This window comes from Gossypium hirsutum, chromosome A08 (genome assembly GCF_007990345.1).
Source record: "Gossypium hirsutum isolate 1008001.06 chromosome A08, Gossypium_hirsutum_v2.1, whole genome shotgun sequence".
NCBI classification, from domain to species: Eukaryota; Viridiplantae; Streptophyta; class Magnoliopsida; order Malvales; family Malvaceae; genus Gossypium; species Gossypium hirsutum.
The window spans coordinates 123,777,381-123,849,469 of record NC_053431.1 but is presented as its reverse complement, the minus strand read 5'-3'; the positions used below and the strand labels follow the sequence as shown (position 1 = coordinate 123,849,469).

Here is a 72,089-nt window from a genome sequence, read left to right as displayed (position 1 = left end):
ATTTAAAATTATTATAACTAATATGATTATAGTTTATGAATTTGTATAATTTAAAATAATAATTATTACATATAATTTAATAATAATATATAATTTCATAAAATTCTTGATAATAGCAATTTTCTTATATGAATTTATACAATTTAAAATAATTAATATTAAATATAATTATATAGTGATATATAATTTCATAAAATTCTTAATAATAAAATGTTCTTATATGAATTTACTAAAATCAATATATAACTTGAGAATTATATTATGCATAAACATAATTAACTTATATTAAGAAAATCTTAGATGAAAATGAAATTGTACATTAAAATCCATATGTTATATAGTTTTACAACATCAAAAAGTTTGAACATTGATATTTAATGGTAAGAAAGAAATCTCCTAACCTATTCCAATCGGGCAACTGAAGGTAAACTAAAGAAAACGACCATTTGAGTTGGATGGTCGGGAATTTTACTCAATGCATCATACCGCTGATCGTCGGTTAAACCTTCAATTGACCATAAGGCTGAATATAAATTTGAAGCTCTCTCTTCCATATGTTGTTCTGACTTCTGCTGAACTACCACCTCGGAGGCAAAACTCCTACTGATTTGATCGCCAACGGCCTGAATTTTCTCCCCGAACAAAGTGGCAGCCTCATTAAATGAAGAAAACACATTATCACGAGCATCAGATTTCTTCTTTCTCTTGTTTGAAGATGAGGAACCCCCTTGGTCTCGATCTCCTCGCGGATCCGTACCAGAAACATCCATGTCATCTAAAGAGACGTCAGCTTCGCAGTCATAGAATGTGTTTCTCTCTTCATTCATATCTGTAGTACGTTCATCATCAGCATGTATTTCTTCAAGAACATCAGCAGCTGTTTGAGCATCTCTCCCAGTTGCTCGATCTCTTGCGTATATGGTAGTAAGCTGGTCATAGTAAGGGAAAGTACGAAATCTGAATTGGACGGCTTCTTTGTGACTCTAAAAAAATGAGGAAATCATATTAGTCGTAAGTTTGGTAAAAATAATATAATAAAGACTTGAAATAATCTTACCTTTAAATAGGACTCCCAAACCGCATCTTCAGCAACAACGAGCTGCCTATGCTCGTCCCAACCAAAACCGCTATTGTTTTGGCCATTAAGCATGTCGTAGACGATTGACCACTCCCTTTTAAGTAACCTAATCCTTGATTCAATATTAGGTTTCGCCTTCAACATTGCATTTGGTAAAACCGTTTGTAGCATTCTTTCCAACTCGTTCAAATAACCGGCTTTGAACCCGGTATCAGCATTAAATGTTCCAACATTGTGCAGGTCTACCATGCTGGAAACTAATGCTGCATCTTCCTCGGGAACCCATTTTCTTTTGCTTCCTCGAGAAGCTTGAGCATTTGATTCTGGAACACCTGACATAATGATCTTAAGAACAAAAAAAAAAAACAAATTATATTAATTACTATTTTAATATCATGATTCAAAAGGTCAACACTTTATAAAATCTAAGTAATTAAGTTGAATATCATGAATCAAAAGTTCCATAGCACAAAAAATTTAAAATTATAACACATGCTGAATTAGAAGAAATTATATTATAATTTCTGTAGTTTAGTACAATACAAAAATCAATACAAAAGTTTCACAAACTAATTTCTAGATGCTTGCCATTCATCGAACATTTGGTTGGCTAGTTCCATCCTCCAAGTAGCCCAAGCATCCGATGGATGAATATTTGTGATATTCGGTTCATCGTCATCCACCACATTAATTGTAGGTAATCCTTCTCCCACCTCCGCTTCAATGGGATCACTACTCATATGGGTTCGAATAAAATTATGGAGCAAAGAACATGCAATAATAATTCTATTGTGCACCCTTACAGGATAGAACGATGGACTCCTAAGTATTCCCCATCTAAGTTTTAATAAGCCAAAGCATCTTTCAATGACATTACGTGCTGAGGCATGTTTCATATTAAAAAACTCTTGCGGAGAACTTGGCTGATAACCCTGACGCCACTCGTTCAAATGATATCGTTGTCCTCTAAATGGTGCAAGAAATCCCTCACAATTTGTGGATCCAGCATCAACTAGATAATAACAACCTATAAAATAAGTCTCATATTAAAAAATGATTAATTCAGCACACAAAGTGTGATCTTAATGAATAAATCAAAGTCCTCTATCGTTGCAACTTTAATTTCATTTCTTTATCAATCACCCAAATAATAATGAAAGAGTATATTTAATTACTGATGATTAGTTTAATTAAGGTTTTCTTATTTCAAAATAAGTAAAATGAAGAATGAGGATTTGGTTTAATAATGAAATTGAAGTTTTATAACTTTTATAACATTTTAAATGGTAATTTCATTTTGTAAAAATATATATAACTTTGAAGAGGACTTATTTTTTACAAGAATTGTTACTTATCTTTCTAGTATCAAGTTTAAAATACATGTTTAGCATTTTTTCATCAAAAAATTATTATTATTAAAATTTCAGAATTCTATAGAATTTATTAATTTAACAGCCAAATTTGACTTTTTAAGTAAAATTTGTATAATTTTATTTATCATATTATATATACATTAATTTTAAAAACTTCCTTACACTTTCACAATACTAATTTATGTATTATAGGGAAATCATATTATGAATGAGGAATATTTTATGTATAATGTAATTGACTTAAAATCTAAGATAGAATTAGACAATAATAAATTTCAGTCCATTTATCCATTTTTATAATTAAGATAACATTATTTCCATTATAGGGGAAAAATAATGTTTGAACCAATTAACATTTGTTTTAAATAACATGTATTGCGTGCATAAAAGGTTAATTATAATCCATGAGCATTTTAAATGGTAATATAATTTCATAAAAAATATATAACTTTTATCTCATTTACATGTACAAATTTATTATTAACAGTATTGTATTTACATGTACAAATAATTGTGATTTGAAGCCCATTATTTGTAGGCATAATGCTCTTTAAAAAAAATGTTACCTAATAGTAAAAACATATAACTTGGCTGATAAATTCAAAAAGAACAATGGTCATGCAACAATAACCATAACCATACAAACAAAAGCTTTAATGAGCATTACAAACATACAAACAAAACCATATTCATTTGGGAAACAACAGAACCTGCTACATCAATACTAACCTGTAATGCTCAAATCTGGGACGACTGCGATGTGGAAGTGTTGGAAAAATGTTACCTGTAATGAGAAAAGTGCTCGGATCAACCTTTTTTTTTTGGGGAAAATATTTATGCTATAGCTAAATATAGTATATCAAAGCACAGAACAACCTCCTCATTTCCCTCATTATTTGTAATTAGTTCTCACCTCATTATTTGAGATCACTAATGCATGAAGTCAAGCTATTTAGTATAGTAAGCCTACTTGATCTAGCTTGTAAATGAGCAAAATACAAGTATATGAAAGAGCTCAGCTTGACTTATCACAATTAAAACCCATCATTCCCCTTTCCCTACATTCCTCAAAAGGAAATAGAATGAGGATAGATGTTTGCTCATTAAACAAGTCAAGTAATGGAGGCTCTTGCCATTCATCTTTAGTCAAGTAAATCCCATTAAACAAGTGCTATTCATATCAGGCCTAGTAAAGTGTCCTATGAGTGGGATAAGGGGAAAAATAACAGTTAATCCATGGCTGGCTCAAGCACAAGAACCAACGTCCCCGAATGACATAAAACAAACATCATCTAACAGAAGAATATGAATTTAGGTACGAAAATAGTCTAGACTGACCATAGTCCAAACCTACGATATAAATAGTTTCATCACAGAACATGTGCAGATTTGGGTGAATTTGTAGCAAATAATATGAAATAACTAGATTATAAATTATCCATGCTCAATGATTACATAACAGGACTGAGTCCTAAACCTAAGAATATAAAATGTGCAACTTCAGCACTCTCTGGTCAAATACACACCCAAAAGTCAGGGATAGAGACTTAATTGTGTGACCAAACTAGCAGCAACAGAACTTATGACTATTCTTTATACAATCTTCAGCGCAGTGAAAAATGTGAGCTACACAAATGAAGACCAAAGTCGAGCAATGAGGCACTCACACCTCTAAATCTTATAGGATTATTCTTATACAACATTCACAGCAGTGAAGAACACAAATTAATGAAACGAAGATCAGAGCAGAGCAATAAGGCACTCACGATTCTAAATGTTCGAAATGCAGAGACCAAGTATGTTAAACTCAAGAATCACCCTTGATTTCATCCGAATCTGAATCACTCGCATTATAACCTGATAAAAGACCCACCACAGCAAACAGCAAATTTCAAACAATTAGGAAATTATCACTTACAAGGTGATGAAGATACTAACATTTACAGAGGTGAACCTGGATGCTTATGGCTGACTTTCCAAACTGAAGACCGCAGCCTCGACGCCCTTGTCATCCAAATTCTTCCCTATAATACCAATACACCGAAGCTAAACTTAGAAACAAAGACAAGCTTAGTTGGAAGAAACAAAATGAGAAATAAGATAAACTAATCCAAAAACCCTGTTGCTGCTTCTAGTTAATCTTGGAACCTAAGAATATAGAACAAAAGCTCCAAACTTTTCTTCATCTTGTAATGAATTTTATACAGCAAAATGTAAAATTTGTCATACGAAAATGGAAATATGATTTACTGAAAGAAGTATATGCTTTAAACTTTTTGATGTTGCTCTTTCAAAAATCAGGATTTATAAATTACACCGCACATAATTTATATGAAATCACCATCAGAAAGCAAGGGATATTAAACCCAGAAAAACTTTCGTTAACTAAAACTACAGAAGAGTAAAAGATTCATAACCATGAAATCAGCATTAAACTACTGAAGAATAAAAAGCCACAAGTGCAATTATACAATAATTCCAATGAAATCAGCAACAATTTTATAAAATAAAATAGCAATTTCAACAGAAACTACTGAAGACTAAAGATTCATAACCATGCAAAAATATTTGATAAAAGATTGTCGAACAAAAGAATTGGCAGATTAATTTCGGTCCGAAATAAAACTCACCCGATATTGGATTAAAGATGATGACCCGAAAAACGCTTCACTCTTTTTTCAATGGATTCAGCTATCAGGTATTTCCAATTTTGTGAAAATATTGAAGAGCAGTAGAGAGTTGCAGATAGGGTTGGGAGGAAATGGGAGGGGACAGAGACTGAAGAAACGATGAGGACAGAATAATAAACAAAAACGGTGGGAGATGGAAGGAGAAATTTTGAGGACAGAATAGGAGAGGGTCGGGTAGGGAGGGAGGGTAAAACAGAGAGCAGGGGACGGAAGGCGGACGTAATAGGTATTACAGGGATTTGGGAAGGGATTACAAAAGCAGCGAAAAAGGGGATTAGGTCGGGATTGGTTTACGCCCGTAATGCCTATTACAGCGAACCAAACGCCGGATTAGAGGCGTCATGTAATACGCGCGTATTCGGCCTGTATTGTATTAGGTAATACACTGAACCAAACATGTTGTTAGTGTTTTCAGGATTTGACCAAACCGATTGGTTGGGTTTGACGTATTGGTTAAGAGACATTGAATTAATTGATTTATGAATATAATTTTTTTTCGCTCAATGGATATTTATCTGGAAAAGGATAAGATCTCTAAATTTCGGTCGGCTGATGGTCGAGAAACAAAAAAAAATTCGATTTAAAGAGGGTGATGGTGACGATCATGATGATATGGTCGCGGATTTGGATCCGCAGCTAAAAGTTTCTTGGAAACAAATGCTGTTGGGGAAAGGGGTTTCAGTTCAAGAGGAATGATTCCGATATACTGAAGTTGATATTGTAGACGATTTGGAATTTTTGGAAGGTGACATTAAGAAATCCATGGTTAATGCAATTCCAGCTATTGAGTTTTCGGATCGTATCTAATAGATCCTTTTCAAGGATATGAAAACAATGGTAGTGTTGAAGTTGTTGGGTCGAAATATTAGATACGTCACTTGTTTAATCGGATCAGTAGTTTACGGCAACCTTCAAAATCGTTTCATCTAATGGATATTGAGAATGACTATTTCCTGGCTAAACTTCAGTGTATTGAGGATTATAATTAAGTTCTTACGCAAGGACTATAGATCATATATGGTGAATATCTCTATGTTTAGTCATGGACAAAAATTTTCAATCCCATAAACCTTACCCGAGTGTGCTATTGGCATGGATCAAAATATCGGGTTTTCCAGGTTTTGGAGTTTTGGAAATAGTAAGAGGGCTGGTGGACAAGTGGCCAAGCTCGATTTCAACACTGATAAAAAAACCAGGGGGTTGTTTTGCTAAAATGGCAGTTTTTGTAGATCTTGATAGACCTTTGTGTCCCAAGTTTTGGTAAATGGGGAACTCATTCAGGTGGAATATAAAGCCTTGCCAACCACATGTTTTTCGTGTGGAAAATATGGTTACTTGAAAGAGATGTGCACTTCGCCAGCGACAGAGACAAGCTTTGAGACCGGAAAAAATAGTGATAATTCGGAGTAATCAAATTCAATGATCAATGGTGAAAGTTCGACGTTTGGACCATGGATGGTGGTGGAGCGAAGAGCACAACAGGGACAGAAGGATCAGTGAAATCAGAGGGAGGGGGCTTTAGAAAAGGCGAGTTTGGGATCAAGATTCTCGACCTTAAATGGATTGGATAATACGAAAATAAGTATAGGTGATCGGAATGGGATGATTTCTGATAATTCTTTTTGTAAAATTAAAAGGAAAGGAAAAATTTAATGCATGTATTATGGGGAAAGGAAATGCATATTTAAAAATAGGTGATGCTGGAATGTCGGTGGATGTAATTGAGGGCGTGGGTAGTGGGTCACTAGAAAATGGATTAAGGCTTGTTTAGTTGGGTGAAAAAATAAATGGGGGACTGAGTCAGAACTTAAATGAAGGAGGCCCTAGCGGATCAAAAAACAATGCAGGCTGTGCAACCAAACTGGACCGGGGAATTCAGGTACGGGGGCTTAAGGAAGCTGGGCAACATAAAAAGGGTGACTTGGATCTCCACTTGCAGTCTGTTGGACAAGTGGCTAAGGACTTGGGCAATCTACAATTTAAAGTAGGAGGTCCAAGAGGTAATAGGTTTGAGCTCAACACTAATAGGTTTAGCATGCTGGGTAATATTATTGGGGAAAATGTTGGGCCATGCATGTAACAGCCCGATTTATGGCCTAGTCGGAACAGTGGTCTCGGGACCACAAATCTGAAGTTAGAAAAAATTATTTTATTATTTTTATGAGGTTATAGTATGATTTTATTAGTGCATGAAAAATTTGGTGAGCTAATTTTAATATTTTCTAGCCCAATTTCGAAAAAAGACTAAATCGCATAAAAGGCAAAAGTAGCATTTTAGTACCCAAATAAGTTAAATAGATAAAGAACTTAAATTGAGGGCTTTTAAAGGGCAATTACACCCTTTTTATTAGTGTTGGTCGGCCATGTGATGGGTTTTAAGCAAATAGTCAAAGTATTAGGTGGACGATGTCATGATTTGGTGATGAAATAATACCTAAAAGCCTAGCTATCATTTCTTTCTTCTCCATCTCTCTTCTCCATCGAAAATATCATCAAAAATGGAGTTTTGAAGGCTGAAAATTTTCAGCAACTAAAAGCCCTCACAAGTAAGTGATTCACACACCCTTTGTTGATGGTTTTTGCATTTTTGAGACCCTTAAAGCATGAGTTTTCAAATGAGGGTGATATCTTGCAAAATGGTCAAGAGTTTAGAGTGTTGCCATGAAAGGATTTGTGATGTTTATTGAGTTTTTATGGAGGAATATGAGTCCTAGTTGTGTTATAAACAACTTTTGAAAAAGGTGTTAGCATGAAAACACCTAAAGAGGTTATTTTGCATAAGTCGTAAAATAGTTAATAAGTATGTGAAATAGTGATTATTTGAAGTTGCTATAATAGCAAAAATAGTTCGGTTAGGCCTAAGATACAACGAAATTCGATGAAATTTGATTTTCGGGTATAGGGGTAAAATGGTCATTTTGCTAAAGTCTAGGGGCAAAATGGTCATTTTACCAAAGATGTAAATTTATGATTGCTTAATCCTAATTAGTGACTAAATGAGTGCATATTGTCATTATATATCAAGAATTACCAAATCCGAACCTAGATTGGGGGAAGGCCAAGCAAACCGACTAAATTGAATAGCCAAGTACTTCTTGTAAACCGAGGTAAGTTGTATGTAAATGATGCAACTATACTGTTAATACTTGTATTCATATCTCTATTGAATTGATATTGTATGAGTTTTCAAGTTACAAATTGAGAATGTCTATAATATTTGAGATAATAGAAATATCCCGTTGAAACATTAGGATACGAACCGGATATTCGTGCCAAGGCATTGGGTGATTTGTGCGCCAGTGTAAGACATGTCTGGGACATGCTTCGGCCACATTATGAGAGCCAGCGTAAGACCATGTTTGGGACGTGGCATCGACATCCAGACGAGGGTTAGTGTAAGACGTGTCTGGGACATGCATCAATCATACTATGATAGCCAGTGTAAGACCATGTCTGGGACATGGTATCGACACAGAGATGAGTGCCAATGTAAGACATGTCTGGGACATGCATCGGTCTTGACAGAGATAGCCAGTGTAAGACGTGTCTGGGACACGCATCGACTAAGAGTTGTGCTAGTGTAAGATATGTCTGGGACATGCATCAGCACGTGTATATGAGAGCCAGTGTAAGACCATGTCTGGGACATAGCATCAACACTATATCCCATGTTGAAGGTTCATAAAATATCCAGTAGTATTCCAAACATTTCAATGATGAGAGTTATAGATCAATTTTGATAAAGAAAGAATAATCATGTTGTGAGTGGTACAGGTACCTATATGGTAAGCATGAGTAACGAGCTTAATTTAGAGAATATTACTCGAGTAGATGATAATGAGTAAGTTAGATTATGTTCACCTTTGAGCTATAAGTATGATGACTAATGGTGAGATTGTTGTTGTATATTTATTTATATGCAACTTACTAAGCTTTATGCTTACCCTCTTTCCTTTCCCTCTTCTTTCAGTGTTATCAAGCTAACTTAAAGATCCCTTAAAGTCAGAGATATCGATCACACTATTGGCCTTAATACCCGGTATAGTTGGATTTATATTTTTGATGTTGGCATGTATAGGGCTAGACTAGGATGTTGTATTAAGAGAATGATTCATGTATTTTAGTTTAAGTCAAAGGCCCTTCATTTTGTAATCAAGCCTAGAATAATGGCTATTTTTCATTTTGATGAATGCATATAATGTTCTTTCTATGAATGAATTAGTGCCCTTTCTGATGGGATTTTTATATATTGAGATGATCTTGTGTAGGTTGTGTAAAATGGGTGACAAAAGGGCTTGGGAAATAGCCTAGATTGTCCACACGGGTAAGACACACAGGCGTGTGTCTAGGCCGTGTGTGACACACGGTTCACACCCATGGGCGTGTGTTATGGCCGTGCGTCCCCTGCACTTAAAATTTTAAAGTCATTTTAGCACACAGGTAGGCCACATGGGCGTGTGCCCAGGCCGTGTAATAAGGTCAGTATGATACTTGTAGCACACGGACATGAGACATGGCCGTGTGTATCGGCTGTGTGACGGACACGGTTATAGGGCACGAGTGTGTTCGTAGGCCGTGTGGTTTTGCAGAATGCTTATGATTTCAGACATGGGTTAGGGACACGGGCGTGTCCCTGGCACACGGTCGTGTGTTCTATACCCATACGGGGGTGTGGAGTCTTGATGCACAAAATTTTTTTAAGTTTTTGTGAGGTCTCGGTTGGGTTGCAAACAACCCTGGATTTATGATTGGGTCTCGTAAGCCCATATATAATATAGTTGCTTGTGAAAAGAGAAGTTTTTAAATTGTTTGAAATTTCACGGCCCAGATTTATACAGTTGGTTGAGTTTAAGTCAGGCAGTACCACAAACCCTATCCTAGCGTCAGATACGGGTGAGGGGTGTTACAATGCATGAAAGGTAATGTACCAAAATTGATAGTGGCTGAATCGAATGTCAACAAGAAATTAGAGAATTTATTTAAAGACCCCCCACAATCTTGTAATGTATCAAATGGCCCCTTTGTGACTACTACACATTGCAATCCAACTTTTGAAAATATCAAAAAAAATGATGATGGCCCTAGATGGAAATGTACTTGACCTAGGAAAGCACTTGATGATAGTTTTCAAGGAAAATTATAATCCCAATAAAGAACAAACATTGGGGGGATAATAGGGATAACTTTAAATTAGTTGGCATTGCCCGTGTTCCTTTGTTTGAGTCCATGAATTCTTTGGTTGAGTTAATTAATGGTCAACTTGTCACGGGGAAAAGTTAAGAAACAGAGACTTCAGAAGGTTTGCAAGAACTAGAGTCGGGGGGATCTAAGTAGTAAGATTGGTTATTCTCTTATTTTAATTTCTTTCTATGAATTTAACAGTTTTCTCTTAGAATTGTCAGGGATGTGCAAGTTCGAACGTGAATATAACAAAGAGCATAAACCCAATATAGCATAATAAGAGTAAGTGGTTTCAAAGTAAATTATTTTATAGCTAGTTTGGGTTTTCAATTTTCTCACAAGGTCGAGGCTATCTGGCTTTTAGGAGGCACTTGGGTGGGCTGAAAGAACCCGATTTCTGTTAAGATCCTTCACAGTAATCTTCAATTCATTTACATTTGAATTCTTAGGACTTGTTCTGTATTGCCTGTTTATATTGTGTTTGTATATGGAAGCCAAGATAGGCAGAAGAGGAAAATGATTTGGGAAAGTCTCACATCTTCTATTCTAATAGAAAATATCCCCTGGATGGCAATTGGTGATCTTAATGCTCTACTTTCTTCTAATGATAAGAAAAGAGGACGTAGAATTGGGAATGGTTGTCCTCTTTTTAATGATTTTCTTGAGAAGTCTAATTTGTAGGACTTAGGTTTCAGGTGTTCTTCTTTCACTTGGCATCGAGGTGAGCTTTATGAATGACTTGATAGGGAAATTGGTAACGATGCTTGGATGAGGCCTTTTCTATATTGCTCAGTCACTTACCTCTTTAGGGTCAAGTTAGATCATAGACCTCTACTTTTATCCCTCGAATTGGAGGTTAAGTTGTCTAAAGGTTTTCCTTTTAGATTTCTAATTGGCTGAATTGAATACCCGGGCTTTATGAAAGACTTGATAGGGCAATTGGTAACGATGCTTGGATAAGGCCTTTTCCGTATTGCTCAGTCACTTACCTCTTGAGGGTCAAGTTAGATCATAGACTTCTACTTTTATTCCTCAAATCGGAGGTTAAGTTGTCTAAAGGTTGTTCTTTCAGATTCCTTACTGGATGGATTGAACACCCCAAATTCTCAGGTTTTGTCAAGGAGAAAAAGTGTTTAAAAGGTAATACGGTTGAATCTCTAAACTTTTTTACAAATAACATTAAAAATTGGAACCATTCTATGTATGACCTTATTAGGATTCGCAAAAGGAAGTTGATGCAGAGATTGTATAATGTTTAAAAAGATTTAGAAAGAGTTGATTCTGTGCATTTAAGTATTTTGGAAGCCCAGATACGAGAGGAATTGGAATGTGTTCTCTACCATGAAGAACTGTTATGGAAGTAGAAAGCTAGGTGTCATTGGCTACATTTTGGGGATTGAAATACTAAATTTTTCCACCCTCGTATGATTCATAGAAGGAATCACAACAAAATTACAATTTTGAAGAATGAAGAGGGTAATTGGATTTTCAAATATGAGTCTCTCCAAACTGAAGTAGTTAACTTTTTCCAGAAATTGTATGGTGAGCCTCCGGAATGTTTAACAGCCTTACCTGCTAGCTCGTTTCCTAAAATTAATCTTAATTAAGGTACTTTTGAGAAAAACAATTTCAAATGAAGAAATAAATACAGCCTTATTTGACATGGCTCATTTGAAAGCACCTAGCAGTAATGATTATCATGCACTCTTTTTTCAAAGCCAATGGAAGTTGATTAGTGGGGCTATCTCCGAGTGGGTTAGGAAAATTTGTAATGGTCAAGCTATTAACAGGGAGTTTAATAACACTTTGCTCGTACTTATCCCTAAGGTTCATAATCTTGAGAGCTTTACACAATTTCGCCCTACAAACTTGTGTTCAATTCTATACAAATTGGTCATAAATATTATTGCAAATAGGTTTAAGGTAGTTATTCCAAGAACCATTAGATCAAAATAAGTTGGTTTTATTGCTGGAAGGAACATCACAGATAATATCATAGTGGCCGAAAAAGTTATCCATTCAATGCGAAGCAAACACAAAAAATAGATGACCATTAAGATTGATTTGGAAAAAGCCTATGACCAAATGAGTTGGGAATTCATAGATGCCTCTCTCCAAGCGACAAATATTTCAGACTTCCTTAGAAATGTCATTATGTTAGCCACCACCAATTCTACTATGCAAATCTTGTGGAATGGGATGCCTACTCGGAAATTCAGTCCAATTAGGGGCATCAGACAGGGGTGTCTTCTGTCCCCTTACCTATTTGTTCTTTGCATAGAATGGTTGGGTAATTCTAGTTTTTGGTCTCCCATTTGTTTATCTAGGTGAAGACCGATGCTTTCTCTCTTGTTTTTTGCCAATGATCTTGTTATCTTTGGGAAACCTAACGTGAGTCAAGCTTAGATTAGTTAAAGATTTATTGGATAATTTTTGTGGTTGTTCTAGGCATTGAAACAATACTTATAAGATGAACATTTTCTTCTCCAAATGAGTGAATGAAGACTTGGCAGGGCAACTTTGAGCTTTGCTTGGTTTTCGGAAGGTCCACAATTTAGGTTCTTACTTGGGAGTCCCTCTTTTTCACGAAAGGGTAACTATAACTCCTTGAAGTTTGTGGTGAAAAAAGTTAAATTGAGGCTTCAAAGATGGGATGCAAGACAATTATCTCTAGCCGGTAAAGTTATTTTAGAGCTCAATCGGTTCTTCTTACAATCCCTAGCTACTTCATGTAGCCTTTGAGGATTCCACAAGGAATATATGACAAAATTGAAGTATTGCTAGGCAGTTTATATGAGGTTCGACTGAATGTAGTAAAAGAATGGCCCTTGTTAGTTAGAATTCAGTATACCAGCCAAAGGGTTGTGGAAAGCTTGGGATTCATCAGTGAAAGATAAAAAAACCTCTTTCTTATTGAAGCTGGGGTTTAACATTCTAACAAATTTGAAGGCTCTGTGGGTTTGGGTTTTGCGTTCGAAGTATGGGATAAAGTATGAACTACCTTTCAGTATCTCGCGTAGTAATAATTTTTTCCTCTAGAGAGCTTTACTTAAGGTATTGTCATTGCTTAGAGAAAATATATTCTGGACAGCTGGGGATGGCAACACCATTAGATGTTGGTGGGAGAGATGGATTCCAAATATTGGCCCTTTGATCAATATAATTCCAGCTAATGCCAACATTGCTACGAACTGTTGCCTTAAGGAGATGGTTACAGAGGAAGGATTGTGGAATCTAGAACTTTTTCAGGTTTGGCTATTAGAAGGCTAATTGGAAAAATTATCGGTTTTCCATCTCTGCATTCTTGAAAACTGCTTTGGAAGGTGGAGGCTCCTTAAAGGGTTTGGGTTTTCCTCCGGTTAGCTCTCAAACAACAGTTGCTTACTCAAGCGTAGCGACTAAGGCGTAGAGTTAGCAATGATGCAATATGTTTAATTTGTGGTCATGAAATGGAGGATGTACTCCATGCTATAAGAGATTGTGAGGCAACGAAAGAGGTATGACTCTGGATCATTCCATATCAAAATTTAACCTTTTTCTTTGCAAGAAATTTGCAGGAATGGCTTGAGTGTAATTTGAAAAATCGACACAATCTTTTTAAGGAATATAGATTGGTTGTACTTCTTTAGCTTAGTTGCTTGACGAATTTAGAAAAACAAGAATATTTGTACTTTTCAAGGAGTGTTGAAGAGATTGTCAAAGGTGTGTATAATTGGGCTACACATTACATCTCTACTCGCAAAGGAGGAAGTTCTGTAAGGCACATTTTGAGGGAGGAGACGATGAAAATAGAAAGGTGGATTCAACTAAGTTCTGATGGAACGGTTCAAATTAACACAGATTGTGTTGCTGCAGCAGGAGTTTTGAAAGATAAAAATGGGGAATGGATCCTTGGGTTTTAATCGCAGATTAGGGAAATGCTCTGTTTTCGAAGTTGCACTGTAGAGTATTCTTGATGATGTGACATTGGTACAATAAAGACAACACGATAGAGTTTTGGTGCAGACAGACAACTTGAAAGTTATTGGGGGTGATTAAGGAGGCCTTATCGAAAGGATCATATTCAGCAATAATCAGACGTATTATACAACTCTAACAAAATGAGGAGAACTGATCAATTGAATATGTTCCTAGAGAAGAAAACATGGAAGTCGATCATATTACCAAGCTAGCTTTGATAGGGAGGAGGGCCTACAATTATATGTAACATCTCATTTTGCTTTTTTTTTAGTATTTTGTGTAGTTTCTTCTTCTATTCACCAAAAAAAAAATTGATTCATTAAGTGTTATGTTGAATCGAGAAAAAATATAATTTAAATTGAGGGATGAACTGTTTTATATATTTTTAATTTTTAATGAATTTTTTAATAATTTATTTTTATCAAACTAATCAGCTAAAAAATTGGTAAATTAACCAATTCGATTACCAATTTAATTTTGAAAACCTTAATCATTACATTGAACCTTAATTAAATTTAAATCCAATCAAATCTTTAAATTGAGTTAATTTATTCTTTCATAAAATCTAATTTCGAACTTTATTTAAAAATATCAAACTCTTTATCATCCAATTCAATAATTAATAATAAATTTATTGTATTAGAAAAAGTATGGGAATATTGGTGCACCTACCTCTTATGCTTCGTACTTGGGATTCTTTTGATAGATGTGGGGTACCATTATCTATAATTTAAAATATATTTTATATAACTATGAAAATAAAATTAAAATGGATATTGTTAGTTAGTATTTTAAATTTCTTTTATAAATTTTCATTTGTAAAATAAAAGGATTTTCTTTATTTAGATGAATTAATGGATTTATCTCTAGAAAAGATTTATATAATTTGATGTTTGATTGTTTTTTTTATAATAATAATAATAATAATAATAACAATAATAACCGATTGAATTTATATAGTCTTTCTGAAAAATAAAATAAAATTCAAGAACAGATTAAAAATCCGAGGAGAAATTTAGGTGATATATATGCTAAAAAAGTTAAAATAAAAATAGAATAATGGTTTGAAGAGAAAAAGAAAATCATATAAAACTTGCATGTGAAACATACATGATATGGATTCGGTAGTCCCATATTATTTCTTAATTGGGTACCTTAAAATGCACGTTGAAGGTGAGACAAGTTCAACATAATGCAATTACAAAATTAAGAAATCACTTGATTTTTTCAAAAATTAAATGATTTATTTATTTATTACTTCATAAATTAAGTTTTATCAAATAATAATATTTTGTTTTTTTTTGTCATTATTTATTTATTTTAGATTAAGTCCCAATCATGATTATTTTTTATAATGAGTCACATGAATGTTAAATCAACTCACGAATAAATAAACTAATTCCTTTAAATAAATAAAAAAATATTTTGCAAGTAAGTCAAGTCTAATTTTAATACTTAAAAATCTTTCAAGTTGATCTTGTTATTTGAATCAACATGAGGACTTAAAACTTTAAATACAATTTAATATAATTAGGTAATTTAAAAATAGAATAAAAGTAGGCAAAATTAATTCTAACAAATTGTTTAAACAGTTTTTTTTATTAAAATCAAATCATTATTCACAAATCATAAAAAAAGAAATAACTTAACAAAATAATTAATATATCAAATAATAATAATTCAAACAGGTCAAGTTTTATATAAGACCCATATTTTCCACTTAAAAAATAGGAAGAAAAAAACCCAATGAAAAATATACACATACAATATTACTATAAATCCATGAAAAATATAATAAACACACACATTTTTCTTTTTTTCTCTTACCCTTCCCTTGTATTTTTTGCTTACCCATCTCTATAAGGCAAAGAAAATTAAAAGATAACAGTAGACACAAGTAAACTACGTAAGTAAGCACATGTATAGTAATAGTACCTCTTTTTCCAGTACTATTATTTTTATCAACCTCACCCTTATACTTTATGTTTTATCAGTTTCATTCTACAATACCACATGTCAAGAAAAAGTTAAAATTATATATTTAAACTTTTTAGATGAAATCTTATGACTTAGAAAATTATAAAATAAATTAAAAATTCATAATTTGATTTTTGAAAATTATAAAAAATTAAATTAAAATGGTTCCATCTAAATTTTAGAATATTTTAATTTAGACTTATACGAAAAATAGGTATCTAAACTATGTAACTTTTTTAATTTAGGTACCTAAAGTTTTATTCCTTTGCCACTTAAGTATTAACCGTGTCATAATTTGATTGATTCAAAGATTTTCTTAATCGAAGTTCATTAAAATTAAAATTAAAAAAACTAAACCCTAACTTCAATCTCAAGAGAAGTTCATTTTGCAAGAGTAAAAAGCTCAAGTACACAAAAATGCTTAAATGGTAAGACGAGACCACAGTCTGGTGAAAGTTTCGTCATTCTTCTCTTATGTATAGAACAGAAATAAACAGCATGATTGGATGTTTCAAATAATGTATAACATGGAAACAATAAGTTTGTTTTTGTTACCTTAGCTCCTATCAGTTCCATTTTTGCCAGGATCCGAGTTCACAACCGGAAGATTTTTACGATACTGTTGGGATGTCAACCTCCTCTCCAGTGGTGTTTTCCGTTTACTCACGACAAACCTATTCACCCCTTTCCTCATCGGCATTATCGATGGGAAATCTTCATCGGGGATCTGGCTGAGCTCTGAAATGTCCTTTATCTGAGCAACACGGCGAAACCACCTCTCTGCTTTGGCCTCCTCCGACATGTCCAATGGATCTGGTTCTTTCACTACTGAACCTTCCAAACTCTTTCCACTCCAAGTACTCCTAACATTCTGATACTCAGATTGTTGAGATGGACTTCCCGTCAAATCCGTCACCTGTTTCCTGCTGTCATTATTACTCGTTTGGGAATTGATAGAATTCGGGTTAAAATATCCACTAGTCTGTGCCGGATAAGCTGCATCTCTCCTTGTCTCACTTGAGTTCTCTCCAGAAGGTTTAGGGCTCCAGTTTTGCACCGGCTGTGTATCTGCAACAGACACCTCGGATAACTTCTCTGAAGGCTTCTTTAGTGTTGCAGAGGTTGGAGTTTCACGAGCTGCTTTTGCACTAGAATCTGGAGCAGCACTAGAATCTGTTCCATTACCTTGCTGTTTATCCTTTTTAGCAAAGTAATCAGGCGGGAACGGGACAAAAGGGACATAATTTGTATTGCCTGCTTGCTCCGTTGCTGCCCGCCTCTTGTAAGTTGGAGAAGTCAAAGAACGGTCTTTCTTTCTGCTGACTACAAATTTATTCTCTCCTTTGCGCATAGGCATGATTTCAGGAAAATCCTCATCGGGAATTGCATTGGCAAGATCTGTAACATTATGGAGCTCTGCAACTTTCTTAAACCATCTCTCAGATTTTTCAGCTTGTTCTACCTCTTTATCAATGCTTTCTTTCTCATTCATTAATGTCTCAGAATGTTGCCGACTTTGTAGAGATTTTTGCAACTCCTCACTCCCAGAAACATCATCCATTTGTCCAACTGCATTTGACACAACAGAGTCATGGTCATTTGACATAACGTTCGGATTCTTCTCCTGTATTTCTGAATTTTCAGGTTTCTTCGCAAACATGTCTGCAGGTAATGGCACAAATGGAACATAATTGGACTTAGTTCCCCTAGGATGACCATTCTCCGCTCTGCTATTGACGCTACCATCGTTAGATTCGGAAGAGGTAGATGAACGACCAAGAACCTCATCTAAACTCCGGCTAACTTTTGTGTCCAGGGTCTTATTGACTTCCCCAGTCTGGAAATCGTCACGTTCAGGAATGCCATCATTATCCATGTTTCTACGGTACTGAGCATTGGCCAACCTCCTCTCCAGAGGTGATTTCCTTGTACTCACAACAAATCTATTCACGCCTCTCCTCAAAGGCATGATTTCAGGAAAATCTTCATCTGCTATGGCACTGCTCACATCAGCAGTACTGTCAAGCTGAGAAACCTTACTAAACCATCGTTGTGCCTTCTCTTCATTGGCAGCTAACCGCCTATCGAGATCAGCCTTATTTGAAGAAGTCCCAGTATTGTATGCTAAACCTGGCCTTGAGTAGGTATTACCAAGTGAGATATGTCCAGGTCGCTTGCAATCACACCTCAAGCATACCGTATTCCTTCCATAATTAAAGAAATCACATCTGTAAAAAAAAGTAAATAAATTAAAATCACATTTCTTATCCCCAAAAGAGGAGTTAAAAAAAAAAAAACCAATGCTCACTGGGGACATTCCCACTCTCCACCAGTCAATTGCCTCTTGGGCCGTGCTTCCTCACACTCAAGGCATTTCGCATTTCTTGCAAAGTTCATAAAATTACACCTGCACAACGAATAAAACGTTATGCTGCCATAAATCTTTAGTACATACGTAGGTATCATGGAGAACACACAATTAGTCATCCAGACATTTTCAAGACATCAATCATAAGTACTACAAATTAACCTTACACTTCCAAATTTGTATCCAAATGGTGCTTTAACAAATCAATTTCCATTCAAGATAAGGTCTATATTAGGTGCAAATCAGAGCATACAGAAATTTTCATGGATAGTTTACAAGCTTCTTTCATACTTAAACAGATTTCTACATAGGCCACCTTATTCAAGCATACCACCAAAGCCTATGACAAGCTGAACTTAGCAAAGAAGGGACATAACACTACACTATCTATGAAGATGATAGAAAAACAATCTACCTTGGGCAAATCCAATCGCCTCTTTTCATTTCAATGTTCGGCCCAAAAGACCTTGACATTTGCCCATTTCTCTCTGGGAGTTGAGTTTGCTCATGTTCAAAATAGTTTGAAACTTGGGAGCTGTCACTCAGTTTTGCCAACTCACCCAGCAAATGCCGGACTGATGATTCAACAAGCTCCGAGTTGTAAAGACTGCTTCTCTCTGAGGAAATGGTAACATTGCTTGCATAACTCAATAAAAAACTCATTAAATCAACCATGTTCGCTTTATCAACATCCGCAACCTAAAAACTGAAAAACATTTAGAAACATAGCACATACTAGCTTTAAAGCTCTTATTTCAACAGCATTAAAAATGGTAAAAAAAGGGCCTTATTTTTACTTAAGAACGTGCATACCCACACAAGATTCATACAGAAAAAGATTTCTTGGAGGTCCTTCGGTGCAAGAATCGACCTTTAGGAACTACTTCATACACAAATTAGAATAAACAATTAATGGACCTAAACCCTTCATTTTTAGCATAGAATTAACAATGAGTATAACATATACAATCATTGACAGTTTAACCTTAGAACATATAAAACAGCAATGACATACATACATAAATAAATACCATTAAACAAAATCCCCAATACGTACATTGCTTTCACTGCTATTTAGAAACAAAATCAACCTCCGTGCAGACTCCTCACCATCCTTGAACAAAAAAGGCTTCCCATTTTGCACCACCGCCTCTATCTCCTTCCTCGAGAGCAATCTGGCCATAGAACCCAATGCAAAAAGGGAAATTTTAACTTAAAAAACAAAGAAAACCAACAAAGATTTAAGCAAAAAAATTATTTTTAACTTCTATTTTTGGCTACCTTAGAAGATCAGTTTTATCACGCGCGAAAGCCAAGCAGGCATTGAGCACAACTAGAAACTCATCAGAGAACAGGGAAGCATCCACCGCAAGCTCACTGGAAGTATGGGGGGCATCGAAGTAGCCAGCGGCTGAGATGTTGTTAACGAGAGCGGAGAATTCGGGCCATGGATGATTGGGTGGGGCCAATACGGAGGAATTAGCGAAATTTGAGGAGGCGGGTTGGGTGTGGAAATTGCGCGGGGAAGGTCTGGGAATAAAAAGGGACGAATGTTTTTTGGTTTTAGTAGTGGGTAGCGAAGGGCGAGGTGGCGGGAAGTGGTGTTGGCGTAGGAAGGATAGCTGGATGCGGTGGCGGGTGAGGCGGAGAAGGGAGGAAGTGGTATGACGGTGATGTAGAAGGAGAGGGGAAGAAGGGGAAAGGATCGTTAGGAATCTACTACTGCTACCCATTCGTTTTTATCAAACACCAGTTTGCATTAGGGAGATAGAACGAAGTGATAGCAGCTGCGGACGTGGTGGCAGTGAGCCGAAAACGGCGGCAGTAGCTCGTCGGGCTATAAACCCTAGAAGCCTATTATACGGGTTTTGGTGGTGGAAGAGGGAGAGAGTATTATCTTCTAGAATCTGCGCTTCTGCCTTCCGGCTATGAACAAGTACAACAAAGGTTTTTTTTTCCCTTTTTTTTTCTTTTTTTTTCTTTTTTGTGGCCGAAGAGATCTCTGAAAATATGAAGAAAAAAAAAAGTAAATTACCCAAATTACTATTTTATTTTTGCAAGTATGAAAAATTAGAAAATATCACTCAATTATTTAATTTTATTCTTTTGTCATCCAATTATCTTAAATTTTGGATATTTTCAATTTTACTTTAGCTAATTTTGAACTAAAAAGGATAAAATTAAACAGTTGATAATTATTTTGTTACTTTTCATAATTATATGATAAAAATATTAATAATTAAATGATTATTTTAAATTTTTTTTATAATTGAATGACAAAAGAAAAACTAAATAACTTATATTGTAGTTTGCCCAAAATATAATACGTTCTAAATAAGTTTAAATATGTCAAAGTCACAAATTTAATCCTATATTTTAATTTTGATATATTAAATTCTTATATTCTTTTAATTTCAAATGTAAATCTAAATTGTATATATTTCTAATCCCAAACATAAATCTAAATAAGTGGAGATTATCCTTGGAAAAATACAAAAAAAAATTCAATTATCAAATTATTTTCTTGTAAATCTTAGGATTTTGAATCTATTTTATGTATTTTCCAAAGAGTAGGGAGTAAATTAATAAAAATTATAAATATTAACGGTTAAAAAATTATTTTATCTTTTTATAATTGTCACATCGACAATTCTAATAGCAAAACTAGATGGAGGGATTAAGATTTTTAAATAAAAAAAGTACTGTAAATATGGTAGTCGGCACTGTACCAATACCAGTTGGTACGTACCGTTTCGGTTAAAATTTCAACGGGTTTCAGCTGGTTTCAGGCAATACCAACTTATATTGGTAAGTATAAAATTTTGATATTTTAAATTAATTTTTAAAATTTTTATATTAACCATTTTAATTTTTCTATAATCATATTTAATATCAAAAGTTGTTGAATTAAATTATTCAACCTAATTAATAATCTTAAAACTTATAAATTTATATCTATATGTATATAATTAAGATATATTTGCATGTATATAATATATAATTTAGTAAGAAACTATAATTATATATGAAAAATATTATAATGTATTATAATTTATCAAAAAAAACTAAAAATGAAACTATATATATGTGAAAAATATTTAAAAACATGAATAAAGTTGAAATAATGCACTGAAATATGTCGGTACTAAGACAAAAAATGAAACACCCATTAATATAGTACTAAATATCTTGATTGCAAATCTAAAAATTAAAATATAGAAACTAAATTTAAACCCATCACGAGTAAACAACTCAAATGGGCTGCTATGTTCATCATAGATTCATTCAATTTGTGCTTGGACAGAAATCGGTTGGGCTTAGTTTTAGTCGCTTTTTTGTTGAAGATTATTTTTAATACGGTGTATTTAGATTTTTTTTATTTCATATTATAATATTATTATAATTTTAATTTTTTTGTGACTATTATTTTTATATTAACCACATACGTATCACTCATTCAAAGGATCACATCGTGAGCAAAGCGGGTGTCGAGTAAAGGCAGCCGCTGTTGACGCCGACACCACCAAACACAATCTGGTGTCCTAAACCAACGCAGGACAAAAAATAAGATTAACTCACCCGCCACCCAAACTCAACTTGCATGCTAAACCCAATAACTTTATGTTTATTTCATAAATAATATGCCTGGAATCTTATGATAGATATACCATTTTTCTTCCTTTAAATAATATAACGTGCTTCATTGAGGAATTTAATCAAAATTCTGACAACTCAAAAATTTTAACTCCTTCATTTAGTTCAAGATGAGTACATATTTCGATTTATTTGAAGGTGAAACTCATTTAGAGTTAATAACTCTACAATTTTTCCTAATTTCTCCAGCATTTCCAACAAGAACTTGAATATTCCCCATCTTCACCATTGCTTGAGCAAACCTTGTTCTAAACAAATTCGCATTTGAAGCAAATCTCGATACGATTCCACTCGATAATCTATCATCAGCCAACTCTTGATCTATCTTCATCACCCCTTTCTTCGCCCGAATCTGCCTATAAAACTCATTATCAAAACTAAAAGACGTGCCCTGGTCCAGAAACGCCTTAGGGTTCGATCCATTACCACAAATCCCTTTCAGCGTAGTTACCAAACCCGCATCCATACTTGGGTCGGGTTTCCCTGTCCCTTGGAAATTAGTAAGCCGACCCGAGAAAAAAAAGCAATGTGCCACACCAACTGTATGGCCACCTAAAAGTGTAACCATATCGTCCATTGTCAGGCCTTTATCCTTAAAAGATTGGAAAGCTTGTGAAACCGATAACGACGGTCCCGGTAAGTTAACTTCGTTCATATTAGAGACCCGACCATCTCGTCTTCCCGTCGGAACGTCGTAAGAAGGTCCACCGGCAAGAACAACGGAGTCTCGGGTGGCTAGGGTTATGATGTCAGCACATGAAACTTTTGATGGGCAAACCTTTTCTAAGGCTTTCTTTGCTTCATCGATGAGCTCGTATCCGCGTACTGTCAAGTTGGGACCAGATTCTTTCTCTGATCGGCTTTGATTAGTCGAATCTATCAGAATCGATGCATCACATCCCTACATAAAAGTAAACTCCCATTAGCAGACAATATCAGGTGACTATATGAACCAACAAGTAGATTTAAAACAGCACTTACTCTAACGAAACAATCATGAAAATGCATGCGAAGCAAGGCGGCAGTGATGGATTTATCAGTGTTGAAACGTTTTTGAACAGCGGCTTTAACAATGGATTCAGCTCGAGGACAACTTGTCTTGTAAAACCCTACTTTTAGTTGTGCTAAAGCTAAAGGAAGAAGAATCGTGAAATAAAGCACAAATATAATCTTCATTCTCATCATCTCTTCTCTTTTTTTCTCGAGAAATCACTATATGCTTGTGAGTATCAATGTGTGCTTGTGAGCTATATATATACACACATGTGTATATATAATATAATAACATAATTGCCTAATTGGGTTGTGGTTGGCCATGTTGAAACGTGCAAAAGGTCAAAGTTTTTCCAATATAGAACACGGTTTCTGAACGAATCACGGGCAACTATGTGATTCCTTTTTTCTTTTTTGTTTACAATTATCATAAACATAAACTAGGTACGAAAATGGGGGTAGTAAGAGTTCAATTACGTGTACTTTTTTGTTTTCTATTTAATTTATTTTCTGGTTTATCTTGTAAATCGTGTTTATTATATTTTCTGAAGTGAATACAAATATTGTATGATTATATATATATATATATATATAAAACAAATTACAACAGTATAGAGATATACTAAAAAAAGAGACTGTGTTCTCGATCTACATAATTACTGTGATCAAGTAATGACCTCGATATAAAGGTTTTAATACGGTATCTTGTTTTTTTTTTGCTTAATCTTATATTTATATTTGATAAAAATTATATATTTTGGTACTTAAAAGTAATGCCATTAATGTTTGAATATTTAATTCGAGTCTTATAGTTAATTTGATGAAAGTTAACTGTTAATGTTATTAAGTTTAATTTTTTTTCATGATTTTTAGAATAATAAATCTATTGTTCATTGTGAATTTGTTTAATTTTATGTTTAATTTGTCAAATACATTCCGATGGATGTTTTTCATCAAATCAACTCTAAAACTTGAGTTGAAATTAAAACAGTAGCACTATTAAAAGTGTCAAAATATATAATTTTTGTCAAATATAAATATTATACTGTACAAAGAAAAACATACATTTAACCTTTATAAAACATAAAGTAAATAAAATAAATGATATTTTATGTATTTTTTATACAAGAGGGTTCAGCACACTCAAATACTAATGCCTTCCAAATAATTAGGCATTGTATGGAAGATTTTATTTTCATATTGATCTCTTATTAGTCAGGTTTTCTGGTTATAAATTTTATGAATTCATGGAAGTTAGGGCAGAAATATTAATATAAAAATGACAATTTGCAGACAAAAATACTATACAAATTGTCTCTTTCTTTGGAGTAATATAAAAAATTAAGTAAGAAATTAAAAAGAAAAAAGAAAAAGAAGCTGGAACTCACTTTCATTCACATTTTGTTTGCAAAATCAAAATTATTCTGACCTTTCCTTGTAATCAAAGGAAGGCTATTGGACTCACGGGATGGTGGAGAGAAATCCATGTGCCAATGATTCCAAACCCTAATTTATTATTAATTATTATTTTATTCATATTAACAGCTTGTGTCTTCAAAAGTATTTTATTTAAATATTCCTTTATCCATAACTCAAAATAAAAATAAAAATGTTAATTTATAATTTTATACCCCACCGCTTTTTCAGACACGTGCATGTACGGATGGAGTTTTTAAATGGCATAATTGCAAAACTCACCTTCAAGTCTTAGGGGTATTGCACTTCAACTTTTGACGGTTCTTCTAATTTTTTAATCTCACTTAAAAATTTTCAAATAAAACCAAATTTGACGAAAATTGTTAGTCCATTAATGGTCAACCATTTTGTTCAATGTGGCATGCATGACATATCAGTTGCTGACATGACATGTGTTATTAATTTGTAATGTTAGTAATCCCACATTGCTAACAAATATTAAGTATAAAGAATTTAAATATACAATTCTTTATATGGATGGCTAATCATTAAATAAGTGAATTTATTTATTGCGCTTTATGTGAATATTTTAAAGCTAAAAAAATAGGCAATTGGGCTTTAATTTGAGGGTGCAAATAATTTATATATATAATTATTATTATTTATTTGCATCCGAACAATTATTATTTTTATAAATTTGTAGCACAAGTTATGTACTAAGTGTTTATAACTTTTTTTTTATAATTTTCTTTCTTGTACTACTATTTCTAACAGCATGACACGTCACTAATGACATGTCATTTTGTGGATTAAAACTATAAAAAAAATAGAAAATTTTCATGTTGTGTAAGTGTAGTGTACTTGATTGAGGTCAAATCGGCCAATTTATATTGGATCGAGATTGTATGAGGTCAAATTCGGAGTTAAGATACAAATCCTAGCTCAAATTGTCAAAATAGAGTATTATGTCCCGAGACAATGAAGTCGTGTCTTGAGAAAGTGATGCCTCCCCTATTTCAAATCTTTTGCTTTGAAGTTTGTTGTCTCGAAAAAATGGGGTTCATGGCTTAGCAGAGGTATGGCTTGGGCTAGACATATTTCAGCCTGCTTCTCTGCTTGTCTCCACCGCCCATTCTTGTCGTTTGGAGCGGAGTATCAAATGGGAAGCACCGGATGTTGGTGGATAAAGCTGAATACTGATGGGGTGGTGGCAGTGCCGAGTGGGGCTAGTTCGCCAAGGGGAGTATTCTTAGACCATAATGGGCTGTAGTGTCGTGGTTTTTTGCAGGCACTTGGGGAAGATGGATTTTCTTCAAGAAGAAATATGGGCTCCTTTTACCATTCAAAAAATTTATTTATTTATTTATAATTTTTCAATAATTATATAAAAAAACCACTTCTAAAACTATCATAACCCCATCAACTTTATTAAAAAATATATTTTTAATATTTAGTAAAAAATATTTTGATATCATAACCCCTTCAACTTTCTTCTTTTACAAAGGGGTCAATTTTGTTTAAAAATCAAGTTTGGGACAAATATCAACTATAATTTTTTTTCTAATTTAAAATACAAATTCTGTTCAGACCATAGATTTCTTGTTTCTAAAGTTTGAATATCATGTTTAAACATTCTCTTAAACTGTTTGTTGGATATCATGTTTTTGTCACGTTTGAATATATCTTTGGAATAAATCAAGATCAATTTAAGTGTAGGTATTTTTTACTATGTAATTAATATTTGGCTATGTTTAAATGTTCTGAGCAACAAATGAAAGGGTAATTTCATTAATTTCATGCTACACTATGGAATGGTATTCTTATCTTTTCGGTTAACTTGAAGAAAAAGGAGGAGAGTTTTATGATTGAATATATTTATCTTTATCATTTTACTTAGAGATAAAGTTGAATATTTTACTTAGATACGAAGGTTTTTATAAAATAATTATTGGAAATAATTAAAGAGATATTTTCAACTTTTACATGAGAGTTTAAAGTCTACTAAATCATCGTTAAAGAGACTCTTGTATTAGCTCATAAATAGGTAGCTGATACTTCCTCATTAGCCGTTTAGGGTGTATTTACACATTTCTTATTTAGGGATTTTTATGGAGAGATATTGTAGGAATTGAAAGGTATTTGGAGAGAGTAGTTTGTAACAATTTGAGTTCGACTTTTGGGCTGCAATTGTCTATTGAGAGAGGACAGATTGAGCTTTAGTCAATAATTGTATCGAATGAATTGTTGAATAAAGACATTCTCTAAGTGAAGCTCTGTAAATAAAGGATTGTGGAATCCAAATTGTGTTAATAAATACCGTGTGTTAATTCTCTTTTCACTTATCTCTTCGACTCATTTTTTAGATTTGTGTTTATTTTTCTGCTTGCTTTGCTTCTTGCATTGATGTGCTTTGTTTTGTCCATACCTTTATTTACACATCTATCTAGATATCGAATTGAGCAGAGAGCAGACTAAGATTCTAACAAATTCTAAACAAAATTCTTGCTCTTCTCTCACTGTAATTTTTGTGATATGAAAATAATGAATTTAAACTTTTTAGTTATAAATTAAACGAAATATTTATATTCTTTAAACTTTTGAAAAAATTAATAATTTAATTTAAAGCTTTTTTTTAATATAAAAATTTTAAATTTTAACTCATAAAATTTATAATTTGATTTCGATATCCAAAAATAGAATTTCTAAATTCACCCAAATATTGAATACTTTCTAGTGGAAGAATTTTAGCTACAACAAAGAAGCTAGAACAATATTATTTTTCTTGTTATTAGTCTGACCTGAAAATATACGTATTGAGGGTTGAATCGAGTTGAATTTGAATTTGATTTAAATATAACATTAATATATTTTATATTTATTTAAATTTTGCTTGATTAAGAATATAAATTTAAAATTTTGTCTAAATTCACTAATATTTATAAATTATTAACCTAAATCCATCTTTTTTTATTTTTTAAAATATTCATATTATTTTAAAGTTAATGTTTAATAATTTTATAATTTTCATTTATTTATATAAGGTTTTGAACATTTTTTTAGTATTTACGTTACAACATTATAAATTTAGTTTTTATGTGTCATAATTTATATAATATGTATGAAAAATAACATATTACAATATAGGGGTAATATAATTTTTGGTCCATGAACTTGGCAGTTAGATTCACTTTAGTACTTGTACTTTTTTTCTCCACTTTGATATCTAAACTTAGAAGCTAAATTCATTTTGGTCCCTCAACTTGAAAAATATAAAAGTTTGATGACTTGACACTCTGATATTGTGCCACATCATCATTTGAAAACTTAAAAAATTATATAATTTTTTAAATTATATAATTTTTTAAGTGATGATGTGGTACAATCTTAGAGTGTTCCATATAGTATTCTAATAATCGGACCAATGGTTGAGCTGATTAGACGACTAGTACCTAATTCAATCAGTTCAAGTGCTAAACCATCAATAATTAAGTATTCATAAAAGATAAAATTAAAATTAAAATTTAAAAAAAAAAAAGAAACTTATAAAACTAGTTCAACGTGTTCAACCCTTTGTTTGAACTAAAATACCAACCAGTTCTTAGTCCAATCGACTCAATCAATTAATACAATCATATTCCAAGAAAATGAATGCATCATTAAATCTTAACAAAATTCAAGTTGGGTTAAAATGAATTTATTTATCAAGTTCAAGTATCAAAGTGAACAAAAATAAGTACATGCACCGATATGAACCTAGTTACCAAGTTTAAGGACCAAAAAAGATATCATCCTATAATGTATTATAAACATAAAAAATAAATCGAATCAAGACTGGAATGTTCAAATCCGACCTATATTTTAAATGAGAGTAATTTTTTTTAAATTTTACTCAAACCTTTATTGGGATGAGTAACAGATGCAGTCAAGACGTTTACTTGTCAAAACCAACCCATACTGAATCAAAGCTTGCACAAAATTTCTTTTAGTAGTTCGGGGCAACTTGCATGAATTACAATTTATTAAATAAAAAATATAGAAATAATATTTTAATATTCCCCATAACGTGTTGAAATTATCTTCCTTTATGGTCAAAACACAAATTAGGGAAAAAAAGAAAATTGTGATGAAAATATAGTATTCCTTTGAATGTTTTGCGGATGTTGATATTTGAATCTTTAATCAATTTAATAAGAAGAAAAAACTCGGTAAAAAATAAAACCGAACACGAAAAGAATACACAGGACTATCAAATCAATATAGTTTCAATGACTTATCATAAAATAATGAAACACTATTCACCATGAAAATTTTCTTCCATTTTCAAAATTGTTGATATTGTACACAACTTTTTCAGAATAAAGCAAACCTCTAAACATGGGTATCCGTTAACAATCAAATCGATAAGAACCCAAGGACAATCCGATCAACCTTCTTCTGCTTTTTGGTTTCTTGTTTGTCAAGTTACATGGAAAACAAACATGCAAGTGTACGAAATGTCTTTATATATATATATATATATAAAATCGCTCCGCAGATGATGAACACCACTCAAATCATTGTTTCTTCTAACTATTTACAAAATTCTATCTTTAAAGGAAGAGTTGAGACATTGCTTACCTTGTCAAGAACTCAACAAGTGATGAAACTTGTTCGTTTGATGATCCTCATTTGCTCTCTGAAAAGGGTGCAGGATTTGCTTCCAAAATATGATTGCCGTCTGGTATATGGTCTTTGCCTTCTGCTTTAGATTCGAAGGAATCGAAATCTTTGCCTTGTAAAGGATCTTTCTGTGCGGGTCTAATACCTAATGTAGCCCATATAGGACTCCTTGAAGCTTCTTTCGGGTCATCCATTCTTAATGTCTTTGGAACCAGAATGCACTTCTCCGGTTTCTCCTCCTCGACAAAATTTGCCTCTCTGGAATGTTTGCCTAGTGTCGGTGAGACATTGCCCGAGCAGCTACTGTTACTAGTCGAGGATGATGGAGATAAACAACCATTGGAGCCACTGAATGATACATTTCCCCCGGAAGTGGTCCATAGAGGCATACAACCCCAATAAGCAGGCACAAACTGTACCGGAATGTTTGGTGGGCAAAATCCGGGGACGGCCACCAATGGTGTAGGACACCATTGAGGAACAACATTGGAAGTACTACTATTTGGTGCACTAATACGATCAGAAGAATACTGAATGGCTGCCACGGGAGCTACATTATTCGGACCTTGATTCCAAGGAAAAACCCAGGGTGGAACAGGATAGCACTGTGGCGGATGCTGTGTATTCCGGTCATTAGGTCCAGTCACACCTATTCTCTCTTTTTGCATGACATGTCCAGGGAATTCATTCCCCCGTATGCTACAAGGTGCCACTGAAGATCCACACGAAGAGGGTTCCTCTCGTGTTTCTCCACAAGTGACCGTACCAGTCTCAACACATCTCTTCTGTTCTCCAAGGCTAAGCGCAGTCTCCATGGATTCACAAAGTGGTGCTTCAGCACCAAATTTCAAAACCGTTCCATTCCCCATGGAAGGCTTGAATGCAGCTGTAGATTCACAAGGAGATACAAGTTGTTGATTTGCTGAGTCGGGGGTTTCTATCTGAGTCATTGGTACTCCATCGGAAGAAACTATTATCTGACGGTATTGCGAGGTCAAGTGCTTATTCTTCCTTCTCCCGGCACCGATAGGAACATTTCTCATTGTTCCACCAGCTGTCCAATATCTCTGGCAATTCTTACAGAAATGTCGAGGTTGGTTGACATTATAGTTATTGAAATAACAGAATTTCGTGTCTAAGCTGTTGCACCGTGGACATGGAAGGATCTTGTCTGGCTTCTTGAAAACTATCTCCTGATCTGTTCTATTCGTCTCTGGCTGTTCGTCTTTGGGGTTAATTTGTACCTCATCCAGTTTCATACAAGTTTGAACTTCTTCCTTACCATTTTCCACCTTAATGGACTTATCTGGCTTACCAGATGTATTTGTTTGAGAAGTTTCAGTTGCCGGGTTTGTTTCCTCACCACATGTATCCTGAAATTCAAAACCAAAACAGCATTAGAAACTTGGTGATCAAGGAAAAAACATTGGAAACAACATCTCCAGCTCGATTATCATTAAATGAAACATAACAAACGACATCCTTGGCACGATTATCGTAAAACATCAGTTAGTTCACAATAATTCCATTAGCAACATGTAAGAAAGTATGACTGTAATACTTACATGAACAGCTGTTTTTCCCCATCATCCAAAGACAATGAATACATACACAAGTGTATATATATCTTTATAAAGCTGTTTTTCAATTCTGAAATCGGAAAATTAACGAAAATAATTGTTTTCTAAGCAAATTTCATCAAAAAGAAACGATGGTCACTTAAATTTGCTATAATGAACAACTCTCCTTGATAGAAATGGAGTTCTTATATATAGAAATCTGTATAAGAAATAAAAGGAAAAGAGGCATCAATTACTTCAGTTTCCTAAATAATCACTCTATAAAGAATCATGTTTTTTGACAAATTCCTAATAAATTATAATTTTTTTACTGCCCAAACCCAAAATCAATTTTTTTTCTCAAAAGAATTAAGGTATGTTTAGTTCATTTAAAACCATAAATTAGAGAAATGTAAAGTTAAGAAAGGAAACTAATCACAAATAAAAAAAAGAAATGAAACAATTTATAATTTATACCATAAAAAGCAAGCAGATTCATCCCAAAATACAAAGTCAAAAAATTCTTTCAATAAAACAAGAAAAATATGAAAAAAAATGCATTTTAAGTCATAAAAACTTCAACTATGGGTGCATACAACAGCTTCAAAGGTTAATATTTTCACCAACAAATCATAAACAACAAACCCAGAAATATTAAGCTAACAACAACAGCTAAAATTGTGGACAAGCAACACATATATACATTAAACCAAAATAAAAATAATATAAAAATTTTAAAAATGAACTTTGAATATATGTAAGCTTACCCCAGCATGAATCTGAGGTTCAAGCACAGGAATCTTCCTTCCAAAGAGCTTGAAAGCTGGATCTCCACCGTTCATTTTTTTTTACATACAATCTTTGACGTTTTTGCAGGTATGAAGAGCAAGAACCATAACTTTTAAGCCCCAAAAAATTTAAAATAAAGTTGATTTTAGAATGAGTAAAAGAAAATAAAGAAGACTCTTTTTAGAAGAAAGGAGGCAACTTTTTATAGTGTTTTTACTCTTTTTCACTAAAATCCCACAAAACCCCATAAAAACACAAAGAAAAATGAAAAAATATATATTTAAAAAAAAAAAGTCTCTGTGATAAAGCATAAAGAACGTGGAGGATCAGAGTAAAATTTTTTAAACTTTTCTGCCTTTTTTTTCTATTTGGAAATTATTTAATTATCGAATTTATTCCTAAATTAGTAATTAAATAAATTATAATCACCAATTAAAGCAAATCCTTTATAATAATGTTTTATCCATCACATAATGAATAAAGTTGTCAACATTCAGCAGCAGCATTTAATACAGTAATAACAATATGATAACAATTAATACATTATGTCTTATTTCAATAAAATAATATTCTAATTAAAAAATTATTCAAATTATTTAAAAATACTATATTTGATTTTTTTTTTTGGCTCTTGGCATGGTTATAAAAACTAGGCGATGTTATCTTATTTTTTATAATAAAAAATTGGGTACTCTTATTATATTTTTTGTGCAATTGGGTACGGATAAATTATTTGATTAAAATTATAGAATCATTTTATGGGATCTTGGAATTAAAAAGAGGGGAAAGAAATTGGAAATAAAATCATTATTAAATGTTGGAGTCTTATTTTAAAAGCAAAATAAAATAGTGAATTTTTTAAATATATCTCCAGACATATTAAATATTATTATATTATATTTTTATTAAGGCATTTGAACATTTAATTAAAAAAATAAATATATAAGGATGGTCCCATTTAGAATGATAAAAATATTTATATTATAATTTTCATAAAATAAATAAATAAATTATTAGAGTGTAATATAGAATTTGCTAGATTAATTTAGAAGAGAATAAAAGGGAGGTGGGGTTGGTGCCAGCTGGCATCCGAATCAGCAAAAGAAAAAAGGATTTGGATGTAGTGGCTAAGGATGATGCTGATGTAAGAAAGACAAACTTAAAGGCATTAAAAAGCTAAAAATACCCAAAATGTGGAGCCCCCTTTTGTAATAAAGTGAAACAACAAAATAAAAATAGTCGCTTTTTACGCCGCCTTCAATGTCTTTCCCCGTTTGCTTTATTTTTCTTACCACAGGGACCAAATTGCATTCCCGGCATTGGACAAGGACCTTTGGGTAAACTTTCACCAACTCATGTTATAGATTAAAAAATGCCACGTAATTTTTAAATGTCCACGTCATCAAACCAACAGTCTTATTGTTTAACTGTTGCAAAATTCACTGCTTCATTCAAATAATGTTATTAGACATAATTAACATTATATTGTAATCTTGTGACTATGAATTAAATTCTTTAATAAAATACATTAGATATTCCTAATGAAATTTTCATTAAGAAAAGATTGATGATATAAGAACAGCTGGCTAAAAAGAGGTAAGCAATTAACAACTTAATTAAGGGGAACATTGGATTTGGATTTGGATTTTTGTTGTTTATTTTTATTTAGGGTACATTTTTGTTTGGTGATTGGGAGTCCAAATGGGGTCCAAAATTTTGTTGCAATTTGCAAAGCTTGAGCTTCATTATATTAGACATAAAGAAGCTACCTACTTGCAAAACATTCTACTTACATCAATGTTTTAATGCATAATTTCAAGTTTAATTCTTGAATTTATTTAAATAAACTTAATTGGTACATTAACTTGTATTATGTCATCTAAGCCAATACTTCTACATTAAAATTGTTAGTTTCTATTGATGCGACACTGATAACAATCTGTTGGTAACATGTGATATTCTCTCAATATGCCACGTGGTAGATATAAATTTAAAAAAAATTAGAAATATATAAATTAATAAAAAAATACATACTTATTTTTCACATCAATAATCAATCTGGACAAAAATTTATACTATTTTTATTAATTTTTTTAAAATTTATTCTCGCCACATGGCATTTTGAGAAGCTGTCATATGTTGCCACCAAATTGGCTATCAATGTTATGTTAGTATAAACTAATTGTGTTAGACAAGAGGTACCAACTTGGGTGACGAAATACAAATTCAGATACCAACTAAGTAATTTTAAATAAGTTCAGAGAACAAATTACATATTAACCCATATTTTAATAATAAAACCCGTTATCATTAATTTTCATTCTGATTAATTCAACCGACATTTTAATAATAATTACATAAATAATTAAAATATTTAAAAAAATGTATAAACAATTTAAAATTATTAAAAAAATTATAAAATTGATTCAATTTCAACTGTCTATTTCCTATTTGAATTCCTTGTTTTTATATATTTTAAGCAGTTCTATTAATGGTGGGTTCAATTCTTCTACCCAAACCGATATACCAATATGTTTTGGTTCTTGTGGGAACAATCACAACTTTTGAAATTAATGATGAATTTTGATTTAATTAATCAAGTTGGTAAGTGGGGTTATGAAGAAAGATGCTATTTTTTCCCTTCTTCCTTTTAGTAAAAGAATAAAATATTATTTTAAACATGTCCCATTGTGTGGGATATTATTGGTGTTGGATAAAATAAAATATTGATTTATGTTTAGATTTTATCAGGTGCAAATTACTATTAAAAACTTATTTGGAAATAAATTAAAGAATAAGAGTTTATTTAGAGTAAATTAAAAATTAAAAATATAAAAAATCATAAAATGGAGGGGTTTTTTTTTGTTGTGATTTTAACCTAAATATAAAAATACAAAATTTTTAGAAGTTTATGTTAAACAAAACAAGGAAAGGGTCCATGCTACAATTTCTTAAAATTAACATGCTATGTATGTTAAAGGATTAAGCTAGGTATAAAATTTTTAATAAATTTAATTTTGAGGTTAAATTAAGAGAAAAGGAAGATATAAAATTTGGATAAAGTCCCACATATATGAATATAATTGTAAATTGGGACCACTATCCGTGGGCAGGGATTGGAGATAAAGATCTCAATTTGATGGCGAGAAATGGAAGAACAATCTCATCCTCAATTTAGGGTTTAGTGGTGGCTACTTTGGGCAAAAAAAGTGACCCCCCGCCCCCCCCATCTTAAAAAGTTTCTATTCACACCGCCAAAAAGCTGACCTTTTGTTGTGATCTAAAAAGTAAGCACTTTTGTCGTCCCCACTAATAATTCCTTTTTAGCTTTTATCTTTGGACTTTCCTTTTTCCTTTTTACTTTACTTCAAGAAGTAGCAATAAATTGGTGTGACAGTATAACTAGCTCTATCTTTATTCTATATTTTAAACCAGTTTGAATTTTATATTTTTTGATTTAACTAGTTATTGAGGATGGCGATTAAATTATAATTTTTTGGGGCGAAGTACTTATATGAATCAAGTTAACAATTTTGGAGGACTACAAGAGGAATTTTACCAAACCAATGGGTTCAAGGTACATTTTTTCCATTGAATTAGCTGACAAGATTACAAATTTTGAGGACCTAAATGAGGAATTTTACCAAATCAAGGGGACCAAAGTTTATTTTTACCATTTAATTAACTGACAAGCTTATAAATTTAGAGGACTAAAAGAGGAATTTTACCAAACCAAGGGACCAAGTCCCTTGCTTGCCCTTTTGTGCTGCCCTTGGTTTTAATCGATCTGTTGATTAACATTCTATTGTGAAATTGTTAATCGATTTTTAAAATATAATTTGAATTGGATTAATTTAAAGAGTTAGTATTTGATATACCGGGAATGAATCTTTAAAAATCACGAGTCATTTTTTAATATTTTATTATATCTCTATATAACACTTGTCAACCACTAAACTAAACCGAGAATCTATCGACTTGATATTTTAACTGAATCCTAAATCGAATAAATCAAAACAATCAACTTAATTGAAAGCCCAAAACGAAAAGTTAACAATTAAGTAAATCAAAATATTTTAACTGGAGTTAATTATAATTTTTTGTTAATAGTTCCTTGTATTTAATTGTGTTACTTCCTTTATGATTAATTAATGTATTAATATTTATTATAAAGATAAATATGAATAAAATATATTAATTTATATTTATATTAATATTTAATTTAATATATTTACAAAAAAATATAAATAAAAAATTAAAAGAAAATAATTAATAAATAATATGCTAAAAAATGTACTATTAAAATAATAAATAATTTATATTTGTTGATATTGATTAATCAACAAGGAAGAGATGGTGATAGAGATAAAGCACCCGGTTCACTTGAGACAAGCAAATTGTCAAAGTAGAAGAAAAGAGGTGAGGACTAGGGGATTGTAATGTGCTTGGAGTAGAAAGCTTAAGGGAGTTGAGAGTTGACAGATAAAGATCCTTTCAACGTCATGAGCTAAGGTATATACAAGGGAAGGTTCCCTAGCCTGGTGGAGCCACGTCACCGGCAATATAGACGATGGTCTATCCACGTGGTCAATCAAGTGGTGGGCCCGTTATATATTGATTGTCATCAAGTGTAGTATTGTGTTGGCCTACTCTAACATTCCTTTTACTGATGCAATACAAGATTGTTAGGTTTCAATGACCATTTAGTAGTTCTTCTCGGAGATAAGAGTGTGCTGCTAATAGCGGAGGGCCTAATGGAGAACCCACTATTAGCAAAAATGGTTTGATAGGGGAGTCAACAAGCAATCAAAGGTGAGTGACCATCCTATGGGTGATATGAAGCATCTCAAATTACTTCTCATGGTACCACATGTCCGAGCCGAGTTAGGGTATAACAATATTATTAATATGTATATTAAAAAAATTACAAACTTCTTATTTTTAGTAAATGTGATTGATATTGTATAAATTATGGCAGGGGTATAGATAGAGATAGACAATAACCTTAGCCCTTCCTTAAATCGATAAATCTATCATTTAATCTCTTCAAATTTTATGAAATTACAAGTAAAGTTGAGCTTTGACACCTCTAAATATTTATAATTAAACTCCTATTCTTTCTAATACAATTTTCCTATTTGTACACTAAATTCCTTTATTAAAAAAATATAAAACTTAAAATGAAATTAATAATAAGACAAGCATATTATTTGTTAATAATTACCTGACATGTTAATCAACGAGACTAATTATTAGTCGATAATTTAAATTATCACATTAGATGCATTAATAAAGTCTTAACTTAATAAAAAGGTTAAGGTTTTGAAAGTTTTAAGATTTTATATTCGTGTCTTACTTATCTAAACTATATATAAACAAGTTAATTTGATACTTAAAACTTTAATTTTGTGAATCAATCTAGACCCTCGAACACTTAAAATACTGATATCAAAAGCCATAAACTGAAAAGAAGAAGAGAAAGCTGTCAAAATTTCCAATAAGAAAGAAAGCAGCCACTTTTTTGACCATTTAAAGCAAGGCAGCTGCATTTCTGCAAAAAACTATAATTTAACCTTACTGTCTCAATCTTTATCTTTATACATAGCCATATGGACTGCTCCTATTTTAAAAAGATTACTGTAGAGGGTCAAAAATAATGACGCCTAAAAATTAATTTATGATATATCAAAAAAATTTTAAATTATTCATAAATTAAAAACAAATAAAATACCTATGTATAATATATTTATATATTTTATTTTTACGATATTTACGATGATCCTATTTTTTGTTTGGGTTATATATTAATTTGAAATAGTAAAAATTACAAAAATACCCACTACTAAATTAGATATTTCATGAGAAATATTGAAACTATGGATATTTATTCAATATTGGATTTATTTTTAAAAAATAGTTATATAAAAAATAAATTTAAGTAATTTTTTTTTAAATTATCACACTCATAATGTGATCAAAGAAAAGATCTTTGGTTAAAATTTATTTAACAATAAATTAACGTGGAGTGGTAATAAATTTATATTTTAATATTATATATGTGTTCGGCATTTAAATTAGTAATTTATTATTTAAAAATAGTATAAAATAAGGAAAAATTTTTAATTATAATAATATTAATTATAATTTAAAAAAATATTTTAAAATTTTATAATTGAATCGGTAACTCAATTAAAAGTGACACTAACCGAATAAAATATTTAAATATAAGTCTATTAGATTTAGATAAAATCGGAAGCTTAAGTTTTATTTTTTTATAACAAGTGTCAGTTTTAATGTTGGTTTGTTAAACTTAACAATGTATATTTAAAATAAAATATATCAAAATGAAAAAAAAAAGAGAGAGAGAGAGAATTTTATTAAACTTTTTTGTTGATTTTTTTAAACATTAATCTCATTAGAGGTTCTTAACCAACTTTTAAATAAGAGGATAATGCGCTTCAGTGTACTTAAATTCACGACTTCTTACACTGGTGACAATACTGATGTCAATCAAGCTAAGACTTAATTGATAAATTTTTTCTATTAATTTTTTAAAACAATGTGTTTTTGAATATAATCGTAAAATAAATGTGAATATATATATATCATTTTTAAATGGAGTTACTTGGCAATTTAAACCATAGAAACATAGAATTTTATATGCTTTTTACGTTATACTATGTTTTAATTTTTAAATAATTTTGAAAACTTTATGTTAATTTTATTTTTTTATAATTTTTTAAATTATTTATTATCATAACATTTATGATAAAATAATACACATTAATTATGAAATATACGTAAACCACCATATAAATTACTATATTAATATCTAGTCTAATTTCTTACGATTCCATTCACTTACAATGAAATTTGTCCAATTTGTCCAATTTAAATGAAGTTAAAAAAAAAATACTTAAAAGGACTGAATGTGAGCAATTCAAACCCATTTTGAGCAAATAAAAAGTAGAGTTATAAATGACATAGTTGAAAAATAAAACACGCTTAAATTTAAATCTTTTTATATTAAATTGACAATAACACTAATAATGTCAATCAAACTAAAAATCAATCAAGTTTTTATTAATATTAAAATTCGGGATTAAACTTAGGATGAAAATATATATTAAAAATAAATTTAATGAACATATGGAATGAAGGTGTCAGTGATTAAAGGCCCAATATTAATAGGAATTGGGCTCGTTTGGATGATAAGGCCTAAAGCTCCATGAAAATAAATTAATGCATATATTATATTCCAATCTCCAATCCACTTATTTTAGCTAAATAATACTTGAATTTAAATTTGGTAATTTGTGTCAAACGTAGCTACGTTAAGGTTTAAATGGTAAAAAATTTTATTAAAAAATAAAAAATAAATAATCAACTCAAATCTTAGATGAAAATAACACTAGATTGAGGCTTTAATTGAAATTTAAAAATTAATTAAGCTCTATAAATAAATTATGTTTATTTATTTATTTATTGAAGTTGTTATTATTTGTCAAATGATGATTGTGGTAAATGATATTGCAATGGATAGATAGGATGACGGGATGGGGTGAGTTTAACCCGACTTTATTTCAATTTTACCTATCCCATACCTGCCTTTTTATAAATAAATACTATACTCCACTTTGACGTCACCTAATATATCATAGGATACATATAAAAAAATAATATCAATTATTATATCAATATTTAAAAATTATTATTTACTTTTATAAAAAAATATTTATTTATATTCAGTACTTATATTTACTAATTTATCAAACAATTATATGATTTAAATTCACCATTTTAAAAATTTAGCAATAAAAATTCAGTACTTAAAATTTTAGTTTATCAAACACATCCCTTAGTATTCGATTAAAACCTCAATTGAGTGTTAGTTTTAATTAAAAGTCTTTTTATATAATGTCTAGAATTTAACTATTCATAGTCTTTCCGACCCTTAAATAGGAGGATTAATGTGCTTCATTGCTAGGGAAGAAGCTAGAAATTTTTTTTTAGACTAAAATTAAATTATATATTTTTATGATAGTAAAAATACAATTTCACCATTTTAATAGCTTATATGTTTATGATTTTAAAGGACTAAATTAAAATTTTTATTATTATTTTCGAGGTCAAAGTGTAATTTTACTATTACTAATTTTTTAAAATTTTATAAATTATAAAATGACTTGAATAGAAAATTTTTCGTTTTAAAGAGACTGAGGCCTTGCGACCCCTTAGCTTTGCCACTATTCATCGCCTCAAACCTATATTCTTTTATACTGATAACAATGCTGATGTGAATCAAACAAAAATTAAACTAAAATTTTTAATTAACAGTTAATTAATTATTCAACTGATTTTTTAATATACAAAAGTCATTTTAAATTGAGTGTGTTAAGCCCAATTTATGCCCAGGGCCCAATACATTTAAAACCCAAAACAATTAACTAAGTAGACCTAACCCAATCTCTAAACCCAATACCAACCATTACCCAAACCCTAAACCCATTAGACTTAAACCCAAAACAAACCCTAACAGCCTAAAGCCCAGCAAAATTAAAGAAAAATGGAGACCCTAGCAGCTAACACCCTCAGCCGCAGCAACCGTGGAGGTTCTCAAGCACCGCACGTCGCGCGTCCCTCTGCGTCGTGCGCTCCTCTACTAGGCCACATCAGAGACGTGCTCGACTGAACCTACAAACAAGCAAGAAATGGTTGTAAAAAGGCTATAAAAGCCTTCAAAAACATTGTAAAAAAAGACCGTTTTTTGGAAAGAAAATACAAGAGAAAAGAATACAAACAAAAAGTTAATAACAAGCAAAATCGTCAAAGTTTAGAAGGTTGTTTTCACTCTTTTGCTAAGATTGTCTATTCCTATTCGTTTTTATGTTTGGAGAAGGGACCAAACTCGCCTTCGTCGGCGTAGGTGGAGGTGCACGAAAGCACCGATGATCCCATGGGTCGACCTCGGCGATGGTGTGACGATGCCGGCGCCTCGAAAATTTAGTTTAAAACCCAAGCAAACAAGAGGTTTGCTTTGGCTGCCTGCGAAATGGCTAATGGCCATTCAGTAGTTTAGGTTTTTGATAACCCAGGATGAAACAGCGCCGCATGAGGAAATAAAGGGGGGGAACCTGCGCGCTGACCCTTCGAAGGGTCCGGATCCGTGTTTTTTCCCCCTAATGGTCGATTTACGCCATTAGTCCCTCGTCCTCGTGCTAGCATCCAATCATGTCATATTCAATTTTTTTTAGTTCTTTTAAATTATTCCTGGAACTTACACGCCATTACAAATCAGTCCGCGCTGGAACGTACAGTTTTGAAGCGTAGTTTATTTTCATTTTCGGTCCCTGTTTGTTTGCACGCATTGTATTACAATTTTTAATGTTGTAAATTGGCCTTCTGATTTTGTTTTTTTTAAATAGGTCCTTTTTTTTTCCTTTTTTCCTCTTTTCACTTGTTTCTTTATAAATTCACTATTTATTTTAATGTATTATGATTGCATTACCTAGTATGTATATATGTATTTATGCTTACTTTCAAATCCATGTATATTTATAATTTATTTATTATTATTATTTTTAGATCCAATTTTACTGTTTTTTTTATCTTCTAAATATTTTCATCTATTAGTGTTTTACATGTAGGTATCATTTATATTAGGTTTTTCACATTATGTATTATCAATGGTTGACGGATGATTTTTTTTTATATTTTGTGAAATTCTTAACTTCATACTATATAGATTATTATTCGTGTAGATTCATTTGTAGATGTTTATACAATTACATGTAAATAATTTATGTTAAGATTTTGTTGTATGTGCGTGGTTTGTTTTCTCGAGCATATTATTATGTTTACATGTATTTTTATATCACATCTTATTTACAAATTTTGATGTATATGGCACTAATTTTAAAAACTACTTTCTATAGTATTTGTTTTGAAATTGTGTGTTAAACTTATAATTTCCTAGGGTTTTACCATGTTTCTTTGTTTTAAAATTACGACAGCATTAAATTCAAATACTTCTAAAATTATTTTTATATATGTGCGCACAATGTTATTAATTGTTTCATATATATTTTATTATTGTTTCCATATTATTCTACGTGTATATTGCGTATTATCATTTGTTTTCTTATTTTTTTTCTAATTATACGTATACAACTATTTTTTTTGAAAATCCCGTTTTAAAATTACACTCTTTTTATTTCGACTATTTTCTTATTATTAATATGTATATTATTAGGAATCCTTTTTCCTATTATCTTCTGTTTTATATTTATATAATTGTTTTATTTCTTTTGTTGTACCTTTACTAACATGTTACCACTACCATTTCATTATTTGTCATTAAACCTTTTTTTGTTACTATGTTTCATTGTTAATATGCATCGATTAGTTTAGTATGGTAATGTTATTTGAATGCGACATACCATTATTTTCGTTTTTTCAAATTTTAATTGCCCCAAATTCATTTATTCACAGATTTATTCTCAATTATTTTAAAATAACGGCAATGTTCGGTATTTAAAGAATTCAAAGGATCGTGCCCTAACGTACTGGGTTTCGCTTTCTTTGTTTGTTTTGAATATTCGAATATCCTTTTAAAGCTAAAATGCACGTTTTAAAGGCAAGACCATAGTTGAGGGTCAAAAATGTTATGTCCTAACGTACTGGATGTAATGTTTTACCTCAAGGTGAGATGGTCTTTAATATACATTTGACTTACCTAAATGTTTTAAAAGCCAATAAAATGAGGATCGCATTTTGAATTCTGTCCAAATCTTTAATTTTCGACATTTAGGACACTAATTAGTCGATTAAGTACCAATTTTAGGCGTGTCGAGAGTGTTAATCCTTCTCGTACGTAACCGACTCCGGAACCCGTTTTCTTAAAATTCGTAGACCAAAATGTTTTATAAGGTGGCCCAATTGCACCTCAAAAAGGATTGGTGACGACTCCCAACTTTCGTTTTCAAAAGTCGATTCCCGTTTCAAAAAAATGGTTTTAATAGCTTGGCGACTCCACTGGGGACCAATAATAGAGTTGAGCTGTAAATTGATTATTTTCTGTCTTCTTGTCAAAATTTAGAAATTCAGTTTTTCTAAAAATACACGATCCTCGCTTTGCATTTTCGGTGTCCTTGTTGAGTTTGTTTTTTTTCGTTGAATTTCTTTATAAACTCTCGCATCATATCGCATGACTGTTGTGGTCACACCTTTTAAGTGGGAGTGAGAAACTATGCTTTCGTGAGGTTTTCACCTCCGCATGGGCTAGGGGACCACTTCCGGAATACATCCGTACTTATGTCTTCGTGAGGTTTTCACCTCCGCACGGGCATAAGGAAATGTATTCCCCTGAACTGAACTTGATTCATATGAACCTATAATGAGTGAGGGTCGAGGAATCTGCTGGTTCAGGTACCTTTACTCTAGAACTAAACCACATATAGTGAGCTGTAGGAACCCGCCTTAGGTAGAATTACACCTAGCCTTAGTGGTTGCCCGAATAGGCATTTGATAATTTCTTGATTTCTTTGATTTCTATTCTTATGCATGATTCTGACTTGTGTTTTTCCTTCTTTCTTTGATAGTGATTGCATAACATTTTCATCATAAAAGGAGGTATCGATATACGGTTCGGTTACTAATAGAAAGTTTTTCCATGAAGAACGAATTCATTGATAAAGTGAAAGACAACGCATTTGTCCAAAGATGGTCGGAGAATGCACAGTTAGAGAAAGGTGACAGTTTGACAAAGGGTACACGTCGGAGTTATGGGACTTTACCCGTATTAGTGTGGTTCAGAATGATCTTCAGGAGTTGAAAGAATTATGGAGTCACTGGGATGAGGAGATGAAGCAGCTACTCTACTGTAATTATGGTGATATTCCTTATCTCCTCGATGTTAAGGTAGATAGGTATTTGTTCCACGCCATGGCTCAATTTTAGAATTACGCCTACAGTTGTTTTACTTTCGGAAAGGTGGATCTAGTACCTACTGTCGAGGAATATACAACCTTGCTTCGTTGTCTGAGGTTTCAAGTTGATAAGATTTATTCTAAAGCTGTCAATACCCCAAACTTTGTAAAGAGGTTGATGAACATCACTGGGATGAGTGAGCAGTGGGTTACGGCTCGAGTCCAGTAGAAAGGCAATGGAAATTCTATCTCTTGAGAAAATTTGAGAGATCTGATCCTGACACACCCTGATATAAAGAAAAGAGTTGATGTCTTCGCCTGGGGCGTATGGTTTGGTTATTTTCCCTAAGGCTTTAAGGCATGTAGATGAAGCAGTCGCCGATCTATTTGACCGATTTGGTAAAGAAGTCACTCCTGTTCCTGCAATCTTAGTTAAGACTTTCAGATCTTTGAGTGCATGTCGAAGGGCAGGTGAAGGCAGATTTATTGGTGTGCACAACTCTTTTTAGTATGGTTTCATAGCCATTTTTGGAGGGTAGAAAAGGCCTCTTACCGACCTTTTCTCGGAGATTACTCACCTTTGAAAGAGATAGTGACCATATCGAGAAGAGATGACATAACAGAGGAAAAATGGATAGCGATACTTCAAAATCTCCAAGAGGAGGATATATAATGGAAATCCCCTTGGATGGTTTTCGATGAGATTCTCTACCGATGTGGGAGTTATGATTGGGTCCCTTTGTTGGGATTTGGAAAGCCGTTGGATACGCCCCTCTGTTTGTATTGAGGCAATATAGATCGAGAAAATTTATACCGATGACACATGGGCTAGAATAGAGTGGGTTCTCGTATGGGGAGAAAGACTCCAAGAAAAAGAGCCGCGAGATTTACAATGCTTGGAACCAAACCTGTCGGATAAAGAGAGTTGCTGTGAATCCAATGGTGACTCCTGAATATAATGAATGGTGGAGTAGAAGGGTTAACGACAATATCCCGATGCCAAATTTAGAAGAGCTCGACCGATAGAGGAATATCTACGAGTGGTCCCCTCCGAATTGGAAATCATAAAGCAAAAACTTCGAAAAGAAAATCTCAGAGTTAGAAAGAAAAATAGAGCAGTTGGAGGAAGAAAAAGTGTACTTAAAGTTGGATGTTGATGTTCAAAAATCCGAGGTTGAGAATTTGAAGAAGAAAAAGAAAGAGGTTGAGGAGGACCTGGACAGTCTGAAGACTGATTACAAGCAGCTGTATAAGTCAATAAGAAATGCTGGATTGGGTAAAATGTCTGAACAGTGGAGGCAAAAAATCCAAGAGGAAAAGGTTAGGGCTGATTGGTGGGAGAAAAAGTTCCATGATGCTCAAGCTCGAGAAGTCACTTGTAAAAAGAGTTTGGATGATAGCCAGAATGAAAAACAGATGTTAAGAGCTCGGGTGACAAAGTAAGAAATGGCACTACAGCAACATAGGAGTCGTAACTTAGTGATTGAATTAAGGGCTAGCCTAAGTAAGATCGAGAATTTGAAGGGAAAAGTAGAAGAACTTGAGACTACACTTCAGAACTATGAGTATCAAATTGAATTATTGGAAGCAAATAATGAGCAACTAAGGGAGCAACTTCACCGATCTCAGGATCAGGTCCGAGATACGGATCACCTCATGGGCAAAGCTATAGCTCAGATACGAGAGGTGGCTGATCATTTACAAACTTTGGCGGTCCAATATGAGTTAGAGTCAGATCGGGGGCAAGAGTTAGCCTGCTTTCTTAGGAAAGTAAAAGCTTTGGGTGTTAGGGCAATACCGTATATGTAATTCATTTTATGTAAAAGATTTTGTTTTTCAGTGAAGTTTTCTAAATGGAATTGAATGTGAATCAACGTCTCCTTTTTGCATTCATGTCACGCATTTGCATTGCATAGCATTATAAATATTAAGTTGCACAAAAGAACCCTATTAATTAGTGATAATTTATCTAGTTACCCTGGAACATCGCTACTATACACGAAGAAAAATAAAGGATATGGATCAGACGTTAGAGAAGTTAGAACAAATGCAAAAGGACATGCAGGAGCAACTGCAAGCTCAGATGCAAGAACAGCTGGCTAGGATCCAGTAGGAGATGAGGGATCAAATGCTGGAGTCCCAGAAAAACATGCTGGAATCACAGAACAAAATGATAAGCCAGCTGACACAACTGTTTAAGGGAGGGTCTGACAAAGGAAAATGCCCTATGGTTGATACTGGGAATGACAACGATGACTCTGCTTGTCCTACAAGCTTTGCCCCAGTAAATATTCAAGCACAGCCACAAAGGGTGTCTGTTAATGTTAAACCTCTGTATCAAGCTGGCACTTCGGCACTAGTAAACTTCCTAACGGGCTCGTGCTCTAACCCTAGAGACAATATGGCAAATCCCCTGGTCCCCGACTTCGATGAGGTTGAAGGGGAAAAAGTAAGGGCGGAGCTCCCAAAGCAGCTCGAGGATCGATGCAAATGGTTAGAGGAGAAGTTCAATGAGCTAGGAAGTGCTGATCATTACTGCAGAGTTGACGCAAAGGAACTCAGTTTGGTCCCGGACTTAGTACTTCCTTCGAAGTTTAAGATGCCAGAATTTGAAAGATATAATGGAACCAGCTGCCCTGAGGCTCACATTACAATGTTCTGCCGGAGAATGACGGGATATGTCAACAATGACCAATTGTTGATTCACTATTTTTAGGATAGTTTGACTGGGGCCGCAGCCAAATGGTACAATTAGTTGAGCTGTGCTCAGGTCAAATCATGGAAGGATTTGGTGCAGACCTTCATGAAACAGTATGGCCATGTGACTGATATAGCGCCTGACAGGATTACATTACAGAACATAGAAAAAAGGTCAGGTGAAAGTTTCAGGAAATATGCCCAGAGGTGGAGGGAAGTCGCTACGCAAGTCCAACTACCACTGCTGGAAAAAGATACGACTATGCTATTTATTAATACCTTGAAGGCACCTTTCATTAATCATATGTTGGGGAGCGCAACTAAGAGTTTCGCAGACATAGTGATGTCTGGCGAAATGATAGAAAATGCAATAAGGTGCGGGAAGATAGAAACGGGGGAAAGCACGAGAAGGTCAGCCCCGAAGAAAAATGAAAATGAAGTAAGCAATGTGAGCTCAAGCTATTCAAAACCTGTTACCATTAATCAATCGAGAACCGTAGTCACAGGCCAACAAGCTTCACCAAGGCAAGAGTCCAGCACCAAGAGAGATACGGAGATGATACAGTTTACCCCTATCCCGGTGACATATAAGGAACTGTACAAAAGCCTATTTGATGTACATGTTGTAGCGCCATCCTCTCTAAAACCGTTGCAGCCCCCATACCCCAAGTGGTATAACACAAATGCTCAGTGTGAATATCATGCAAGGGCTGTGGGGCATTCAATAGAAAGTTTCATCTCGTTTAAGAAGTTAGTCGAGAAGCTCATCAACATGGGTGTTGTGAAGTTCGATAGAGGAGGCTAGTCACCCAGTGGTCATCATTTCACGGACAAAAATCAGTGAAGCTGAAGCAAGGGTGACACCAAGAATCGTTATCCAAAAGCCCAGGGCCTTCTATTTTAAGGATAGCAAAAGAGTGCCTTAGAATTATAACGGTAGTGTGACAGTTCTGGAAAAGGTGAGTTCGGTCGATACTGTAACACCCCTTACCCGTATTCGTCACCGGAATAGGGTAGGAAGCATTACCGGAGTTTACCGAATTAATTTTCCATTAATACGAGTTAAATACTATTCATTTACTAAAACATGTCATGGCGTCCTTTAGATGGGCCTCCAAAGCCCAAAACATTCTTCGAGACCAAACTAGAATTAATCGAAACCATAGGAATTTTCGCAAATCTCAATTTTTTTATAAATATCTAACCTTCCCTGCAAATTTTAAAACCGAGACCAATCCAACCAACCAATTCATTTAATCAATTTGATACCAAATTATACTACTATTATAATTATACTATTTAACATATTCATCATTCTTTACTTTAATGTATATTTCTTAAACAAGTCTTAGTATTTATATAATCATCAAACCTTATACATGCCATATAAATCAAAAAGAAATTTACAAAAGCTACCGGAGATAATCTGGATAGTGTGATCCTCTGTGTTGATCCGATCCTCCGTATACTTCCACGTCAATCTACAAGAGACATTGATTACACTCATGTAAGCTTATAGAAGCTTAGTAAGTTCATAGGCATAAAATATAAATCTTACCAAATATTTATACACTTATACAATATACACAATTATTAAGTTCACCTGTCAACCACAGCCATTGGTGAGTTCCCTTGTATAAACTTACTACTACTTATCCATTTTCTTTAATTCTTTTGGGCCCATTTGTCACATATTATTCTTTAACCAAATTAGGGAATGGTTACGGAAAATTGAGTACTTCACTTTCACTTTGCCATAGTATAACTATGGTCTTGCGTATGATCACTTATCACCTTTTGAAGTCATAGTCCTGCCACGGTCTTACACTGATCACATTTATCACTTGTCACTGATCAGATAAGTGTAGCTAAAACTACCACTTATCACTTATCACTTGTCACTGATCAGATAAGTGTAGCTAAAGCTAGCACTTATCACTTATCGCTTGTCGCTTGTCACTTATCACTGATCAGATAAGTGTATTTGAGGATACCACTTATCACTTGTCACTGATCAGAAGTACTCAAATTCGACATTCCGCTCAATTTAATCATTTATTCGATTTTCATGTTGTTATTTTATTCTCTATTTATCAATAAATATATTTCATCATACATATTACATTATATAATTCATAAAATTAACATATAATCATTAAACTTCAACCATATGAACTTACCTGGGTCGATTTGCAAAATTTGTGAAAGTTCAGGGACTAATTAGCTACTTTTTCTTTTCCTCGACTTGCTTCGGGTTATCGATCTATCATTGTAAAATCATTCACTTATCAGTATTGACTTCATCTTCAACCCGCTTATAAGTAATATTATCTATAATTTCATTATTTACTTATGTATATTCTAGTGCTGTCCATCAGTGCCATAGTCACTAAATTATTTTTATCTTTATTTACAGAACTCAAAATTAGGATCCGCTAATTTTCCCTGAAACTAGACTCATATATATTCTTATCATAAAATTTTTAGAATTTTTGGTTTAGCCAATAAGTACAGTTTATTCTTTAAAGTCACCCCTGTTCTGCTGTCTAACAATTCCGATCCTTCTTCACTAAAAATTAATTATCTCTTTATACAGAATTTGGATGATGTCCATGTTTGTTTCTATTGAAAATAGACTCATTAGATATTTTAAAAATATAAATTTAAGCCCCTAATTATTTTTCTCCAATTTTTTATGATTTTCCAAACTCAAAACAGGGGAACCCGAAATCATTCTGACATTGTCTCACAAAATCTATTATATCTCATGATCTACAATTCCGTTGCTTACACCGTTTCTTCTATAAGAAACTAGACTCAATAAGCTTTAATTTCATGCTTTTTTCATCTTCTAATTAGATTTCTAAAATTTATGGTGATTTTTCAAATTTAGACAACTACTGCTGTCCAAAACTGTTTTAGTGCAAATGTTGATTTCGATTTTTGCCCCAAATTTCACAGTTCATACAATTCAGTCCTTGCTCAATTAATCCCTCAATGAAGCTAATTTTTCCAAATTAATGCTTTACCTAGACATTATAAGTTATTTCACAATTATTTAAATTCATAATTTCCACATAAAACCCTAACTTCAAACTCTTTCAACATTAGGTCCCAAACATTCATTTTCTATTCAATTATTTCAATAAAATCAGCATATAAATCATCATATAATTCCAACACATATTCATAACAACTTCCAATTTCTTTCATAAAATCAAAAACTAATGAATTCAACAAGTGGACCTAGTTGTAAAAGTCATAAAAACACAAAAATTTCAAGAAATAATCAAGAATTGAACTTACTTGCAGTAAAAATATGAAAAACCAGCTTAAGAAAACCCTTCTATGGTGTTTTTACTGATAATAATGCAGAAAAATAACGAGAATTCTAGATAATTCCACTTTAGTCCTAGTTTATTAAGTAAAGTTTGCAATATTCCAATTTTGCCCTTAATTCATCAATTTTCCTGCTGATTTCATGCACCTTGCAGTCCAGCCCAAATAGACCTTGGGTCTATTTACCTTTTAAACCCTCTTTCTTTTATCATTTAAGCTATTTAATCATTTCCCATAATTTTACATTTGTTACAATTTAATCCTTTTTATTCAATTAACTATCGAAACTTTAAAATTTCTTAACGAAACTTTAATACTAACTTATTAACACTCCATAAATATTTATAAAAATATTTATGGCTCGTTTTTAAATTTTCAAACTCTCGATATCTCATTTCTGATTCTAATTTTTAAAATTTTTATTTCTAGTACACTATTCGCTATTTCAAAAATTTTCCTAACTTCACACTTAACTTATATTCACTAAATTATTAATATTTTCTACTCATTTGTCGGATTTAGTGATCTCGAATCACTATTCCAACACCACTGAAAATTTAGGCTATTACAGGTACACTAAGCACAGAAGCTGAACCTGTAAAGAAGAAGTCATTTGTGATCAGACAAGGAGAAAAGATGACAGAACCACTAGTTAATAAACCAGTAATAGAGAACGAAGCCCAAGAATTTTTGAAGTTCCTGAGACACAGCGAATAGAGTGTTGTAGAACAATTGCATGAGCAGTCGGCTCGCATATCAATATTGACTTTGCTTTTGAGCTCGGAGACACACCGTGATGCACTGATGAAGGTGTTGAACGAAACTTATGTCGCTAACGATATTTCGGTAAACAAACTAGACCGTCTTTTAGCAACATAAGTGCCGACAACTTCATTTCTTTTTGTGACGATGAAATACCACCGGGGGGCATGGGATCTACCAAGGCTTTACACATTACTACTCGTTGCAAGGGGTATACGCTACTGGGGGTGTTGATTGACAATGGTTCGGCACTGAATGTCCTACCTCTGGCCACATTAAACTGATTGCCTATAGATAGCTCTCATATGAAGACATGCCAAAATATAGTGAGAGCATTTGACGGCACTGAAAGGAAGGTAATGGGAAGGATAGAGATACCTCTTCTGATCGGGCCAAATACTTACGAGGTAGATTTCCTAGTAATGGATATCAAACCTTCCTATAATTGTTTATTAGGGAGGCCGTGGATTCATTCAGCAGGGGCAGTACCATCATCGTTGAATCAGAAATTAAAGTTGGTGACGGAGGGCCGGCTAATAACAATATATGCTGAAGAGGACTGTAATAGCCTAAATTTTCAGTGGTGTCGGAACAGTGATTCGAGATCACTAAATCCAAAAAATGAGTAGAAAATATTAATAATTTAGTGAATATAAGTTAAGTGTGAAGTTAGGAAAATTTTTGAAATAGCGAATAGTGTACTAGAAATAAAAATTAAATTAGAATCGAAAACGAGATATTGAGAGTTTGAAAATTTTTAAAACGAGCCATAAATATTTTTATATATATTTATGGAGTGTTAATAAGTTAGTATTAAAGTTTCGTCAAGAAATTTTAAAGTTTCGATAGTTAATTGAATAAAAAGGATTAAATTGTAACAAATGTAAAATTATGGGAAATGATTAAATAGCTTAAATGATAAAAGAAAGAGGGTTTAAAAGGCAAATAGACCCAAGGTCTATTTGGGCTGGACGGCAAGGTGCATGAAATCAGCAGGAAAATTGATGAATTAAGGGCAAAATTGGAATATTGCAAAATTAACTTAATAAACTAGGACTAAAGTAGAATTATCTAGAATTCTCATTATTTTTCTGCATTCTCATCAGCAAAAACACCATAGAAGGGTTTTCTTAAGCTGGTTTTTCATATTTTTACTGCAAATCGAGAACCCGAAACAAGTCTAGGAAAAGAAAAAGTAGCTGATTAGTCCTTGAACTTTCACAAATTTTACGAATCGACCCAGGTAAGTTCATATGGTTGAAGTTTAATGATTATATGTAAATTTTATGAATTATATAATGTGTGATGAAATATATTTATTGATGAATAGAGAATAAAATAACAACCCGAAAATCAAATAAATGATCAAATTGAGCGGAACGTCAGATTTGATTACTTCTGATCAATGACAAGTGATAAGTGGTAGCCTCAGCTACACTTATCTGATCAGTGATAAGTGACAAGTGATAAGTGGTAGCTTTAGCTACACTTATCTGATTAGTGACAAGCGATAAGTGATAAGTGGTAGCTTTAGCTACACTAATCTGATCAGTGACAAGTGATAAATGTGATCAGTGTAAGACCGTGGCAGGACTATGACTTCAAAAAGTGATAAGTGATCATACGCAAGACCATAGTTATACTATGGCAAACTGAAAGTGAAGTACTCAATTTTTCGTATCCGTAACTGTTCCCTAATTTGGTTGAAGAATGATATGTGACAAACGGGCCCAAAAGAATTAAAGGAAATGGATGAGTGGTAGTAAGTTTATACAAGGGAACTCACCAATGACTATGGTTGACAGGTGAACTTAATAGTTGTATATTGTATAAGTGTATAAATATTTGGTAAGATTTATGTTTTATGCCTATGAACTTACTAAGCTTCTATAAGCTTACTTGAATGTATTCAATGTCTCTTGTAGATTGACGTGGAAAAATACGGAGGATCGGATCAACACAGAGGATCACACTATCCAGATTATCTCCGGTAGCTTTTGTAAATTTCCTTTTTGATTTATATGGCATGTATAAGGTTTGATGATTATATAAATACTAAGATTTGTTTAATGAATATACATTAAAGTAAAGAATGATGAATATGTTAAATAGTATAATTATAATAGTAATATAATTTGGTATCAAATTGATTGAAATGAAATGGTTGGTTGGATTGGTCTCGGTTTTAAAATTTGCAGGGAAGGTTAGATATTTATAAAGGGGTTATATTGAGCAAAAAAAAATTTGAGATTTTGCGAAAAATTCCCTATGGTTCGATTTAATTCTGGTTGGGTCTCGAAGTATATTTTGGGCTTTGGAGGCCATCTAAAGGATGCCATGACATGTTTTAGTAAATGAATAGTATTTAACTCGTATTAATGGAAAATTAATTCGATAAACTCCGGTAATGCCTCCTACCCTATTCCGGCGACGAATACGGGTAAGGGGTGTTACAAGGACATTATCACATCTATTACTAGCGATGCACCGTACATTGACAGTGATAACGAAGGGGTTGAATGTTCGTTTCGATCATTAGAGTTCATGAATACAACCTTCATCACTGAATGGGGCAGGATCCCGGTGCCCAGATTCTCTAAAGCTACGAAGATGAGTTTACAACTGACAGTAGGAAGAGGAGCGTTGCCCAGAAGGGGATTTGGGAAATATCTCCACGGACGAGTGAAAGTGCTGATTTTAGCAAGCAAGTGGGACCATTTTGGCTTAGGGTATAAGCCAGACACACAACAGAGAAAGAAAGAGCTGGAGAGGAAGCAAGAAAAGAGAAGGGCAAGATTAAGTAGGGCAGAGGTCAAATAGGAGCCAATGACCTTTCCCCATATATCCACTACATTCGTGGCAGGAGGAGTTGTCCATCCTGAATTGAAATTCACAGATGAAGGAACGGCTGAGGGAATGGTGAAGATTCTGAGCATCAATGCCATATTAGAAGAAGGATTGAGAGAAGCAAACCTAGTGGGCATTCGCCCCTATGAGCCTGGAAGTGTTCTGAACAACTGGACTGTAGAGGAACTTCCTGTAGTTTTTAGAACTAATATAGAGTAATGTTCAAAACACGCTTATTGTTTTTTAGCCTAGGGGCAATAAGAAATTTTCTGTGAAATAAGCCTATGTTTAAATCATTTATGCTTTCAATAAAGATACATTTTTCATACCTCATCAAGCAATTATTTTTTTCCTTTCTTCTTTTCTTCATTCCATTCATACCACACAAATAAAATTCTTAGATATTATTTCATACCTACAATAGGTACCCAGATGTTGATGTTATGAGTAACAGTAACACCGCTATGAATTCAGAATTCTCTTTCGAGCAAGACATGTGCCTACGGGGATCACAGGTATTTGAAGATGACGAAGATAGTGGTTTATCTCTGGATTTGCTAAGGATGGTGGAACAGGAAGAAAAACAGATTTTGCCTCACGAAGAGACAATTGAGATTGTGACCTTAGAAGTGGAGAATGAGGTGAAAATTGGCACTTGTATAAAGGAAGAAACCAAGCAGAATCTCATTAAGCTATTGCAAGAATTCAGAGATGTTTTTGCATGGTTGTATCAAGACATGCCAGGGTTAAGCACTGATATTGCGGTGCATCGCATCCTCATAAGAGATGAGTGTAAGCCAGTTCAACAGAAGCTCCGAAGGATGAGACCCGATGTGGCAGTAAAGATAAGGGAAGAGGTCAAAAAACAATTTGATGTGGGGTTTTTACAGGCGATTAACTACTCAGAATGGGTAGCCAACGTTGTCCCTGTCCCTAAGAAGGATGGAAAGGTGCAAATGTGCATAGATTAAAGAGATCTCAACAAGGCTAGCCCAAAGGATAATTTCCCGTTGCCTCACATTGACACCTTAGTGGACAATACGGCAGGGTATTCACTGTTTTCTTTTATGGATGGGTTTTCTGGATACAATCAGATCAAGATGCACCCTGAAGACATGGAAAAAACCACGTTCATAACCCTATGAGGAATGTTCTGTTATAAGGTGATGCCCTTCGAGTTAAAATATGCGGGAGCGACATACCAAAGAGCCATGGTAACCTTGTTCCATAACATGATGCACAAAGAGATCGAGGTCTATGTAGATGACATGATCGCAAAATCCCGGACAGAGTGGGAGCACGTTCAAGTTTTGAGGAAATTGTTCTTGAGATTAAGGAAATTTCAGCTAAAGCTTAATCCAACCAAATGCACTTTCGGAGCCAGGTCAAGAAAACTACTTGGTTTCGTGGTCAGTGAAAAGAGAATTGAGGTTGACCAGATAAAGTCAAGGCTATACAAGAGCTGCCTCCGCCCCGCACTCAGAGAGAAGTTCGAGGTTCCTTAGGAAAGTTAAACTACATCGCCCGGTTTATTTCATAGCTGACAGGAAAATGTGATTCCATATTTCATCTTCTCAAGAAACATAATCCGGGCGTGTGGGACGACGAATGTCAAATGGATTTTGACAAAATCAAACAGTATCTGGCTAATACTCCGGTGCTAGTACCACCTAGTCCTGATAAGCCTTTGATTCTGTATCTGACCGTGTTTGACAATTCAATGAGATGTGTGTTGGGCTAACATGATGAGACAGGAAAGAAGGAAAAGTCGATATATTACCTTAGCAAGAAATTTACTGAGTGTGAAATGAGATACTCGCCAATTGAGAGATTGTGTTACGCCTTAACCTGGACGGCTTGGAGGCTGAGGCAATACATGTTGTACCACACGACTTGGTTAATCTCGAAACTAGACCCTCTCAAGTACATGATGGAGTTAATCGCCTTGAATGGGAGAATGGCCCAATGGAAAATTCTGCTCTCCGAATTTGACATAATCTATATGAACCAGAAGGCTGTGAAGGGGAGCGCAATAGCAGATTTTCTAGCCAGCAGAGCTCTAGAAAACTATGAGCCCTTGAACTTTGATTTCCCCAATAAAGATCTAATGTATGTGGCGATTGTTGAAGAGGACACGCCCGAAGATCATTCTTGGAAACTGAATTTCGATGGGGCATCAAATGCCGTTGGTAACAGAATTGGGGCAGTCTTGATATCCCCAAATGGAGATCATTATCCATTCACTTGTAAGCTGAATTTTGACTGCACAAATAATATGGCAGAGTACGAAGCATGTATCATGGGAATTCGAGCAGCCATAGACCGCAGAATCAAGGTGCTAGAGGTATATGGAGACTCTGCATTGGTGATCTATCAACTTAAAGGGGCATGGGAGACGCGAGATCCTAAACTGACCAGTTATCGAAAGTTAGTTTTGGAGTTAATTGAGCAGTTTGATGATATCAACTTCTTTTATCTCCCACGTGATGAAAATCAGATGGCCGATGCCTTGGCTACATTAGCTTCTATAATCAGAACAAATGAACAAGAAGATATGAAGCCAATCCAGATGAGTATTTGTGGGTCTCCGGCTCATTGCTGCAATATAGATGCAGAAGAGGAAAGAGATGATCATCCTTGGTATCATGACATTCTAAAATATGTAAAGAACTGTGAATACCCAGAGCAAGTAACTGAAAATGACAAGAGAACGTTGAGAAGGCTTGCCAATGACTATGTCTTAGATGGCGAGATCTTGGATAAAAGGAGGAAGGATCAGGTGTTGTTAAGATGCGTTGATGCTGTTGAAGCGAAGAAAATCCTGAAAGAAGTCCATGAGGGTGTCTGTGGGACGCATGCCAATGGTTTTACAATGGCCCGACAAATCATGAGATTCGGGTATTACTGGTTTACGATGGAGGGAGATTGCATCCATTACGCCAAGAAGTACCCTAAGTGCCAAATTTATGGAGACAAGATCTATGTGCCTCCTTCACCTCTTCATGTTATGACTTCCCCATGGCCTTTCTCAATGTGGGGCATGGACGTCATTGGGCCAATTTCGCCAAAGGCCTCTAATGGTCATCGATTTATTTTTGTGATTATTGATTATATTACCAAATGGTTTGAATCCGCTTCATACGCCAATGTCACAAAATCGACGGTTAGCAAGTTCTTAAAGAAGGAGATCATCTGTCGCTATAGTATGCAGGAAAGAATCGTATCTGACAATGCGTTGAATTTGAACAATAGCGCGATAGTGGAAGTCTGTAGCCAGTTCAACATTAAGCACCACAACTCATCACCATATCGCCCGAAAATGAATGGCACGGTTGAGGCAGCTAATAATAATATCAAGAAAATTATGGGAAAATGACTGAAACCTACAGGGATTGGCATGAAAAGTTGTCGATTGCCCTTTTTGCCTATCGAACTTCTGTTAGAACTTCTACGGGGGCAACACCTTTCTCATTAGTTTATGGGATGGAGGCAGTTTTACCCATTGAAGTTGAAATCCCTTCTCTTCGAGTTTTATCAGAGCTGAAATTAGACGAAGCAGAATGGACCCAATCCCATTATGATCAACTAAACTTGATTGAAGAAAAGAGGCTGAGGGCTATTCGTCATGGTCAAATGTACCAAAAGAGAATGATGTGAGCTTACAACAAAAAAGTTCGCCTAGGGTATTCCATGAGGGGGACTTAGTATTGAAAAAGATTCTCCTTATGCAAAAGGATTTCAGAGGGAAATTGATGCCAAACTGGGAAGGACCTTATGTAGTGGAAAAGGCATTTTTCTGGAGGAGCATTAATATTAGTTGAAATAGATGGCAAGAGTCAGCCTAACCCAGTGAATGCGGACTCAGTGAAGAAGTACTTTGCCTGAGGAGAAAATGGGCCAAGGTGAAAGCCCGCAAAGGGTGCCTTGAGTTCAAAAAAAAAACCCGGAGAAGCTAAGGCGAAAACCCGCAAAGGGCGCTTTGAGACTAAAGGGGCTTTGAATTGAAAACCCATAAAAAGGCAATTCAAATGTTTGATGAGAAATGGGGCATGCGCTAGCCATCCTGTACCTGAATTAACAAGAATGAGATATACTACATCTTAAGGGCATCGACAAAGTACTACAGATCTCCCAGACACATGTTCAACTTAGAGTGGTCTTCAGGAAGTTCGTACAGAGAAGCTCAGGCCGAGATATCTGGGACACCAGTTTCACTTTCTCATTCTTTGTATTTTAACAATATTTGCTTTCTTTGCTCAATCCATTCTTTACAGATTTTGTTCATAATAAACTTCAGTCTTATCCATGTCTATAATCTTTTTCAAGCATTTCATATTGAAATAATGATTAATGAACTAATAACGCTTTCACAAAAGAAGTTTTGCATATTACTCTGAAAGGTCTCTAAATAATATAAGAACCTGAAACAGGACAATTATTTAGAATTCACCAGGCTTAAAGGGTTGGAAACGTAGGAGAGATAAGGGTCCGACCACCTCTCTAGGTTCTCTGCTATTAGTTGAACGCGGAAACATACGTCAAGGATATTACCTTAGCAAGCAGCAAGAAATGACAAATCAAGCATTAAAATAGATCATTCTCATGACATTTTGCATTCTTTCATCTAAACATTTATAATACATTTAGTTAGGAGCATTTGATTCATTCTGATCATGGCGTCCTAATCATTTGACATAAGCATGGGCCCTAGGAAATCACTTTTACAAGTGGTTTCCCTAGTGGACAACGTAGTAGGATTGACTAAAATTTTAGTAGGCTTTAACCCCCTAAGTAATAGGGTAACAAGCTGAAAATTACAGATCTTATCTCCCTAAGCAATAGTGGGGCAGATAGAAAACAGCAGGCTTTAACTCCCTAAGCAATAGGGTAACAAACTGAAGATTACAGATCTTATCTCCCTAAGCAATAGTGGAGCAGATCAAAGATACAAGCCGTAACCCCATAAGCAGTAGGGTAACAGGCTAAAGTTTATAGATCCTAGCTCTCCGAGCAGTGGTAGAGCAGGACGAAGACCCGCCTTAACCCCCTAAGCAGTAGGGTAACAGGCTAAAATTACAGATTTTATCTTCGCTGAGCAAGAGCAGAGCAGATAAAGTTTCAACAAATTGTATCTTCATGAAACATCTATGAGGCATTTGGAAGCAATAGGATGCAGTGGGTTACGATAAGGTTACACCAAGAAGCCAATATCTGACAGGACTGGGCAAAATTGGCCTTTATAATCTTTGCTTCGTTCCCATTACATGACAACAAGCAAAGAGGGGCAGCTGTTAAGCCCAATTTATGCCCAGGCCCCAATACATTTAAAACCCAAAACAATTAACTAAGTAGACCTAAGCCAATCTCTAAACCCAATACCAACCATTACCCAAACCCTAAACTCATTAGACTTAAACCCAAAACAAACCCTAACAGCCCAAAGCCCAGCAAAATTAAAGAAAAATAGAGACCCTGGCAGCTAACACCCTCAGCCGCCGCAACCGTGGAGGTTCCCAAGCACCGCACGTCGTGCGTCCCTCTGAGTCGTGCGCTCTTCTACTAGGCCACATCAGAGACGTGCTCGACTGAACCTACAAACAAGTAAGAAATGGTTGTAAAAATGCTATAAAAGCCTTCGAAAACATTGTAAAAAAAACCCGTTTTTTGGAAAGAAAATACAAGAGAAAAGAATACAAACGAAAAGTTAATAACAAGCAAAATCGTCAAAGTTTAGAAGGTTGTTTTCACTCTTTTGCTAAGATTGTCTATTCCTATTCGTTTTTATGTTTTTACAAACTGTTTTTGAATAAAAGTTTGGAGAAGGGACCAAACTCACCTTCGTCGGCGTAGGTGGAGGTGCACGAAAGCATCGATGATCCCATGGGTCGACCTCGGCGATGGTGTGATGATGCCGGCGCCTCGAAAATTTAGTTTAAAACCCAAGCAAACAAGAGGTTTGCTTTGGCTGCCTGCAAAATGGCTAATGGCCATTCAGTAGTTTAGGGTTTTGATAACCCAGGATGAAACGGCGCCGTATGAGGAAATAAAGGGGGGGAACCCGCGTGCTGACCCGTTGAAGGGTCCGGATCCGCGTTTTTTCCCCCTAAAGGTCTGTTTATGCCATTAGTCTCTCGTCCTCGCGCTAGCATACAATCAGGCCATATTCAATTTTTTTTAGTTCTTTTAAATTATTCCTGAAACTTACGCGCCATTACAAATCAGTCTGCGCTGGAACGTACCGTTTTGAAACTTGGTTTATTTTCATTTTCGGTCCCTATTTGTTTGCACGCATTGTATTACAGTCTTTAATGTTGTAAATTGGCCTTCTGACTTTGTTTCTTTTTAAACTCGGTCCTTTTTTTCCTTTTTTCCCCTTTTCACTTGATTCTTTATAAATTCACTATTTATTTTAATGTATTATGATTGCATTACCTAGTATGTATATATATATATATTTATGCTTACTTTCAAATCCATGTATATTTATAATTTATTTATTATTATTTTTTTTAGATCCAATTTTACTGTTTTTTTTATCTTCTAAATATTTTCACCTATTAGTGTTTTACATGTAGGTATCATTTATATTAGGTTTTTCGCATTATGTATTATCAATGGTTGACGGATGATTTTTTTTATATTTTGTGAAATTCTTAATTTCATACTATATAGATTATTATTCGTGTAGATTCTTTTGTAAATGTTTATACAATTATATGTAAATAATTTATGTTAAGATTTTGTTGTATGTGCGTGGTTTGTTTTCTCGAGCATATTATTATGTTTACATGTATTTTTATATCACATCTTATTTACAAATTTTGATGTATATGGCACTAATTTTAAAAACTACTTTCTATAGTATTTGTTTTGAAATTGTGTGTTAAACTTATAATTTCCTAAGGTTTTACCATGTTTTTTTGTTTTAAAATTACGACAGCGTTAAATTCAAATACTTCTAAAATTATTTTTATATATGTGCGGACAACGTTATTAATTGTTTCATATATATTTTATTATTGTTTCCATATTATTCTGCGTGTATATTGCGTATTATCATTTGTTTTCTTATTTTTTTTTCTAATTACATGTATACAACTATTTTTTTTGAAAATCCCATTTTAAAATTACACTCTGTTTATTTCGACTATTTTCTTATTATTAATATGTATATTATTAGGAATCCTTTTTCCTATTATCTTCTGTTTTATATTTATATAATTGTTTTATTTCTTTTGTTGTACCTTTATTAACATGTTACCACTACCATTTCATTATTTTTCATTAAACCTTTTTTTGCTACTATGTTTCATTGTTAATATGCATCGTTTAGTTTAGTATGGTAACGTTATTTGCATGCGACATACCATTATTTTCGTTTTTTCAAATTTTAATTGCCCCAAATTTATTTATTCACAGATTTATTCTCAATTGTTTCAAAATAATGGCAATGTTCGGTATTTAAAGAATTCAAAGGATTGTGCCCTAACGTACTGAGTTTCGCTTTCTTTGTTTGTTTTGAATATTCGAATATCCTTTTAAAGCTAAAACGCACGTTTTAAAGGCAAGAACACAGTTGGGGGTAAAAAATGTTGTGTTCTAACGTACTGGATGTAATGTTTTACCTCAAGGTGAGATGGTCTTTAATATACATTTGACTTACCTAAATGTTTTAAAAGCCAATAAAATGAGGATCGCATTTTGAATTCTGTCCAAATCTTTAATTTTCGACTTTAAGACATTAATTAGTCGATTAAGTACCAATTTTGGGCGTGTTGAGGGTGCTAATCCTTCCTCGTACGTAACCGACTCCGGAACCCGTTTTCTTAAAATTCGTGGACCAAAATGTTTTATAAGGTGGCCCAATTTCACCTCAAAAAAAATTGGTGGCGACTCCCAACTTTCGTTTTCAAAAGTCGATTCCCGTTTTCAAAAAAATGGTTTCGACAGAGTGGATGGTGTGATTTAAGATTGGATTTTAGTGAAAAAAATTTAAAAGAAAACCTTTAAGTAGATCGAATAAAAAATATATTAACACATCTAATCACAATAATTGATTAAAATAATTCCTAAAACTTTGAAAATTTAAGACGGTTTATAGGAAATCGATTTAAAAATATTTTTATTTTTTAAATTAAATTGTATCTATATTTATCCATACTCATTATAAAATCTGTAATTGAATTAAAATGGATATTACATTATTTTCAAGTGTGAACATTTAGTAGATATACATTATGCATGTGGTCATGTTAGTCACTTATAAGTTCTATTTAAACCAAATCATGGATCAAGCTAGATTAGGTTTAAGTTGAATTGACTTAAAATTTTAGGTTTGTTTATTAAGTTCAGCTCTGGCCCAACATAAAAATGGGTCTCAAATTTTGCCAAAGTTTAGTCTAAATTAAAAATGTTAAATTCGAGCTCGATCTAGCTCGCCCGTATTAATTTTTTATATTATTTTTATATAAAAATAAATTTAAAAATATAATATGTCATATACACTAAAAATATTAAAATAAATATTTTCCAACAAATTAAAAATATATTTAAAAAATTAACAATAAAACAAGAGTTATACAATATCTAAATAATAACAACAAAATAGTAGCAACTAGCACTATAATAACAAAATGTCAACAAAACAACAACAAAACGAAAGTAAACAAAAACAAATTTGAAAGTTAGGCTGATTCGGGATGGGTTGGGACTAAAAAAATCCTACTCAAGACCTGACTCATTTAGAAAACGAACATTACTTTTTGTTCAAACTCATTCTTCGGGTTTATATTTTGCCTAAATCATTTTACTTTTCGGATGGACCGTACGGATCAGGAATTTGTTGAATTCCAATATTGAAGAGATGAAACTTAGATTATTGAATTATCCTAGTAGAGTAGGCTTGAGGGATGAGGAATTTGTTTTTCTTTTCTTGTTTCAAAACCCTACAATGGAGGGAGAGTCTTGATTGAATATATGGATTGGTAGGCTGTTTTAGAAAGAGTGTTGTCGGTGTTTTTGGTTGTGCTTTAGTTGATTGGTTATAGTTGACATTTCATTAAAGTAAGTGTGATTGGCCTACATCTCTGCATGACCATCTTAAAATACGTGTATAATTGGGAAGTGATGCTCTTACATGCTTGCCATCTCATTTCTTAATGTCTTACGGTTTTTCTTTTCTAATTTCCTTTTGGTTTTTGTATAATGCCACACTATTAACTTGTTTGTCTCAATCATTTTTTTAAGGCATAACTTATTTCATCTTAATAAAGGCAAGAAAATGATCACTTTTGGAACATTCACTTTATTACATACTTCAACTCCAACAACCACAGCCCACAATTTCCAACAACACATTAACTTCCATTAATATCTTTTATATATATAAAAAAATTAACAAAATTTCTTGATCTAATCACAACTTTGAGTTCAATTTATAATAAGCACCGTAAATCCATAATATTCTTAATTTACAACATGAACCCACAGTTTCCAAATCATGTTAGATTATAGTACAGACATTCTTTAAGCATACAAGTACAATAAAAAAAAAACAAGTTTAAAACATAATTATGGATACAAAGAGAGACAACCAAAAGACGAACTTGTCCTAAACCAAACCCAGATCCAAACTCTGAAATTTCCCTCATTCTATATAGATAGACAGATGATCTGTTTTTTTAACCTGTTCCTGGAGTTTTAGGATCATGGTTCTTGTTTGCACCAGGTCCTGAATAATCTGTGCTTGCCAATAACATCCTTTCGTTATTTAATGCTTCCCCTTCCTCTATTACTTCCTCACTTCCACTCAATTTCATTACATCCTGCCCCAAAAAACACAACAAATTAACCAAAATCCTAACCATTACTTGTGAGTTCATGTGAAGGATGTAAAAGAATGCAAAAGGATAAAAACCCTGTAAGAATATCAATTAGGGCATTCAAAATACCTGAACAACAACATCTTGAGCAGAAGGAGAAGAAGGGAGGAGTTTCTTATTATTTGGCATGGAGCATCCTATAAAAGACCAAATCAATTATTTTGAATATCAATAAACAAATCAGAATTAAAAGCTAAAAAAATTCAAATATTAGCCTTACTTGTTACAGGAACAGCAGCAGAAGAATTGAGGAGATAAGAAAAACCCAGAAAAATGATCATCAAACTAACAACAAATTTGTTCTCATCCATTTTTAATGCTTTCAACAAACTCACAATGATGACAAAAAAGAAAAATAATTTCGATGATGGCAAAGGGAAGCATGTTAGTTCCCTACTTTATATACCTAACAAGTAAGTGAAGAATCTTTTCTATTTTATTTTTTACAATTTATGTTTGATGTATTATTCGTGTATATAGTTCGACATATTTATAAAAATGATACAAATAATATTTAATTGTCTCTGTGACGCTAAATTTTATAAAAAAATTAACATTAAAATAATTTGATTCACAATACTAAACCTTATAATTTGTATATTTAATTTATTTTTTCATTTTTATCATATATTAATTATTTGATCAATAAATGAAGAATTTGGGGAAAAAAAAGAAGTCAACTTCTTTCTACCATTTATTTTATTTTAAAGTGTGGGTGAGTTCCACTTGCCTAACAGTCCAACTTTATATCCTTTCCTTAGGTCATCCACTTATCATTAAAATTAAAATAATTTTAACATAAGATTACTTGTAAAATAAAACAGTGAATTGAATGTGTGCATTAATTAATGTTTACGTGATGTAATGTAAGACAACAGATACGAACAAACAGCTAGATATTCACGAGATTGAATTTGTTGTAGTGTCACACATTGACTGAGGTTTGTGTATGTGTATTATATTTCCTATGGAATAAAAGTCTAAAATTATTTAATTTTTATATTAAACAGTTTCTTAGATTATAAAATTAACATTATTATTAAGTGTAACATGTATTACTTTATAAATATGTTTAGGTAACTTAATGTTAAAAAGTTATAAAATAATCTTTGAAATATTTGAAAGTTTTTATTTAAGTTTTTATTTTATTAAAATCGCTATTGTTATAACCTTCTCTGTTCGCACCACTTGTACTAACTGAAACCCCCTTTCTCCTCTACAATTCAATTTATTTTCATGAAACAACTTTGAATGTCACGAATTTACAAACCAAAATTCAAACAAATTTCTTTTCTAATCTTTGACATTGACCATCAAATTAACTTGAATCTAAGGTATTTTTTCTACTCCTTGATAGGTATTGATCCGCAGTACCAATTATCGAATTGTCGTTTGGAGCTCGCTAGCCATACTTTCTTTTTAAAAAAACTAACAGCCTAGTGACTTAAATGAAAACTTTCAAATAGTTTAGTAACTTAAATGAAAACTTCTGAATTATTTAATGACAATTTTATAACTTTTTGAAGTTAAGTGATCAAAACGTAAACTTACTAATAATTTAATGACCTTGGATATAGTTCACCTTTAATATAATGATTAAATTATAATTTAATTTAAAAAAAGTATAATTAAATATATTTGAAAAGTTGAATTTCCAACTCTGCCTGATGTGAGTGATAATTATGGAAAAGTTTTTTTTTTTACTCAAGTGTCCATCTTCGATGGTAATAACTAATTCTCTCGTCGTAGGTGCTTTTTAAAAAAAGTAAACAGATGGTCATGAAATGTGCTCCATTCCCATGGACGAGATCAAACCCCCAACCTTATGGTTAAATCATAATAATGTAATCATTTAATTTCTTGAATTTGTATTATACTTATGCCTTGGTCTAATTCCATATTTTAAAGAAAACAGAATATACAATGATTCCTTCTAGTATAAACCAACGGAGCTCTAATACAATTGTTAAAGGTGAAGTTACTCAAATTTGAGATTTACCAAGTACCTAAATTTGAAATTTCAATTAGTTTTAGTCTAAATTATGTTATAATTATTTTTTTAATCCTTTTTATAACGTAATAAATTGGTTCTATATTTTATAATTATTTAAATATGTACATATATTTGTGTTTTGATTGTACCATAAAATTTTTTTTTTTAAAAAAAATTGAGCACTCAATTCACGTGGTATTGTGTTTTTCTTTTTGAACGAATTCACGTGGTATTGTGGAACATGGATTAATTAATCAAATAATTTAAGTATCATAATGATTTAATATTAGAATAAATGAAAAAGAAAAAAAGAAAAAAAAAGGGGGGGGGGGAGGAAGAAAAGGGTGATAAATGGAATACAAAGGAGTGTATGAATAATTAATGTAGGAGCTTCCAAAAATTGAGTTTAGGGCGGTGGGAAGATAGCGACAACACCATTTGTCATGTGGTGGATTTTATGTGACATCATCACATACTACATTTTTATTTTTCTTTACCTACATAATACAATAAATATTTAAAATTTAATTCAATTCCTATCTAATAGATTTGAAGTTTGAATTTTAATATATGTAACTTTTTTATTGCCATTTTATAAGAAAAAGAAAAGATGAATTTTTTAGGCAGCGAACATAAAACTATAAAATTTTAGGGGAGAAACAAAATTAAAATTTTGGGTTAAAATGTTTAAATTGAATTGTTAATTTTCCAAAAATCAGAATTCTAAAATTTCCACATAATTAATGGTTAAAAAGGTTTAAATTGATAGTTTTAATTTTTTAGGGGGTTTAAAAGAAAAATTTTCGTTTAGTCAATGAGTCCAAGGCTTTTGTATGTTAGACCTGTTTAAGGGTTGGATTATACATTTAAGACCAAATGTTTACTTGAAATTTAAAAGGGTTTAGAGAAAAAAACTCCAAAAAGAGGCTTGAACAAAATATTAAGTTCATTGAAGATATGGGTCAGGCTCAGGCTTAGGCTTCAGCATTCAAAGCCTAAGTCTGAGCCTGACTCGATCTATTTTTAAGTTTGTAATATATTATATTATATTATATTATATGGCTTAATGGTAACAAAGGATCTCAACAAAAAATCAAGGGTAAACTACATTTAATGTCACTAAATTATTAGTTAGTTTACGTTTTAGTCACTGAACTTCAAAAAGTTACAAAATGGTAATTGAACTATTCGAAAGTTTTTTAAGTTATCGGGATGTTAAAATCATTGTTGTATGGCCTTCTATGTTTGCACCATCTACTCCAATTGAAATCAAAAGCTCTTCTTCCTCTTTTTCTTATATAGTGCATTTTTTCGTGAAACAACTTTAAATGTTATAAATTTCCAAACCAAAATCCAAACCGCTTTCTCCTTCAATTTCCGACAATGATCGTCAAATCAACTTGGATCTAAGGTAAGTTATTCTACTCGTTGATAGGTACTAATCTAATGCACGAGTCATCAAATTGTTACTTGAAGCTCGCTAGTTTAAAAAAAACTTAATAGCCTAGTGATTTAAATAAAAACTTTCAAATAATTAAATGACATAAATGAAAATTTTCAAATAGTTTAGTAAATATTTTATAACTTTTTGAAGTTAAATAACTAAAACATACGTACCCAAAAATCAATTAAGCCCTTATGAGAAAATGGCTCCCAATTGAATACTTCTAACTGAAAAACACAATCAAGGAAACCCTTGACTAACATTGACCACTATTGATTCTGATATATTTCTATTGATGTGACAAATGGTCCAACCAAATAGAGACACATGATATGCCACATGGACCACATGTCAATGTGATATTTTGTCACGAAGATAAAAACTTTTAAAAATCCTTAAAAATAAATATTTTTAAAAAATTATTTAAAATAACTGTTCGAAAAGGTTTATTTTGGACAATCACTTGTTAGACATGGTTGTTTAGATAACTACTATTTTTAAAAAAAAATAGAGGGAATTTATTAAGAATTATAAAATTTTAAGATAGTATTTAATTTATATTTTTAATTAATTAAATAATGTTTTATTGTTAAAAATAATTTATTGATATTAATTATTATTGATATTAATTATTTATTCTTAAAAGAAATTAATAAGATAATGTGATATAATTTGTTACAAATACGTAAATAGATATCAAATATTTAAATGTAAAAATTTATTATACATATTAAATTATATGGCATCTATGACATGAGAGAAATATTTAAATAATATATTACATATATGATTAATTTTTAATAATTCTTTAAAATTTTGAAACTTTTAGTAATCATTTAATTTTTAATAAATTTAAGAATTCTAACAATTTTAAATATAAAAATATATTTAATAATTAATTAATTTTCCATAATTTATGTTTTTTTGTAATTTTTCGTAATTATCTAAAGAAATTAAGTCCAAAATAAATTTGGATAAGTGGTTGTCTAAATTCAAATGAACTTGAACAACTAATTTGTCCAAATTCATTTTAAACGTGATTTTTTATAATTTTAAAATATTTTATTAATTTTTAATAATTTTTTTATCTTCATATAATTATTCATAATTTTTTAAAATTTTTTAGTGATTATCTAAAGAACCACATTCAAGTTTAACTGAAACAAGTTGATTCAAATGAACCTTGTCAACCTTTTATCTAGGTACATCTATATACTTTTTTAAAAAAAAAAATTGACATGGTAAAATGCTATGCTAGCATGTGATCTATATGACATGCCATATGCTACTATTTGATTGGACCGTCAGCCACATCAGCAAGAATGTGCCCAACATTAAGGGCTTCATTAATTATTTTTTCAACTACAAAGATTCATTTGGGGACTAATTTTTCTTGAGGGTTTAATTGATTTTTTGAATGTTTTTGTTGAAGGCCTTTTTCACCATTAAACCTAATTATATATTATATAATTTCATAACACAAAAATTAAATTAATAATGTATAAGGCTTGAAGCGGTGTGAAATCTATCAATAAAATGCCTAAACTCTGTATACTTATTTTTAAAGTGGAGGATATTACATGTTTAAACATGTTTAAACTCACATATTTTAAAATAGTAATATATAAAGCCATTCAAGTTTCTTCCTTTAATGCTACAAATTCTATTTTTATTAGAAGAATTCATAAATTTTTAGTCAATATTGTATCCATGAAGTTCAATAAAATTACTGATTGTATGGTCAAAACTCAAAATGGCTTTCGATATAAGATAAAATGTGAAGGTGTTTGAAAAGATCCCAAAAGAGATTCTAACAATCACTCGTGTTGTTAAAGCAAGTGATAGTCTTGCTCAAAATTTTACGTGTAATTAATCTTTTTATTCAATTTATTTTCTTTTCACCAAAAAAATTATTATTACAATAATAATAATTTCAATCGAATTAAAATTCATTAACAAAGATTTTAATGTTTATCAAATTTGGTCGGGGATCAGTATTCATTATTATGAAAGCAACAGTACTATATGTATGTGCTGATGATTGATGATTGCGATACCTTTGAGAAAAAGGATGAGAATGTTAAAAGTTTAAATATCTGATGATATAAAATAAAAGAAAAGTGAATTGTGATTAGCGATTTCTGAATAAATACTGCTTCATAGAATACCAAGGTAGAGGACAAAGCTAGAAATTGTGTTGGGATTAGAATAAAATTATACAACTGAATCAAATCTAAAAATTTTATGTTAAATAAATTATCAACTTTGAGGAAAAACCAAATTTAATCGAATTTATTGATTGAGTCTTATATAGGAAGATGTGAATTCGAGTGTGTGAAGTGCATTATTATTTTATTTATTTTAAATATTATATCAAATAAAACAGATATGATCAAAACTTATAATGAAATTATTAAAAAAAAATCCTTTCCTTCCGTTGCTTCTGTGCAAGAACAAAGCTCAGAAAGGCAAGATATTTGTAATTATAATTCTTAATAATAATTAATTAGTTGATTTCAGTTTTTTCTAATCCTTTGATTAATAGAAATTTGTTGCTCCTCATAAAAAAAAAAAAGCAATTCAATTTAAACCCTTTTAATATATTTTTAAAAATTTTACCTTAAAATTTTATAATTTAATATGGTCCCCTTTAAAAAAATTTGATTTCGTCTGATTTCGTATGGATAACATCAGACAAAGTTAGGCTGTTTCAATATACATAAAAAAAAAAAACAACAACATGAAATTAAAGAAAAAGTTTTAAATAGGTTAGAAGTTTCTATACCGCCCTCTTTCATTTTAATTTTGAGATATTAAATTCTTGTATTTTTATCTATTTGAAAATTTTAATCCCTTTATCTAATTTTTTGTTAACTCTTTGTTAACGCGACCATTATAATAAAAAAATAAAAAAATTAAAACTTTTTAATTTCCATTTTGATAATTTTTGAAAATTTGATGTTCATCAGACTCTTCAAATAAAGTCTCATATTTATTTATTATTATTACATTTAACTACTCTATGTTATTTTGATTTCTCATATTTTCTTGAAATATTTATATTCGAATTCGAGTTTTAAATTCTACAGAATGTACAGATATTTCTGCAGATATTCATAAATAAGATGAAACTTGGGTACAGAACTACAGATAAAGGAATATTCAATGTCCTTGAATTTTTCTTATATTTAATGGATAATATATCATATTCGTAGTTAAATATATGCTAAAAATAATTATCAAATATTGTTAAAAGTAACAACTACAAGTAAATTCAAATAGTAAGCTAATAAACTACCGAAAAACCATTGATTTTCTTCTATCAATCCCTTATCCAAAAACTAGAGTAAAATTCATAAGAAAATGGTGGATTACATACCCTTTTTCCATAGCTGCTGGTTTTGTTTATTTATCTTTTTTTATATATAAATGCTGTTGTGATTTTGAAGGTTAGTCGGGGTGTTGTGATAATTGCAACTATATATATTGATATGGATGCTTTGTGATTTATATTTTTTTACATTCATCGATCATTGAATTAGTCAGATTATTAATTTTTTATTAAATCAATTTAATTGATTTATTTAATTTATTATTGTTACTTTAAGTTGTGTATTTGTTTAACATAACAAGTGCAATGAAAATACTAGACTGAAATGACCACTGTTGCTTAGAATTGTAAAGCTGTGCAAATAGAATAACAAATAACACAAATTATTTGTTAAAGTAATTCAATTTTCCTATACCTGCAGAGCCAAACTCAATAAAAAATTTTACTATCCTTAGTCATGAATACAATAAATAGCTCACACACTCACTACTCTCCAAGTATAGAGACCTCACCCTCATACCTAAAGACTAAAACTCTCACCTTTAACTCCTCCCCTTGAAAACTTGGACAATAAATGCTCTAAAAAATTTTTACAGTACAAACTTTGCACTCTCTCACACAATTGTTCCTTCAATGAATAGATTAATTAGAACTCAATAAGCTCTTGTACATAACCTATACAAGCCTCAAAATACCATTTAAGTCAATACAAGATAACTCTTTGAAAATAATTAATACAATTAAAATAATCAAAGTATAATCCACCAATGATCTAATTTCCAAAACAACACACAGTTTTCATTGATTCTCCATATTTTAAGGAATTATTTAACGCTTAATAAATGCAACTTTTTAAAATAATTAACTTTTTATTTTATGTTATTTTAAACAAAGTTAACTTTTGAAATAATGGGAATAAATTATTATCATTAAATATAAATATTATATATGGAAAAATATAAGTATTATATCGAAAACAATGTGTAATTTGAATTGAATGTTTGGAAAATAATTAATGGAAAAATAAGAGAAATGATTGATGCGGTCGTTGAAAGCACTAAAAATATCATATTTCCTATAAAATAGTAAAAATAACAATAAAGGGAAAGTAAGGTCGAATCCTCAGGGATCGGATTGTACGAATGTTGGATTCTTGAAATCCTGGACAATTTCTTGGCCAAGAAAACTTGCGTTCCTGAAAAATAAAAAAATAGAATTAAGAATTTAGATCTAGAAAAATAAAAACAGAATTTAAAGTGAATTGAAATTGAAAAATTAAATAAATGGCAAAAATTAAAATGAGGACTATAAAAATAAATAGAGTTTGGGGAAGAGAAAGTTTCTTGTGTGGCGAGATTTCAACCTCCAGTTATCTCGTTCCACCTTAGGTTCAATCCTTGGCTTTTAAGTAACCCTTCTCGAGTAGGATAAGCCAGTTATAGTGGAAGAGGACGCCTACGACCACCAGCTCTAAGGATTTAGACTTAAAATTTGGCAGAGCCTGACTCTAGCTTTCAATTAATTCCTAACGTAAATATTAAGCTTTTAATGGCTAATCAAACAGGCCTAGATTTAAAAAAATTGGGATCAATTTAATAATATTAATTGGGCTTTTGAATAATATTAATTGGCCCATTAAAATTAATGAAAATGATTTAAAAACCAATCCAAAAGCCCGAATCACTTAAAAAGCCCACCTACCCAACACAAAACAATCTAACTAACCAAGTGTTTTTTCTTTCTAAAATCGAAATTAAACTTCAAATAAAAATAGTTCATTCATAAGAAGTCGGTATTTTCTTATCGGTTGAGTTTTAATTTGATTGACATGAATATTATTGTCAATGCAAGATGACATGGTTCAAGTATCCTAAAATTCATTATCTTTCTATTTATGGATTAGGAAGGGATTATGGGTAGTTTCTAAATATTATATAAAAAAGAGCATATATGATCAGAACATATAATGAAATTGTTCAAAGAATTCGATATTTTTTTTAATATATTTTCTATTACTTCAAATGTTGACTTTTGTTAATCTGAATGTTCCTACATAAATGTGAATTTGAATTAAATTAATTATTTGTGAGATATGTGATTAAATTAAATATTTGAATTTAGTAAGAAAAACATTTAAATTAAAATGGATAATAGGTTATGATAATCAAATA

The 72,089-nt window shown here is 32.3% G+C and overlaps 4 protein-coding genes and 1 long non-coding RNA gene across 5 annotated transcripts; all 5 read right to left on the bottom strand.

The window, feature by feature from the left end:
• Positions 1–16,706: 16,706 nt before the first annotated feature.
• On the bottom strand, positions 16,707–20,639 carry LOC121204728 (zinc finger protein VAR3, chloroplastic). The gene is made up of 5 exons (XM_041075157.1): positions 19,909–20,639; positions 19,685–19,802; positions 19,043–19,326; positions 18,568–18,666; positions 16,707–18,487 (listed from the first exon to the last, which is right to left on the bottom strand). The coding sequence occupies exons 1-5, from the start codon at positions 20,358–20,360 to the stop codon at positions 16,816–16,818; spliced, it is 2,625 nt and encodes an 874-aa protein (XP_040931091.1). The 5' UTR covers positions 20,361–20,639; the 3' UTR covers positions 16,707–16,815.
• Positions 20,640–22,352: 1,713 nt separating this feature from the next.
• Positions 22,353–23,502, bottom strand: LOC107936315 (peroxidase 57). The gene is made up of 2 exons (XM_016869013.2): positions 23,263–23,502; positions 22,353–23,182 (listed from the first exon to the last, which is right to left on the bottom strand). The coding sequence occupies exons 1-2, from the start codon at positions 23,464–23,466 to the stop codon at positions 22,427–22,429; spliced, it is 960 nt and encodes a 319-aa protein (XP_016724502.1). The 5' UTR covers positions 23,467–23,502; the 3' UTR covers positions 22,353–22,426.
• Positions 23,503–28,984: 5,482 nt separating this feature from the next.
• LOC121204727 (cyclic dof factor 2) lies at positions 28,985–31,944 on the bottom strand. Its single transcript, XM_041075156.1, has 2 exons — positions 31,676–31,944; positions 28,985–30,722 (listed from the first exon to the last, which is right to left on the bottom strand). Exons 1-2 carry the CDS (start codon positions 31,748–31,750, stop codon positions 29,355–29,357), a joined length of 1,443 nt encoding a protein of 480 aa, XP_040931090.1. The 5' UTR covers positions 31,751–31,944; the 3' UTR covers positions 28,985–29,354.
• Positions 31,945–40,020: 8,076 nt separating this feature from the next.
• Positions 40,021–59,287, bottom strand: LOC107936276 (uncharacterized). Its single transcript, XR_001694375.2, has 2 exons — positions 59,106–59,287; positions 40,021–40,391 (listed from the first exon to the last, which is right to left on the bottom strand). It is a non-coding gene; the product is annotated as an uncharacterized lncRNA (long non-coding RNA).
• Positions 59,288–62,697: 3,410 nt separating this feature from the next.
• Positions 62,698–63,606, bottom strand: LOC107936293 (uncharacterized). Its single transcript, XM_016868987.2, has 3 exons — positions 63,371–63,606; positions 63,220–63,287; positions 62,698–63,093 (listed from the first exon to the last, which is right to left on the bottom strand). Exons 1-3 carry the CDS (start codon positions 63,459–63,461, stop codon positions 62,950–62,952), a joined length of 303 nt encoding a protein of 100 aa, XP_016724476.1. The 5' UTR covers positions 63,462–63,606; the 3' UTR covers positions 62,698–62,949.
• Positions 63,607–72,089: the final 8,483 nt, after the last annotated feature.

Coding starts and splice junctions, on each gene's coding strand:
- LOC121204728 (XM_041075157.1), bottom strand. CDS start 20,360: ATGGGTAGCAGTAGTAGATTCCTAACGATCCTTTCCCCTTCTTCCCCT. Junction 19,803..19,908: donor GATAAAACTGATCTTCTAAG/GTAGCCAAAAAT, acceptor TTCTATGGCCAG/ATTGCTCTCGAGGAAGGAGA. Junction 18,488..18,567: donor GGAGAGTGGGAATGTCCCCA/GTGAGCATTGGT, acceptor TTTTTTTTACAG/ATGTGATTTCTTTAATTATG.
- LOC107936315 (XM_016869013.2), bottom strand. CDS start 23,466: ATGATGAGAATGAAGATTATATTTGTGCTTTATTTCACGATTCTTCTT. Junction 23,183..23,262: donor TTCATGATTGTTTCGTTAGA/GTAAGTGCTGTT, acceptor ACTTTTATGTAG/GGATGTGATGCATCGATTCT.
- LOC121204727 (XM_041075156.1), bottom strand. CDS start 31,750: ATGAACGGTGGAGATCCAGCTTTCAAGCTCTTTGGAAGGAAGATTCCT. Junction 30,723..31,675: donor AACCTCAGATTCATGCTGGG/GTAAGCTTACAT, acceptor TTTGAATTTCAG/GATACATGTGGTGAGGAAAC.
- LOC107936293 (XM_016868987.2), bottom strand. CDS start 63,461: ATGGATGAGAACAAATTTGTTGTTAGTTTGATGATCATTTTTCTGGGT. Junction 63,288..63,370: donor TGCTGCTGTTCCTGTAACAA/GTAAGGCTAATA, acceptor GGTCTTTTATAG/GATGCTCCATGCCAAATAAT. Junction 63,094..63,219: donor CTCAAGATGTTGTTGTTCAG/GTATTTTGAATG, acceptor TTTTTGGGGCAG/GATGTAATGAAATTGAGTGG.